The following is a 58,971-nucleotide window of genomic DNA, read 5'->3' as shown; positions in this document are numbered from 1 at the left end:
TTCCAGGTGCGTGCGGTCTTCAGGGAACTGCAGGTTCTGATCCACTCCAGATGGTGCCAGCCTTCCAGAGTTCCTCTCCCCATGAATGGACCAGTCATGGGCTCAGCCTGCGAGCCCAGCTCCCTTGGCAGTGATGATGTAATTCTATACCGTTAGCTGAGGGGAGATGGTCCTTCTCAGGAAGGAGCCTCCAAAAAGGACACTTTAGAGAGTCTGATGTGAGACCTTGTCATTCTGTGAGGATGTATTGCTTTGAAAAAGACAGCATGACAGCTGGAGTCCAAGCACTGCCACTCAGAGGATGTGTCCTGGGAAAGTCTCTGTAAGTGGGAGTAATAACATTTCCTCTGGATTCATCATCTACCACATGCCAGAGATCCTGCCAATTTGTTTGTTTTTCAAATAATTACTAAGTCTATCTTAAGTACTATTTAATTCTTATAACAATTTAATCCTTACAATAGTACTTCAAAGTAGTTATAATCAACCACATTTGACAGATGAGATCATTGGAATTTTTAAAAGTTTTACTTACTCCAGTCACTTAGAAAGTGGGTCATGGAGCCTGGATTCAAAACCAAGTCAAACAAATTCCAAAACGCATGCCACAATTCATTCAATATATATTTATATAATCTCTTTTTAAGCTGTGAAGTGTAAGGGACCATGAATAAAATTTCAGAAAGATTGCAGAAACCCAAGTGTAACTCTCATCTGCCAGTAAACAAAGAGCTGAAGATGTTTGGAGGAGCATTCATTCAGTTAATACTGGTGGACCTCCAAAAGTGGTAGACATTTCTCCTAGCACTTTTGAGTTGATCGCCTCTTGTAATTGTGAATTTTTAAAGTCGTAATAGAAATCATTGATCCGTGACATTGGTAAATATCCTTACTGAATGTCGAGCATTATATATATTTATTTCTTCCTTGCAAGCGTAAAGTAGGTGTTACTGATCCCCATTTTGCAGATGAAACAGAGGCTTAGGTTGGTTAAGTAACTGAACTCGTGGTTGCCTAGCTAATAAAGACCACACCAAGAATTTGAACCAAGTCTGCCCATGTCCAGGGCCTGTGCCCTAAGTAACCTGCTTGGCTGTTTGTGATTCAGGGGTTAATTTCTGTCCTCAGTAGTCTGTTGCATGTGAATACATGATGTGATGCTGTTAAGCTTCCTATTGGTTCTCAATTCCCTGCTTCCTGCTTTAAAAGTACAGTATTTTGATTGTGTTTAGTTACTTACGCTACCTTCTAGCACCCCCTTCTGGCTATTCTGAGTTAAGTTCTGAGCATGGTAAGGAGGTAAGGAGCTAAATTCATTCTTTTGCCCATGGATGTCCAGTTGTCTCAGCACCATTTATTGAAAAGACTATCCTTACCCCCTTGAATTAACGAAGCACATTTCTCAAAAAACAGCTGACCGTAAATATAAGGGGTTATATAGGGACTCTCAGTTCTCTCAGTTGATCTGTGTGCTCTCCTTGCCCCAGGACCACACTGGCTTGATGACTATGATTTTGTTTTTATGTAGCTTTGAAATCAGGTTCTGTAAGGCCTTACTTGAAGGGACTTCCCCGCTGTCCCCTGAGACCTCGATTTGTAAGTAATGAACCTTGTCAGACCCTCTGGTGTGTGTGGGATTATCAGTCTCAATGTCCAAATCTCATTTGGGGGCTCCCTCCCCCCACTGCTTTTGCAGGGTGATCATAACAGTCCTCCATGTTTGTTCTTTGTCAAAACTATTTTGGCTATTCTAGGTCATTTGTGTTTTCGTGTAAATTTTAGGATGAGCTTGTTAATTTTTGCCCCAAAAGCCTGCTGCATTGAATTTATAGATCAATTTGGGGAGAAATGCCATCATGACAATACTGAATCTTCTAATCTATGAACGTGGATTCTCCCTACGTTTATGTATATGTTCTTTAATTTCTCTCTGCATTGTTTTATGGTTTTCAGCATATATGTGTTCTTCTTCTTTTGTTAAATTAATTATTAAGTATTTTACTCTTTTTGCCCTATTGTAAATGTAATTGTTTTTTTACTTTCATTTTCAAATTGTTCACTGCTAGTATATAGAAATACAATTTTGTTGATATTTTCAAAGAACTGACCATTGTTTTCGTTGGTTTTTCTCTCATGTTTTCTGTTTTCAATTTCAATTATTTCCATTCCAATTTTTATTATGTCTTTTATTCTGCTTGGGCTGGGTTTAGCTTGCTATTCTTTTTCATGAGTGATTTTTGATCTTTCATCTTTTTCAATATAGACATTCAAAGCCATAAATTTTCCCCTAGGCAGTACTTTAGTGACACCTTATAAATTTTGAAGTATTGTGTTTTCATGCGTTTCTTGGTCTTCAGCAGGTTCACTACGATGTGTCTACAAGTGGATCTCTTGTATCTATCCTAATCAGTGCTTTGTTAGCTTATTAGAAGTGTAGATTAATATTTCTTAACAAATTTGGGGATTTGGGGCCATTATTTCTTCAAGCACTTCTCCTCATAATTCCCTCTTCTCTTTTTCTGGGAGTCTTATTACACGTATATTAGTATGCTTGTGTTATCTCATACGTCTCTGAGCTCTGTTCACTTTTTCTTCAGTCTGTTCTCTCTCTGTTATACAGATTAGATAATTGCTATTACTCTATCTACAAGTTTGCAGACTATGTCTTCTGCCAACTTGGGTATTCTCTTAATCCCCTCGAGTCAATATTTCACTTCCATCTTTATGATTTTCTACTCTTGCTTTTATTTTTTTAAACTTTTTATTTTGTAATTGTCTCCTTCTTGGGCATCCATACTTGTTGATTTAATGTTGCATACTTTCAGCATTGTTCTCTTTATTTATTTGAATATATTTATTATAGCTTTCTTGAAGTCTGGCTAAAAAAAATATGTGGATACACTCAGAGACAGTTTGTATTGAATTGTGGTTTGTGTTTTGATTTTTCTCCTAAGTTTAGTCACACTTCTCTAATTGTTTGACAGTCTTCTAATTTTTTATTAAAAACTATTTTATTGAAAATACATTGCAGCAACTCTAGATTCTGACTTTTCCCCCATACGGTTGCTGCTTTTGCTGTTTGTTTGCTTAGAAAATGACCTGAACTAAATCTGTGAAATTATGTCCCCTGTGGTGTATGTCGGCTGGTATCTCTTCTTGGAATTTTCTTTTTAATTCTCTTATTTTTAAGCCTAACTTCCTAGTGGGCACCCCTGGGGCTACATAGCTTAGTGGTAACCAAGTGATTGGAAGAACATTGTGCTCAAGCCCCCTGATTAAGCCTTCCATCCTCTGCCAGGTGGATATATGTATGAACTGGGTAGCACATTCAAAGTGCAGGCCATTTGGAGTCTTCCCCAGCTTGTAAGTTTCGCTGAGTCCTTTCACATCTTCTCTGCATAGGCTCACAGCCTCAGGGTTGACCACAAGTGTTTGGCTATCTCAGGCTCTTTGGGTCTCTGCTGAGCATGCACACAGCTTCAGCCAAGCATATGCCTACTGCAGCCATGACCACAACTTCAAAGTGACAGAGCCTCTGGTCCCTCACATTTGCACTACGAGTTTGTCAGTTCACCATCACAGCACTCCCCAACCCACATCAAGTGAGCTCCCTTCAACTGTGTAATTTTTCTGCCTGTCCTCATGGACTGCGCTAAATGGGAAGAACCGTCATGCCCATCAAGCTGGGTGTTGGGAGGTAGGAAAGGAATGGGGGCAACTCCATGCAAGAACACCACTGTTGTTGCCTGAATTCTGCAGTTTTTCAAGCATAAGCACTTCTCAGATTGTTCTGTGCCTGTGCTCATTTCCTGAGTGCTAAACGGTTAGTTTAGATCATCTAGTCCAGTTTTATAATTGCTTTTCCAAAAGAGAGTTTACTGACCTCCTCGCTTGCCCAGAGCCAGAAGGCCTTGCTGGCATTCACATTTATGTTATGTAAAGCATACATATTATTAAGTTTTAATTAAAAGTTTGGCTTTACTTAGGACTCACAAATAATTCCAAGATATGTCAGGTCGTTGCAGCTGCCATGCCGTTAGCCTGACAGGTGGAAAGGGAGCCCAGAAGCAGGAAGACTTGGTCTGACCGTCTTCCTCAGACTCCTTTCAAAGGGAGAAGGTGGTTAAACCACCCCAGTGTCTCTACAATTTACTGCAGTTTAATGGCTGGAAAGAGCAGCCTTCCAACGCTATATCTTTCTCTACTTATTTCACCACAAACGTAGCCTGAACTGTGGGACGTTGATGAGGTTAAGATGTGGGACACGATCTTCTCTTAGGATCCTCGGCTGTTATTTCTCCTGTAGCAGGTTTGTTCTTTGCTGTAATCCAGGTAGACATTCTCAGAAGAAAACACGTCCCTCTTGAAGTGTGTTCTCTGACACGAGGACAGCACGGGAGGCAAGCTGCTTCTGAGGGTGAGGAGGTCACATCCCTGACCTGCTGCTTCGGTCTTCTCACTGCTTCTTTTTATTCCCCTTCCCTGATTGTGAGAGTAACACAAGCTTTTTATACAAATGTGGAAAGACAAAAATAAAGATCCCCTGTCCTTCACACGACTCAGCAACATCAGTGTGACAGTTTAGTTTCTTTCCTTCTAGTTTGTGTTTGTAATTAACACAATTGTGGTCACACCGCCCGTATTATTTATACGCCGTCTACAATTTGAAAGGTCAGTTTTAGTTGATTGTAGAAATTTTGGAATCTCCAGAAATATATGTGAGTTGGCTCGTTATTTTCTTCTAGTTTCTCATTTGAACATTCATGTTTAGTTTTTTTAATCTTCGTTAGCTATCGTCTTACAGGACGTATAGTTTTATTTATGTATTTGCTTTTACTTTATCACATATGCATTTTCCACATTCTTATAAACTATAAATATAATTTTAAGTGGATGTAAGATATTTCATGGCAATATAATAATTATCTAACTTTTCTTCTACTCTCAGACATTTAGCTTTTATTGGTAATTTTTAGAAATAAAATCTACATAATGGAAAACAAGTATTATTTCTTCAGGGATATATCCTACGGAAATAATTCAAAGATAGAATGACTGGGTCAAATGAAGGAACAAGATGAGGCTCAGGAGGCATCGCCCTGGGCATCAGGCAGCCATCAGAGCTCTCTCACTCACTGGGGACACTCATTTTGAAAATACGTAGATTAAATTATTTGTACCAAAACTCAAAGCTATTTGCAATTGAAAAACATACGCAAGCTTGTCAGCAAAGTGTTGGAGCAGGAATAGCAGTGGATAATAATTCTTGGTCTACGTGAGTATTTGTAGAAGTGCATCAGGAAAACCATTTTGACAGAATAGTGGTAGTGATAGATGCTATGTGAAAGGCTTTCCTCCTACAAGAGATAAAGTAAAGCTCTATTTTACTGTCTCATTTTTGTTAGCGTAAATCTCTTGTGGATGAAACATGCGTCTCTCTCATTTGAAATGTTATGTATCTATGTTGTAATACTGAAGAAATTGTTTCTTACTTGAATGGAATGCGATGCTTTTTCTCCTTCCCCTTCCCTACCATGGAGGATCTGAAGAAAAGCAGGACAGTGAAAAGCCACTTGTAGAACTATGAGAGCTACATTTGTGAAGGTAAGTCTTTGAAGGTGAAACTGTAACAACAAAGTAGTTAAACATGGAGCATTTTCTTTGAGTAGATTCCAAGTAAAATTCGAAGAATATGCGTGTGAGTGAGTAGCCAGATTTGTCCTATTTACATGAATTTATCAGTCATATTTTGTTAATGTCATATTTCTTAACATTTCCTGCTTAGATACAAATTTGTGAAGTGTGAAAAATACCTCAGTGTCTCAAACTTTTAAAGGAGGAGCCTGAGTTCATTATTGTTGACTTAGTCAGAATGTCTCCATGTCAGATGTTGTTTATCCACAAACCCTAACTTAGTGAGCTGTGGGGTCGCAGTCCTATGAGATGTGGTCCTGTTATTGTCTCCATTTACACCTGAGGCAAATGGGACTAGAGTGGGTGAGTAACTTGTCCAAGGCCACACAGGGAACAAGTGTCAGAGCCGGGACTCAGGCCCGCCCAGTTTGGATCCAGGGTCCGCTCCAGCCCTGCACTGGGATGTCTCTCAAGTGCTCTGGAGCCTCAGAGATGAAGGACGTGATCATCAGAGCAGAAGCTCATGCTGTGCCTCAACGTGGGCACGTGGTTGAGTCCTTTCAGGTCATCACAGGAAATAGTTCATCCTCAGAGACACAAGCAAATAAACTGAAGTCAACTGTAGCAGCAGCGACTCTGCCTGATTGTTTAGTCACAGAAGGGAGTGGTCGTGGATGGACTCGGAGTCGTGGAGAAGCAGAGGCGGCCGGAGTCGTGGTGGGTGGAGGCCCTGTGCCTGCAGCAGAAGCACCCACATACTGTGGCCCCTTCTTTCCACAGCAGTGGTTGGACGTGAAGCAACAGTGTGGGCATGTGAATAGCAGATCCTCTTCTGAAACACCTTAAATAAATTCTTGTGTGGCCACACCCAGGGTCCTTCAAGTGTCTGTAACACAGCTCATCTTCAGGACACAGAGGTTGTTATAAAAACAAGGCAAATGTAGGATTTTGCCTTTAGAGTTCGTCTCAAATATTTTGTGTTCTCTCTTTTCTAGTGTGAAAACCCTCACTGAAATTTAGTGGAGGAAAAAAAAACAACTAGAGATGGGGTCTGCCTATTGAAGTTTGAAATGGTGACGTCCGCTGCTGACTTCTTTGAACTGCTAATAGAGAATTTATTTATTGTAATACCTCACAGACACTGTCCCACATCTGTCTACATCCAGTGGCCTGCCTGTGGCTGGTAAGATGATAGAATGATCCGCTGTCTTGTATTCAGTGAGACCGAGTCTGATCTGTTAAGGGAGAGCTGAAGAGAAGGCTTGTGCTGCATTCCTAGTCAAGAGTTCTTAATAAATTGGAATAACACTGTTTTAGGAAGCAAGATGTCTTTTTGTTTTGATTCATAGAATGGAATTTTTGTTTCATGTCTCAGATTTCTTTTGTATTTCTTTTTTAATACCACATATTTCACTTGTGTTTTTTAAATCATGCGTATGTGCTCTTTATACAATTTTAAAATAACAAAATCTAATATATCAAAATGATTAGTTTTATTTTTCTTGTTTTGCCTTATGTCTTTAGCCAGAAGTGTTGGAATTCGGAAAGGGAGAAAAGGAGGAATTGTGAATGCGTATAAAAGTTCACCAGACATTTGTGTTACTTTTATCATGAAATAGTATCTTTCTCTGTGGAGTACAGTTCTGAAATAGTCTGAGTACTCCTACTTTGAACCCACACTATGAAATCATTACCATCATTTTCCCTTTATGTTTAACTAATTTGTATGTAAATGAACAAAATCATATGGTGAGCTATTTTTTGTAACATGAATATTCACCTCGATGCTTCACAAGCAGGCAGCTTGTCTCTTAGTTTTCCTTCATTATTCATTGATTGATTCAAGAAAAATTCAATTGTGTATAGTGGGAATGGTCCTGGTTTGGGTGGAAAGTTGCCATTTATGCAGATCACATTAACTCCATGTGTGCTTGTTGTAAGAATGGGCCAAATGACAGAAACGCAACTGGGAGGCTCACTGGGAGGCTGGGTCCTAACCAGAAGAGCTTCCTATGGAGGAGAGAGGGATAAAGAACAGCTCCAGGGTCTGCTGTGGGACTGAAACCTCAGGAACTCAATGGCGTTACCGCAGTGAGAATGTCCTGTCTCAGGATGGAGTCGCATATACACCAAGAGAGTGGGTGCCCCGGCCCACAGATGATGCCTAAGCAAGACGTCAGTGTATTAACTTAACCTGAGAAAGATCTCTCCTCCAGACATGCTGGGCTCAACCAGCAGATGCAGCCAATCCTCGGAGGAAGCCAAGGCTCACCCGGAAGTCTGCTCTCAGAGCACAGACCAAGAAGAATGGAGTGTAAGATTTGAATGTTCCGTGAGGTCAGACTATGAAAGCCTAAAGCATCGATCTCAACGATAGAGCTCCACTTCCTCTTGGACGGGCAGATTGAGTCCGTGGGCCTGGGCACCCGCTCTCTACCATGCTTAGATGGGTGGCAGTGGGGAAAATTGCTCTTTAAGCTCTCATTGCTGAACAGCCCTCTTCTAATTGAGCCAAATCTCACTTTTATCTGATGTTAATATCCCCTATTGAGCCTTACTCAGGTTGACTCTGACTCGTTAGAGGGACCCATATGATTCAGTAAATGACAATTACACAGTTGGACTCAGGGCCTCTGTGTCTCTGTGTTCTTGTGAGGGAAACAGCACATCACTATTGCCCACATCTACAGTCCATCCATGCGACCGGGTTCAGAAGCACAGATCTGTGACACCCTGTCTACACTGAGAAAATGAAACCAAGGTACTAGCCTCAGTAAATCGAATACCATGGAAGAGCTTGGATACTTGGTGGCTGGCTAGGATGACCTCAGTATTCCATGATGTCCTGTCTGCTCTTTCCTTCAGAACAGGGTCATGAGAGTGGACTGAGATGCAGCATCTGAACAGCCCTGGGCATCAGATTCCCAACTCACACTGTGGCTAATTGGAGTAACTCTGTATATAAAAAGCAGGGAACCCCCGACCACAGCCTAAGAGTATGTTGGACAGCAATCGCATGTGTGTGTAAGTGGATATTTTCCTCCCATTAGCTGTGACCTTTTGAAAGTGAGCAAGGTTGGTTGCGGTTTAACTGTCCTTAATTTATCTTATGACACCCTACCTACTGCTTACAAAACCCCAACCAGTAGGGGTCGGTTTGAGTTTGAGCATTTTCCACGAATCAACCACATTTGACAGAGCATGTACACAAAAAAGCCTGAGAAAATAACACACCAGTAGCCACACCAGCCCCCTCCCACCACCCAGGCTGTCCCCTCCACCACCTGTGCCCTCCCTCTCTGTGCCGCCTCGTTCAGGGCAGCCCAGGCCCAGTGCGGAAGGAAGTTGCTCAGAAGTTGGAAGCCACGGGAGACACTGCCTAGTAGTGCCTGACAGTGACGTCACCTGCACAAAGCTCCAATGATTTGCATGTTTCTCCTCTTTGCTTCTACTCTTTCCCAGCGTAGATATAGTTCCAGGTCTCTAAGGAGAGGGCCAGGGATTGGGCCTAGAGAATATGATCAGATTCATGGGGATCGAGGAGTAGATCTAATTAAATTTAATCTTTCTTGGATCTGATGGGTCTTATTTTGTTTCCAAATGGGAACCGCTACTTAGTTTCCCAAAAAAGTGTTTCACAGAAACTGAGGCTGATTGTCAAGAAATAAACAAAAAACTTTTCCCAATTTCAAATGAGACAGTCTTTGTTTTTAATATATGAAAATTTTTACTTTGAAAAGATTAGTTAGAGAAAATAGACAAATCTACACTCTCTTATCATTTTTTCACTCTCCTAGCATACATTGAACATGTTGTTTTATGCCTATGATTGTAGAAAACAGGATACATATAAATGAGTGTAGTACATGTTGGTATTATTTCTCAATAGAAAAAATAGTCAAAATAAATGATCAAATATTTCACAGAAAAAGAAATATAAACTTTCAATACATGAAAAGATGCTTAGCTTCGCTCACAGCAAGAGAAAGCAAATTACAACCATGATGAGACACTATTTTTCACCTGTCAGATTAGAAAGTCCTGAGGCACACTCTAGGCATTCACTGACACGTTGACAGAAATACAGCACGGTGCTCTCTCTGTCGTGGGCGAGTTGGCAATATCTATCAAAATGACCAGTACACTCATTCACAGTGACAGAAAACATTATTATAGTTTCATCATTCCTTACAAGAGCAAAAGGTTGGAAATGAGTTTCACAGGAAACTGACTGTATTAAAGTGTTGACATTCACCAGTGAAATGGCATGCAGCCTCTAAGTGTCCCTCTGCACTGACATGAAAAGAGCTCTAGGATGTTTAAGGGAAAGGAGAAGCACAGAATAATGTATATCGTTTACTACCTCTGTGTAAGAAGAGATAAAATGAGACTATACATACAGGCATATATATTTATATATGTACATTCATATTTGCATATATAAATGCTGGAAGGGTGCACAAGAAACGAGTAAGAGGTCAGGAGGTAGAGACAGTAGTTAAAGCAAGATCCTTTAATGCATTTTTTAGAGTGTTTGAATTTTTGAACCAAAAGGTATTATCTAACAAGTTTTATAGCGTCATGCTATGCATATTATTTTTTCAGCAACACCTTCTGGTTAATTTTCTATTTCGTTAAACAAGCTACATTCTTTGAAGATCATAGCAGACAATAACGTGACATTTTGTAGTTTATTTCATAGTTTCTTATTGGTGTTTGCTTTAATTTGCAGATGCTACAAACGATGCTGCACTGAGTGAACACCCTTGCACAGAAATCTTAGTTCATACCTTTCGTTTCCTTAGGAAATCGATGGATGGAATGACGAGAACACTTTCCAGGCTGCAGCACGTTCTTCCTTGTACCATGGGCCTGGTGACGGCTCCTCATTGCGTGCGATCTAGGACAGCAGCGCTGGCGCTCAGGAGCTCTTTCAGTCACTTGCTGGCCTCCACCCTGGAGCACATTAGAACTACTGAAGGATATTTTTTAAAGTCCAGTGCCTGGCCTGTGATGAAGTCTGGGCCTCAGTGGTTTTTAAAGGCTTCCAAGAGGAGAGGCGCTGGGATAACGGATAGAGCAGCAGGTCCTAAGTCAGGCAGACCTGGAGTCACGTGGACTCGGGCACTACTCTATGCTTAACCTTGTGCGTATTTCTTAGCCTCTCCGGGACCTAGTCTTCTCATCAGTGAGATGAGCATGGTACCCGTATGTGGTACAGTGAGAGCATTAGACATAAAGCATGCAAACTGCCCAGCAGAATTCCTGATGCTCACTTAGTGGTAGGGACTTGCCATTATTCATACAAAACAAAAGATAGCAAACAAATAAAAAAAAGTCTAACAGAACTTGACAGAGACCACACATTTACCCGGATAAAATTTCATGGCTAACGAAAATGGTGTTTCTGGTCTTTTGGGTGAATTGTGTCATTTTGGTGTAGTATCTCTGGTTATCTTTTATTACTCAGAATTTCTAATTGGCAGTTATAGAGTTCTTTGATTAACATAAAGGGGAAAGTCAGTTATTACTTAATTGTGACCTGCTTCATTGACAGAAAGCCTTCAAAAATGAAGTCTCTGAGGAAAAGAATTCCAAAACAGTAGAGAGAATTCATAATGGGGACATTTTCAGAATGACTGCCTTGAGGTTCCCCTCTTTTACAGTTGAGAAGTGGATGGAGACTCTTGCTCTATAAAGACTATTGAGACACGAGTGTTTTTATGTGGAATTGTGTAAATCTTTGCCTGGTTTTTCCATTGCACACCTGTGGATGCAACCTGTTGTTCTGGTATTCATTTTATCCAACACAGTGCCGTGGACTTCAATCACAGAAGTCCTATGGGTGGGTGGAGGTCAGCGTATAAAAGTCTTTCCAGGACGAAAACTCATGTGGCAGGTTGACTATGATCCTCAAATTGTCCCAACAGCATATGAGCAAGGAGAGGAGGTGTGGACAGGCAAAGAGGAAGTTCTCTCCACCAGCCCTTAACCTACTAAGAAGGGAAATTTTCCTGTTTTAATTGAAACTAAAGTGACCTGTTTATACTCTAGGAGCAAATAATGTGGAAGTTAAGAGCAGAGCTCCTGCAATCAGGCTGCTGGGTTCAAATCCCAGCTCTGCTTCTTATCAGCTGTCTAACTAAGGGGACTTCTTCACCCCTCTCTGCCTGTTTCCCCATCTGTAAAACAGAGATAATTGTACATATTTCATAGGGTTCTTGTGAGACTTAAATAAGTAAGCCTGTACTTAGGCCAGTCCCAGTAATACCATACCAGCATTTGCTATTATTACTTCATTAGGATGGTAACCATTGAATTTGTAAATGTCACTAGCAACTGAAATTATTTAATTTGAACACTTTCTTCTAAAGCTAGGCAAACTTAGACAATGTGACATGGTCATGAACAAATGACACAGCTAGTTAGAGGAAGATCAAGGAGCGGAGGCTGTAATTAGGGGGTGAGAGGTGTGACCTCTGGGCCAGTATTTCTCCCACCACACCACATGGCAGTCGTGCTGTGGGGGAAAACACACAACCAAAAAGGATGTATAATCTACTTCCTAAATCAGAAATGCACCTGGACCTACCAGAGGCTTCCACAGGTGATTCTGAGGATCTCTAGGCCCATTCCATCTAGGGGAGGAGCTGGGGTGTCCAAATGGTGCACCCAGAGAGCACCACCAACAGGCCTGCTCTGCCTGAGACTCTCAGTCCATTTCATTAGCAGCCCCCAAAAAGCAGCTGCAAATCTAGGACACACGGTCACAGAATAAAGTAGGATTTCCATAGTGTTGACAACAAAGGGAGCAATAAAGGTAATAACAGAGTATGTACATGAGGAGAAAACACAGATGCACCCACAGGTCCTTAAGAAAATTCTCACTGACTCCTTGGAGGATGCCTTTAGTAGAGAAGCTGTGCAGGTTTTGTTTTGTTTTGTTTTGTTTTGTTTTTCCCAGTTGACAGTGGTTGAAGGGAAAGCCACCTGATAGAGTATATAAAAATACTGGCTCTGAGTTCAGAGAGACCTGGCTTTAATGACTACTATTTAGAAAATAGTGACCTTGAGCAGAAAACTTCATATCTCCAATATCTACAATGTGGAATATAATTGTACTTACCTCTGGGGGCTCCTAGAGGATTAACGGGGTTGCCTGGTACAAAGTAGAAGCTCACAGTCCCTGTTCCATCCACATCTAACCTTTCTGTGGGGAAATAAGATTACAGATGACTGTGCGTGTTTCTGTGTTGGTAGAATCTACTACTCAAAAGTAGAACTGCCAACAGTGGATGCTAATGCTATTGAGGACTTGCAAGTACCAGGCATTACTAGCTCATGTAATCCAGGAGACAGGGCGCTGTAACTCCATTTTACAGATGAGGAAGTTATGGCACAGAGAGTCCAAATAGCTTGCCTGAGGTCACACAGATGCTAATGCTAGACCCGGGATTCAAACCCAGGCACTCAAGTTTCGGAGTCGAGGGGCGCAACCCTTCCACTGCGATGCCTCTTGGTGTGAGTGCAGGTTTCACGGGGTTAGTGTGAGGACCAGGAAACACGGTGCTTGTGAAACACTAGTGTCGAGCTGAGCACACACAGTGCAAGTTATGATAGATGTTATACTGACACCATCAGAATGTCCCAAACCAAATGAGTCTGAATCTGGTGACCTTTGAAAAAGAAGTAACCTGGGTGCCTTCATGTGACTGTGGTTCCTCTTGGAGCCAGTGCCCCAAAGAAAGCATCATGACCATTATCGCAGGGAAAGAATTAGAACTGTGGTATTGACCATCATTACAGCCAACGCTGGATTTGATAGCTCAGCTGTCACACTGTTTCTTACCTTGGACTTTCCGTTAGATTTCATCGAATTAAAGTACACAGAGACAAATGCAGACTTTTGATTTTTTTTTTTATTGTGCCTATTATGAAAAACAAAGTCCAGAACTTAAGTAGCAAAGATTTTGGGTCGGAATGAGCAAAATGGAAGGCTCCTAGCTGATTATCTGGTTAAATGGCCCTAAGGGACAGGACAAGAGCTGCATGCTGTCTGTACTCGGAAGACATTGTTATGCAGGTTGCTCAAGGAACTGGTGGAGATCATGGAGAGAGTGGTGCTAAAGGACGACCCTATGTCCCTCCCCTGAGTAATGGCAGAATTCATTGCTGTTACACAGTAAGAGTTTCTGTTTCCCTAGTTGTTTGAAAAACCACCATACGATAACAACATAATAGAAAGGACACATGTAAGCTGAAATAACCCAAACCCAGAGAGAAGGCCCAGCTAGATCCTCAGGAGATGCGTTTACGGACAATAAACGATGAAGAAAAGTTGACTTTTTTGCGCCACCGTCTGTTAGAACTCTTTCCATCGCCACAGACTGCCGTTCTCCTAAACAGACAGAAGGTGATGATGGCAAGGTAGATCACGCTCTTGAGGAGGAGGAGCAGGTAGGTGTAATAGGCAGAGGTGCTGGTGAGCTGCAGCTGCAGGGGGGCTAAGAGGAGTCATTTGATTAGTTTCAACTGTTCTTTATAAAGGATGGGACCTGTTAATGGGAGTGTGGTCACAGTTATCTATTTCTGACAACCTTCATTCCAGCGACACCTCATACTACCAAAACCCAAAAGTAAGCATCTACCCCCACCACAGACAACAAGACAACTCAGAATACAGTTTACAGGTCATGTCAAACAACAACCTCTGCTAAATTCACTTAGACTATTCCAAAATATAAAACGTAAGATTGCATTTTTAATGAATGTGTCCAATGGAATAGAGTATTTGTGATAATAGCTTTTAGCATGTCTTCATCCCCACTGTGTCTCTAATTGATAATAATAACTAATATTCATTAACCACTAACCAAATGTCAAACTTTTGTTCAGAGAGCTTTGCATGCAAAGCTTTAATCTTGTTACATTTTACAATAGCCTATGACATCATTATTGTCACTCCCATTTTACAAATAAACTGAAGCCAGAGAGAGAAGTGGTTTGTCTGATATCATGCATTTAGTTATTATTAGAAGTCAGATTTTAATCTTAGCAACGCAACCTCAAAGAACACATTCTTAGGTACTCTGTAATACTGCATCTCCAAGTGCAATAAATGCCCCAGACACCAAAATCCTAAGCATAATTATAAAGTGGAATTCTGATTTAGAATCATTTGAGCCACTACATGTTGTGCATGCAGTGAGATTCCTACAAAGGGTACAGTCTACGGAAATTCGGTGGTGTTCACAGAGGATTCGGTAGGAGGTGTGAGTAAAGAAGGCATTATATGAAATGGAAGAGAGTGGTTAATCCAAATTCTCTGAAATTTTAGGAGGTCATGGCTCACTCACTTGTCCTTCCTAACTGTCCCTCATTGTGGCTATGAGGATGAAATTGCACTTAATATCCTTTGAAGTTTTGCATGAAATGTATAATGGTAAGAAGTAATTAACAACAATGATGATGAGCCAGACTGAGTATTCAGTGAACCACAATGCTAAGTCTCTTCCTGTGGAAATTCCCCTTTTAAATGTCTTATTTTCATAGAGTCAAAATTTCAGAATCATTAGCACTTGCTGTGGAAAGGGATCTCAGAGGTGATGTCCTCACAACTCCTTGCCTTTGATCAGCTAATGTGTTAGCTGAGGTCCAGAGCCCCCTAGATATTGGAAATGAAGGAAAGATCAGCAAGCCTGGAGCCAATGCTTCTAGTCACTTTCTGTGTACATATGTAGGGAGAAAGAGCCAGAAATTAGCAGTGATTCTGTGACAGCCAAATGAGATATCCTATGCTAGTCATTGCACATAGGTAACATTATCTCTTCAATAACTGAGTTAGGTGTAATTATTCTTGGTTGGCAGATGAGGAATCTGTGGCTCAGAAAATGTAAGTAATTTTCCTATATTGATGCAACTAATCATTGAAAGAACTGGGATTCAAGTCTAGTCTGGGATATGGTGTAGTCCCTGTAATTACCCACCCCCCCACCACCACATGTCCATCGTGTCTCAGAGCCTTGGCTTTGGGGTTTCTAGCTCTAGGACCATATTGCTGATGAAGAAGAGAGGGCTGAGTCAGTGTATGAACTCTTGATTCAGATGGCCAGGTTGAAACCCCAGATCTAGTTGTGTGGCATGGTGCAAAGACTTAATTAACTGTAGCTCTTTGCCCTAATCTGTAAAATGGTAAACAAACTACTGTACCAGCTCCTAGAAGTATTATTCAAATTAAACAAGAAACTGCATGCAAAACCCAGCACAATGCCTTCTGTATAGGAAGCTCTCAGTACGTGTCAGTTCATGTTATTAGCTTCTAGCAAGGACCAAGGATTTTTTAAAAATCTAGAAGCACCTTGATATCACACATTCCTCAATCATTAGCAACAAAAGTTGAACAAATGAATGAAGTCCATTGTTGGAGGAATTCAGAGCGTACCACTGCACCCTCTAGTTTACGGTCATCTCATCCCAAACCAGCATTTACTGGATTAAGATGCTCCCAGGAAATGAGGCATTGAATTAAAATATCACCCAGTCTATTCTGTCACATGAGTCATTTTAGTTTTACTACCTGAGACTAGGGAAATTCAAAAGTTAAATTTTTCCAGAGGAAAAAAATGCTATAGCATGTCATAAAGGCAAACATATACAAAAACTTACAGATTTCGTCTGTCACACAAGTTTTAGTAGAATCAAAAGCAGCGACCACTAGAAGAAATGAGAGCAAATATTAGTCAACAGTTCATATCCGTAATTTGACAGTGTGTATCTGTGCGTGTGCTGATACATAGGCAGTCAGACAGACAGACAGATAGATAGACAGAATCTGCCAGCAGAGAGGAAAGAGTCATTAAAAATATGGGCCCTGCAATTCCAGGCGTAGTTCATCTGACTCCGTATAATTCAGTAGATCTAATTCATGCCTTGTGTTTCTGCTCGTGAAGATGTTGACCCTCATGAAGAACACATTGTTTTCTTCTTTATCACAACTGGAGGGAAATATCCAAGACTATCTCATTTTCTGTCTGTACTCACAGCTCCTAGCACACTGCCTGCTGCAAAGGAGGTGATGGAGAAACACCTGTCAAGTGGAAAAATGCACAGAAAATGTGGCTACTCTAAAGTCTTCACCACACGCTGCTGACATGAAGAGTTGCTACCAAAATCAAGTCATAAAATCTTAGAATCCCCTACAAAATCTCACATTTGAAAGAGTTTGGTTTAGACACATTTCCCATGAGGGTAAAGGAATGAGGCATGGCTTTCCAGAGCATGCATATCCTAATATCCCCAACTCATGCACATGATTTTTCTGGAGTTGTGGTGTTTGTGGACGTGACAAGATATGAATAAAAGCTCACAGCTGTTGAGTGGTTATGAACGTGCCAGGCACTATGTTAAATGGAAGCAACACACATTATCTTGTTTAATGTTCCAGTCACACTGAAGTGAGTTGTAGTTTGGAGCACTCCTTGTTACAAACAAGGCAATAAGCTTGGGAGAATAAGTGACTTGCCGAGAGTCATACCAGTGACGGCACAGCCAGCGTCCAAAGGATCATTGTGGCGGATTCAGTGAGATAGAGCATGTAAAAATAATCCATAGAAATAGAAAATCTATAGAGAAACAACGTAATTCCTCCATTATGGACAGTAAAAACATCTTCTCTTCCAGATATGTTAAATATTCTGAACAAATGAACTTTTCATTACAGGAGCTCAGCATTTCAGTGCAATTCTTTCCAAAGATAGAAAGATAGGCCAAGCCATATTTATACTTCCCTGAATATAGACAACCTGAGGTGGGATTTATCTACAATATAAAAACAAAAGAAGGCAAACATACAAAAATAAAAATCTTTTTTGGGGGCTGGCCCCATGGCCAAGTGGTTAAGTTCACGCGCTCCGCTTCGGCGGCCCGGGGTTTTGCTGGTTCAGATCCTGGGTGCAGGCATGGCACCACTCATCAGGCCATGCTGAGGAGGGGTCCCACATGCCACAACTAGAAGGACCTACAACTAAAATATAAAACTAGGTACTGGGGGGATTTGGGTAGAAAAAGCAGGAAAAGAAAGAATATCGGCAACCATTGTTAGGTAAGGTGCCAATCTTTAAAAAAAAAAATTTAGATAACTGACTGTTGGATGGAAGAAAACAGAGTTGAAATGATTGTTTTGGTTTATCCTTTTTCCACTAGATGTTTTCTTGTCTGTATGGAAATGCTTCAGGTACACAATTTTATGCACTAAATTGGATCTTTTTTTTTTGGCGGCTCTAAAACTGAGTTTGAGGTATAGGATTTGGGACAAATTCCAAGAATGAAAATGTTAGCATAATCATGTTTAGATATTAAACTATCTTCAAGAACAGACTTTAACGTGTCTTAAAAGTCTCTTTCTTTTCCTTAATGGTGACTTATTCATTAAAACATAAATGAAAATCTCTTATTCCCATGCGCTGATTGAAGTACTAATGTGACACATCAGCCCAGCGGTTATATTAAACTCATGCTCTGTGTATTTGCTTCCCATCTGTTTCTTAGCTGTAGAAATAGTAAATTAGGGCTGTTTTTTAAATCTTATGTTAGTTAGTTTTAAGAAAGGATATTTAAAAATACAATAAATACAAAAATAAAGAAATCCATGCTGTGTTTTCACTGACATTATTTCATTTGCTCTTCATCCCAGCCCCAGGAGAAAGTCAGGGCAAGTGTTGGAACCTAATCTGGTCACTGATGACACTAAGGATCTGAGAATGTAAAGCCTGACTTCAGAATTCAGACTGCTACACAGCAAAGGTCTTCACATGTTTTGTTCTGTGCTTGCTCCCCACGGCTTCACAAGGGCTTGTTAACCACAGGGAAAAGTACAAACTGGCTCCTTCTTATGAGTGCTCTGGGGCATTTGGTCTGGTGTGTTGACATCAGGTCCTGAGTCTAGATAGTTACTGGACCACTGCCGGGTCCAAGGCACTCAGCCCTCAGCCCACACTGTCTAAATATGCGCAGCATCTGCATCAAAGGGACTCCTTTGGACATCATGCCTGAATCACGAGTGACCCTGAGTGATTAGGAAAAGAATGTATTCTCTTACAATAGTGCATCCTCCTTGGACAGTAAGTCATCCCAGTGTCCACGTCCACACATCCCCTCCAGGCCTGGCACTGGCCAGTTCAGCAGTAAATATTTGTTGAGCTGCATTTACCAATGGCACGAAATACATTCATTATGTAAAATGAAAGTATGTTTGTACGCATAAGCCTTATCCATTCCTTAATTACGAAATTTTACCTTATGATGGTATATAAAATGCAAATCTGAAAAACCTAAGACCATAAAAAAACTTCAGAGGCCAAATTATTCAATTGTTTGCTGAGCTGTTATCTCAAATGAACACCATTTTATTGCCTAATAACATTGTTTTGGGCTTGTACTTTGTGTATAGCAAGATTAAAGCAAGAGCGACTTTTTGCTTGCTGAGTGGAACATTCCTGAAAGACATGTAATTGTTCTTACTTGGTGATCAAGTATAATATCAAACGGGGAATCTTTGTGAGCATGTCTTATATGCTGAGTTGCAGGGTGTTTTCACATATATTGTTTCATTTAATCCATCAACAACCCTAAAAAGACATCATGATCTTAATATTTTTGATGACAAAACCCTAAAATGAGGCTGAGAAAAGTTAAGGAAATTTTTCTTTTTCTTTTTTATGTTCCAAAGTCTATATCATTTTTACTCTGTGGGGAAATAAAAGGACATTTATGTTACCAATAAATGGAATGACATTTAAGAAAGATTTATATTTGTTTGCTTTTCATTAATACTTGACGGAAAAGGTGGGGTATCTGCTTTGAAAAAAAAGTGTTCTGGAGGGTTATATTTACATACACTTACCTTTCTTTATTGAAGGAAAAGGAATCTCTTGGTCAATGCCTCTTTTATTATTCTCATGTTGGACGATGCATTTGTGTTCTTTATCCATTGAATTTTCAGTAACGGTCAGCCAGCTGAATTTCATGTATGTGTCGTTAGTCTTCACAGTTGTTCCCTCCTGGGATTCCACAATTGTACTGCCATCCTTTTCTTTCCAATATATCTTAATAACATCAGGGAAGAATTTCTCAAGAAGACAAAGATATGTTCCAGCCTTATGGAGCTTTATTTCAGCAATTGAAGGAAGAAAACTGGTGGGCTTGGGAGAAATGTCTGCAGGAAGGCTTATATCTGTGGGGGAAAATGGAACAGATATTATCATTACTATTAATCATTTGTTTATGATGATTTGGTGCTCCAACATGACATTTTAATCTCATGTGACCAAACCTTGCTAATAGGGATTCAGTATTTTGGATTAGATCCGTGGCAAGTAAGCATGAAGACTTGTCCCTTCGTTTGCATTCCACTTTGCTGTAATAAGCCTGGATTTCTCAAAGCCGTCATCAGAGGAAACGTGCCTTTCACACGCACAATTAATAGGCAATCATTGTCTTGTCTTATCTTCTGTATTCCCAGTGTAAGAAAATCAACGAGAACTTTGGCTAAAGCCTAATAATATGCAGCGTATGGAACTGCTTCACTGTGTTGTCCAAAACAAATAGCTCTTTTCCGTGATCAACAGCACAATCTATTTGCATTCCAAATTTTCACCAGAAATTTCTCACTCAAGCTATCTTTCTAGCTTATCCAGAAAGTTCAGCTTGAAACTCCTGGCAGTGGGCCTTCAAGGCAGAATGACTAGAGAGATGGAAGGAGGTCTGTCCTCAAATCCTCCTATTGTCACATTAGACACTAACTGTTACCTGCCTGACTGTATCTGCTGAGGGTCACCATCTGTGGATGACACTCAATGTTATGATGCCCATAGCATTGATGCAGTGGTGGGATAAAATGGGTTTGCTGAAAGACCATTTCTTCCGTTTTATAAAATGGATGTTAAAGGCAACGTCCACTCCTTATTTCACTGTTCTCCTAAAGGATTCATGCATTGAAGTACTTTTCCAATTATATGGTGGGAAAGACACACCCTATTTGAAAATTTGGTGTGCTTCGTTGCACCAGTTAATGAAGATCATGAATTCCACCAAATTTTTCTCTTACATTTGAGTATAAAAACTGACCCTGTGCTTCTCACTAGATATTCACAGGCCTTTTTTTCTTCTGCTTTCCTTAGTGGTTTTGAACTTCTATTTTTCTTTCATGGTCTGACTGCATTTGTGTATTTGATTTTAGGTCTTCTCAAGTAGATTTTGGAAATAGGCAGCTGAAATAAATGACAAATAGTTTGTGCATTACAAATAGTTTGTTTCTTTTTCCGCCCCAGGGGTTGATAGATTAGAGAAGTCTAAAATGAATGTGACATGACAGATGGGAGAATGTGTTTGCAAACAGCACTGTGCTGTAGACACAAAACATGCAGAATTCAAAAAAAAAGTGCCAGAACATAAGGTGAGGCTTTCTTTCCCAAAATTATTCCTCAGAAAACAGGGGTCGCCTTATCTTTCAGTCCTTGGGAACCTCTCATACTAAAAGATGCTTTTCTAATACTCTGCTGTGACCAAAAAATACTACTTGGCCAGGATCTCCAAGTGAGATGAAACTGAAATGAACACAATTAATGCCAGTTTTGGAGCTCACTTGTGAAAGAAAATAAAGAAATTTAACACGTATTTTGTAAATATTACTTGGGACTAAACTTTCTACAGTTTATGCTTATGTTGCACATTTATAGGATAACAGAATAATGAAAAAAATGCTTTATTTTTATTTTGTAAATGGATAATTGCCTCTTTAGATAAAATATCCAGTGACATCATCCGACAGGGATCCAAAAACAGACACTCAACCCCTGAGACGGCCCAGAAAGGTGCTCTAAGAGAATGTTTCAGATTCATGTGAAGAGTAGGAACAAAATTTTTGGTGAAATGTAAGGACAAAAAGGCAATATATCTCAACAAATATTTGTATTGATATAATTTTTAACTTGCTAGCTATAATCCAAGTAAGAAACTAAATATTATAAGTGGATATTTGACTTTTATCTTTATCACCATAAGTTTATATGTTCAAGTGATGGGGAAAAAAAAAAACCACTTTTTTTCTTCCCAGATATTTCTGCTGGAAAATGCGAGATCACCTTATACTCAGATTAATAACATTTGAGATAATGCTTATTATATTGTAACCATTTATAGAAGCAAGTAGTAATTATCTTAGAAGTTGAAAGCTTTTCCAATTACTGATCGTTTGTTCTAAAGTGACCTGTAGACTAGATGGTAATTAATACATCTATCTATACTCCTGATCTCATAAAGAACTCAGCCAGGTACTAATTCGAATTCTGGAGAAGGAATCAACGTTTTTATCACCAACTGTTCCAAGATTGTCCTTAGCTTTGTGGTAGGTAATTTTCATATTTAATTTCATTTAATCCTCAAAACATCCCATTAGGATGATTGTTGCATAGATGGAATGAACGGATGTAAATACGTCAAACTGTTAACAGTGATACACGTCAATATAAAATTTTAATTTTTTCTTTACTTTTTTGTATTTTCCAATTTTTTCCATAATGAGCATATATTATTTACAATTTTAATAAAGAAATAATGAATGAATCAAAATTTATTTGCTAAAGGATGATTATACCAAAAGTGACAGACCCAGGATCAAAGCCTATATTTTTCCTTGCACCACACTCTCCTAAAAAACATTTTTCAGGATGTCATGAATTATATCTGTGTCACCATTGTTTAATTTGATTGCTACAATTTATACTGAGTATGTAGTCAGTTGACAAAAAGACCACCAGAAAGTTGCTTTTTAACTTACGAATTTTTTGTTCACATGATCATATCTACTAGAGAAATCAAAATATAAAATTTCCTTCATTTTTTCAATGCTTGATCTGCTTTGTGACAATTCTCTAAAAACTTTCATTTCAATAGGCTAGCAACACCCTTGCAAGGTGTTCTCCCTCATTCAGGCAAAATTTCATCTTTAAGGCTAATGAGGACTGAACAAATTTACTGAACTGAATTTAGAAAAAATAAACCCATCTTGTGACATTCTTGAATATAGTCGTTAATTATTTTGATGCTTACTATTAATCATCCTCTGAACAAATGGCACGTTTAGCACTTCTGTTCATTTTTTTCCATTGGTTATTTTGGGAATCAAATAAATAAAATATCTACACTTCTTTACAAATATTTCAACACAGAAATACCAAATGGACCTAAGATCTCCACCCCTTACAGACCCACAGTTGCTCTAACTAGTCAATTCCTTGTTAATGTCCTGTGTGCTGGGTCAGGCAGAGAACTGCCTCCAAGGACCTGGATGAAGTCACCAACCTCTCCAGAGATCCCACTGTGATTCACGACACAACTGGGTCTAATCCAAGAATTCTGAGCCAGCACCAACACTCTAACCTGTAGCACCTGCATTACCTGCCTCTCCTCCCCAACTTACGCTACAGAATTTAAAGAAAACTCACTTGTAACAAAGAGCTGTGTGCCAGGACCAAATGCTTTCTCCTGCCATCCTTTTGCCACTATCAGAAAAGCCTTTATAGAAATTTCCCTTTGTGCCTATTTTAAAATTGTACCCATATTTTTTCCATATTTATATAAATATATAAAGATTGGCCCAGCTAACGTTTAACAGAGATGAAACTCAAGCAAAATCACATTAGATATGAGTGCAGTCAAGAACTGAAGAACTGACCCCTCCCCACTTGTGCAGCTTGGGTTATGTCTTTTCCCATCTCGCCGCACGTATGTTGGAGAGTATGATTTTATCTTTTCTCCTCATTTTGCCTGAATCTTCTAAATCTCCTTCATCAAACGATTTTCATGTATAAAGTCAGTTCTTTGCCTAGAGTGTAATTTAGAGTTGTTTCTTTAATTTCCAAAGAGGAGCAATAATAGAAATAATATATTTGAGTATTTAATAAGTGTATATTCAATATGTTTTACAGGTATTTTGTGATTTATGTGTATTGAAATGGGGGTTTCTGGATTGATACTAAAGTAACTTTTTCTCAGAATTCAATTCCCACTGATAGCAGATCAGATGAGTTGTTACCGAGTGTGCATTCTCAACGATGATCTCTTACGTTATTGCTTGCTTAAAGACTGCTCCTTTTCACTTGAAAATAACTTCCCGTTTCCAGGGCATTGAATTAAAATCCCGTGCTGCTCATCAGAGGATCCTATTTACTTAGGTATTTCTGCAGCTGTCTCATCATAGTGGAAAAGCAGCTGCGGGTTACGCAATTTAGTAATGCAATACAGTACAACTGTTACGCTTCTTTTACCAGCTTCAATATTTCTGGCTAATTTGATGCTAATACAGAAAGAAAATTGAGTGGAATGGTGGCAAAATGACTTGTCACTCTACAGAGATACCCTAAGAATCCTATTTTAAGTATTTAATAAATGCATATTCAATATGATTTACATGATCTTTTTTGGAAAAGAGAGAGGTAACTTAAGTGCCATGATTAGAAGAAAACTATTGTTTTCACACATGAATATTAATATAAATTGTAAGCAGTTACTAATGAAGCAGTTAGTTAAAGAGTCCACTTACAAGGTCAGGCTACAGAAGAGTAAATATTCAGACTATAAAAATATGACAGGGGCTGGCCCCGTGGCTGAGTGGTTAAGTTCGCGCGCTCCGCTGCAGGCGGCCCAGTGTTTCGTTAGTTCGAATCCTGGGCACGGACATGGCATTGCTCATCAGACCACGCTGAGGCAGCGTCCCACATGCCACAACTAGAAGAACCCACAACGAAGAATACACAACTATGTACCGGGGGGCTTTGGGGAGAAAAAGGAAAAAATAAAATCTTTAAAAAAAAAAAAATATGACAATGTTTCTAATATCACATAAAAGTCCAGACCAAGCACTTTATAACAGACAAGTCTCTGTTGGATCCCAAACTTTGACATAGTAACTAGTCATGTGCCTTTAGGCAAGTAACTGAACTTCTCTAAACCTCAGTTTGCTTGTCTATGAAATGGAAATAAGAGGATCTTCTATACAGGACTGCTGAGGAATGAGTTAAACCACTGAAACTATTTAGCATGGTGTCTGGCCATCAGCAAATATTAGCTAATATTATTTTCCTTAATGGGATAGTTAGAGGCCATTTCATCAAATTCTTCAACCAAACAAAATATATGGATTTTATTAGCAATAACCATAACCTAAATTAAAAAAGAAAATGAGCACATGAATCCAAGACCTCTTGGCTCTCTCGCAGCCACAGGCCAAAGAACATGGGGCCCAATGAAGCCAGAATCTAGAGCACTTATCCACTACACTAGAAGCTTTGGCAATGTTGGGACTTGTTCTATCTGTGTCTTGTGCCCTCTTTTATCTCCAGGATCCAGCACAGAAACCATCTTCAGTGAATGATTGCTGACAGAGTAAAAGAGTAAATGAGGACGTAAAACCATGCAGACTCTTTTCATGGACTTTGGAGTCAAAATGGAGCTTATTGAGCTTACAAATTCCCTTAAACTGGCCCATCACTGAGCAATACAACAAGAACTGTGGTAGCATAAATTTTGACTGATCTCAGCCTACCTCTAAGAAGCCAGGTCAATAAGAAGTGGGATTTATTAATTTTCTATAGTCGTTTACTATAAGAAGTAATTTTTGCACCGCTGTGAAGGACACGATGCAAACCAATAATATAGGTTTTTTTCCAGTTATTGGGAGAAAGGAGCATTATGTTTTATCTCAAAATATAAAGAAGAAGTAATTAATAAAAGTGTCTCTCATTTAAAAGATCTTCTACAAGAAAATTATCTTGAACCAATAACTTATACCAGTGATTTACTGACGTGGTCCTCAAAATATCTTTATTTCTAGCCTGAGTCTACAATTTTGTGTGTTTATTCTAAAAGTATAATTTCAATCTGCTTTCAATCAGGGAAGTGAACAAACCATTAATGAAGCAGTTTTGTTTTCACGTACAGAGACCAGCGGCTGCAACCGTGCTGTTCACATGCTGAGGCCAAGTATATGGTGGTCAGATAAGGGAGATCCTAAATTGTTTTTTCTAAAAAGCATCAGTCAGTTGTTGATCAGTAGGATAAAAATAGAAAAAAAGTTACTTACCAGAGGGAGTTACTACGAGCTTAGTCCCTTTTCCAAATATCTTGATCCAGCTTGAGCTATCACACTGGTTACAGCTTCTACAAAAATTCAGCTTTCTCCTAAGCTTCATGATATGACTAGTAGTTGAATAGCCTTGTACTGGCAATGTGTTCTTCTGGGTTCCTTTGGAAGTCCTTGCATATAGGTTTCATGACATCTGATATTTTATAAGTTTGCCTCAGATAAATTGACCCAAAAGTCTGTTTTCCAAGAAGGCATTAATCATCAAAAAGTCCAGATAGAAAACAGAAAGAATAAGAGCAGAAAAAGAAGAGATTAGGCCTAACTGGTCAACCAACTGCTTTTCTAAATTACCAGGAAAAGCATTCAGAGAATTAGGACATTTTTTTCCCCAGGTGTTCAATTGTGTTGAAAGTGCTCAGAGATCACATCAAAGGGAAGGCCCTTCTGTTCTCAGAAACACCAGGGCTGCCTCGTTAGCGATTTGGGAATGTATTTCCGACAGGAAGAAACTCTTCAGTAACTGAAATGCAAATACGCCAACACAAATATACTCAAGAAACGTAAACAAACTTCTTCATTTTTAATAAAGCCACTTTTAACATTTGGCAGCATGATTCTTTACCAGGCACTGCCAAAAGAGAAAATAAGTTCTGTGATGACATTATTTTTCCTGGAATAAAAGAAGAAATTTATAGAAGTATATCTCCTATGAAAAATATGTTTCCTTACTTGAACTAAAAATTGAAAACAAAATCTGGTTCTTTGATATGTTGAAAAGCCTCTTGGAGGCTATTCTGTAATCTTATTGTTAAGATTAATCTGTATTCTTATTAATTGTAATCTTGGATCAGGAGGAAAAGAACTGCCAGAAGCAGCTAAGTGTTCCTCTGAGTTCAGATGAGTTGTCCATCTGCCAGGACCCAGAGAAGACAGGCCCTGAGCATCCCTCTGTCCACTTCAGATCCACCCTGCCTCAGCCTGAGACCCATGAGCAAACATCGTCTCTGTCCATGACAATGAAGGTATGAGATAGCCACAGTGACCAACTGTCCCGTCACAGCAGCTCACAGCCCCCAACACAATAGGAGAGCATGAGAGGGCTGGATGAAAATTAGATTTGAAAAGAGATTTTTTTTTTGAGAATTTCAAGTTATTACTACTCAGAGCCATCAAATACCCTTTGCACCTTTTGGAGACATGAATAATGCCTACTTAATCCTGGTCTGATACCTTAACATTTGTTTTTCCTTATTCCAAGACCACAAGCAGAATTAACAGGCACTTTTGGAGCTGTCAATATTTCAAGATCCATGAAGGATGTAAGTAATAAAATGCAAATGAGTAAGTAAACAATTATAAAATCTTTTAAAATGCAAGAACAGTGTGCAGAAAACAGTATAAGATTTACTAAAGGGCATAAAAGAAAACCCAAATAAGTGGAAAGACATGCCATTTTTGTGAAGGAAAAGCTCAATATCATATAGATGCTAATCTTTCCTAAATTTATATATATATAAGTTAACTGCAATTTCAATCAGAGTTATGACAACATTTTGGTTTTGGTTCTAAGCTGTAAGGGTTGGGGATGGGCTACATAAGTTGATTTTGAATTCTAATAGGAAGAATAAATAGGAGATAACTGAAAAATAGTTTTTTGAAAAATAATAGTGAATAGATATTTGGTGTAGTAAATCTTAACATTTATTTCAAAACTCCTAACATAATTTGACAATGATGCAAGAATAATGGAACAAAACAAAACAGAAATCCTCCAGAAAAATGCTAAAAGTATAGGTCAACATTAAAATATGATTTGGCATTTTTAAGTTGTAGGGAAATGATAGGTTACTTTAAAAATGGCTTTGGACTATCAATTATCTGTTGGGAAAACAAAAAGAGCTCCCTACTTCATATCACATAAAATAGGTTTCAAGTAGATTATCATTTAAATTAAAAAGCATCCAGAGATATGACTAGAAAGCAAAAGTAGGAGACTGTGTCCATTGCGTAGAAGAGCTTGGAATGGGAAGTGGGTAGGAGGCAACTGAAGTTAATATTTAATTTTTAAGAAGGAGGAATGTAGAGAGTTTTCACTTTTTACAGTATTTTCAAATAAATATTTTTAAAAAGCAATAAATTGTGAGAACTTCCTGAAGGTTTTAGGGAGAAAGGTGACATGATCAGATCTGTGCTTTAAGAAGATCACTGTATAAGCAGAAAGGTGTGTTGGTCAGGGAAGCAATGTCAATGAAGGAGACATGTTTTAAGATGATCGCCATAAGCCACTAAGAGGCATCCTTAGACTCATGATTACTGTAGCAACATGGAGGCGGATGGAAGGGCTAGTGCAATAAACATTAACAGATTTGCTACAGTTTTAAAAAGATCCAAGTAAAATCAATCAAATTACCATGAAAGATATTGAACGTGAAGAAAAAGACATGTTAAAATCAGAAAGATGTGGTTCTAATTCCAGTCCTTCCCTTGCTAGTGATGTGTCCTTGGGTACCTCGCAGAGCCTTGGTTTCTTCATCTTTAAAATGGAGATGAAAATATCTATTTCTCTGGACTTTTGTAAGGTTCAAATGAGAAGAATGTGTCTAGAACAGATGATACAAAAGTTCAGGCACTAGAGTGACACCAGAATTATGGCAGAGTGAGTTGTTCCCTTTGCATCTCCCCTCTAAGTTACAACCAGTCAGACATCCATTGACCAAAAACGGACTCTCTGCACAGCACATCAGAATGCCTGAGTGATTCATGAATCTATACATCTGAACGTGAGTGGACGGACCTCCAGGAGGCAGTGGAAAAAGGAGAGCATCCCCCTCCCCCTCCCCTTCCCCTACCAGTAGTGATCCAAAACACGAATCCTCACACTGGCGCACATGCCAGTGACCATAGGCTGCAAAGGCAAACAGGGCACTCATGGTTTGGCCCCTGTCCCCTACAGCAGTGCCGAATGGCAAACACATCTTAAGGATTCAGGACCCATAGTGAAGCTGGTGACCCAGCCCTCTCCCACTCCTCTGGCAATGGTGCTGGTCTTTCCAGCAGTGGGGACAACATCCAAGTCATGAATTTCCACAGCAGGGTCGGGGGCACTGACCTGAGGTTTGAAAGCACAACAGAATGGTGGGTGGCACACACGTCCTGAGGCTTCAGAACACAGAATGGTGCCAGCAACCCAGGCCTCTCCTCCTCTCCTGTCAGTGGTCCTAGTCTTTCCAGCAGTGAGGATGTGGATTTCCCCATTAGGAGCAGTGTGCCCAGACATGAGGTCTCAAAATGCACATCACAGTGACCAGAGGTTGCAGGACTAGCAACAACACTTGTAGCTTAACCCCTGTCCCTCCTCCAGGAGTAGCAAGTGGTATCTGTGAACTGAGACTTCAGGAAACATAGAATGATCCAGCACCAATTTGTGGCACCCCTGACAATGGCTCCACCACCAGAGGGGGCTGCATAAAAGTCCCTGGGTCCCCGGGCCCCTGGCAGTGATAGTGACACCTAAGAAATCAGCACCCCTGGCAGCAGTGCAACCAGCACCAACAGACAACCTGTGGGCAGCAGCACAAGTGATGCATGGGGCAGCAGCACTTGAGCCCATAGAGCCCTTGGAGAGCCAGTGGAGGAACACAAGGCCCAGGTGACCCTGGATGCAGCAGAAGTGTGCTCACAGCCTGATGACTCTGGTAGCAACACCTGAGACTACAGGGACATCATAAGCAGCAAGGCATCAGCAACCTCAGAGGCACAAGTGGCAAAATGAGGGCACTGACAACATCTCTAGCAGAGGCAGTGGAGGATGGAAAGTGCCAGCACTCATGTACAGCCAAAAGTAGTTCAGAACCAAAGTCGTACCCAAATAAGAAAGATAGTTGCTACCACAAATGCGCTGGCCAAGAATCAATTTTTCAAACACCATGAAGAACTACAGTGACACAGCAGAATAGAAAGAGAGTGACAAGTCTTCAGAAACCAAACTTGAAGTCACAGAAGATTACAATCTGACAGAGAATTAAAAAGAGCTGTCATGAAGAAACTCAACAAAGTACAAGAAAACTCAGAAAGACAGTATGTGAGCTCAGGAATAAAATGAATGAACAGAAGGAGTACTTCACCAAAGACACTGAAATTCGAACAAAGAACAAAAAGAAATGATGGAGATGAAAGATACAATTAATGAGAGGAAAAATAAAATGGAAAGCATTAAAAATAGAGCAGACCATATGGAAGAGAGAATTATTGAGATCAAAGATAGAAATAGAAATGATTCAGGTGGAGGAAGAGAGAGAACTAAGACTTTTTAAAAATGAAGAATTTCTATGAGAAATATCTGACTCAATTAGGAAAAATAACATAAGGATAATAGGCACCTCAGAGGAGAAGAGAGGAAAAAGGAGCAGAGAGATTACTCAAGAAATAAGGGCCAAGAATTTTCCAAACGTGGGGAAAGAACTAGACATGAAAGTACATGAAGTTAAGAAACTCCTAATTACTTCAATGCAAAAAGACATTTTCCAAGGCATATAATATTAAAACTATCAAAAGTCAATGACCAAGAAAAAATATTAAGGTCAGCCAGAGAGAAGAAAATAACCTACAAAGGAACCCCCATCAGGTTTTCAGTGGATTTCTCAGCACAAACCTTACAAGCTAGGAAAGAGTGGAATGATATATCAAAATACAGAAAGACAAAAACCATCAGCCAAGAATACTGGGTGCAAGAAAAGTATACTTCAGATATGACAGAGAAATAAAAGCTTACCCAGACAAACAAAAGCGGAGGGAATTCATCGCCACTAGACTTTCCTCACAAGAAATATTGAAACAAGTCCTCCCACCTGAAACAAAAAGGCAAATTTACAAAGCATTGAGCAAGAAGATAAATAGACAGATGGAATCAGGAAATTGCAGCTCTATATCAGAATAGGTCAGTAAATATTTAATTATGACATAAAGGGTAAAGAGAAAGAAGTCATCAAAAACAACTATAACAACATCAGTTTGGTCACAAACTTACAACCAAAAAAGAACAATTTGTGACAACAAAAACATAAAAAGGGAAGAGGAAAAAGACGGAACCTGCATAGGCTAATGGATGTCAGAGTCTATCAGAAAAAGAACTATCTCATCTATGAGATCTTTTATACAAAATTCATGGTAAGCACAAAACAAAAAATCAGAGCAGAGGCACAAAACATAAACTGAGAGGAAACATCACAGAAAACCACCAAAGTGAAATGGCAGACAGAAACACAAGGAATAAGAAACAATGGAAATATAGAACCAGAAAACAAAAGATAAAATGGTAGTATTGGTCCTTCAAATATCAATAATCACTCTAAATGTAAATGGATCAAATGCAACAATCAACAATCACAGAGTGGCAGGGTGGATTAAAAAGCAAGATTCAAAAATATGCTGCTTCCAGGAAACACATCTCAGCTCTAAAGACAAACATAGACTTAGAGTAAAGGGATGCAAGACCATACTCCAAGCAAATGGCAACCAAAGCAAAGTGGGTGTAGCTATATCTATATCAGACAAAACAGATTTCAAGACAAAAAAGATAACGAGAGAAAAAGATGGGAATTATATAATGATAAAAGGGACACTTCTTAATTTATACAACGCCCACAGGCAAAACATGTTTAATGAAGTACGTGTTTCTTTTTTTCAAAATAAGAAGTGTGCGTTTGTCTGTTCTGAACAGACGTGCATGGAAGGCACTTGCATGTGGAAACATCTCTCTTGGGAAATAAACACTCAACCTTAGATCTGAATGTCCTTCCCACCTCTTTCTGTCTGCTCCAAGGCCACAAGCTGGGGTTTCTAGTGCTGAACGGAAAGAAAATGCATAAAGATGGGGTCTGCTATGAATTAGGCACCATCCACACATTTATCTCTGTTCAGCTTTACCTATACAGTAGTTACTACTCTTAAAAGGCAGAGAAGGAAATTGAGAGTCAAGCAGTTCAAAGTGAGCCTGGATTTGAGTTCAAGTTCACGGGATTCCAAACCCTGTTCTTTCAACTACTTCACGCTTCTTGGGTGTTGGAAAGATGTATGTGGCAGGGACATAGTTTCCAATTCTCTTCCAGATCTGTATAATATAGAGGATCTCTATCTCAAATGGTCGAGTATAAGATATTGGATGCTACTTTCTAAGAATCACAGGAAATATCAAACTAGGTTAAAAGTAGGTGAAAGGGTTGATTTGCAAATTCTAAAAAGCAGTGAGCAGTCAGTGCAAGCACCCAGCAAAACAACCTGTGGGGACTGAGTCTAGTTTAATCCAAATATACAACTCGATCCCACAATTTAGTTTCTTTTTGCTTGTCCTTGAGTTACACTAGGAGATTGAAGTGTCCATGGAAACATTTGGGGAGTGCAGTTCAGAATTATAATTATAATTTTGATTAAGTGGCTATTTCTGTCATGGGCTTGCTGATTACTCTGCATGTGTAAGCTGGAAAATAAAGAGTTTCTAAACTGGCATTAAGTTGGAGAGAGGAGTGGGAGTTCTCTGTGTTGGATCTAAGAGTTTTGGTTGGGGGCTCTGTCTTGACAGCCAATTCTAGACTCAGGTGGTGCCCCACGGGGTTTGATCTAGTCTGTGGTTCACTTTCTGGCAGATGAAACCACAGTTCCCAGGGTCTCCTGTCTCCTCCTCTCAGATCTCACACCATGGGAACTGTCTAAAAAATATTTGGGTTTCCTCATCTCCTTCTCTTAATACCAGAGGAAGCAAAGGATGTGGAAGGTCAAGGAAACAGAAGCATTCTTCAAGAATGTCATTCAAGAATGACAAACATTCTTACTACTGTGTTTGTCCTTTACTAGTTAGGGGAGTTTAGGGAGAAAAATAACACAAACTGTGGGGACTAGGGTGAGAGACTGGGAGTGGAACCAGAGATTTTTTCTGGCTACTTATTAGACATCCAAGAAAACAGATATTTAGCTGTAAAGTGATGGTATAGATTCTGTTGTTATTACCATAATTGGTATTTTCAAGGTGTGGCTGGTAAGACTTTGGACATGAAAAAGTCCTGAGTCACTCTAGCAAAGTAGAAAGCGGGTCAGGGCTACCAAACTTGGAACCACGTGTGTGACCATCCAGTTAGGGTTGGTCCCAGGTTATCAGAGTGAATAGTAGGAATTGAGGCCTTGGTTTGCCAGGTCCTTCTGTAACTGGCAAGGAATTTACAAATGTATTTGTAAAGAAACCAATCTCCACCTCCCACACGCCCATATGTTTGATGTATATGCCAGGGAAACTATTTCAGTTATTGGGGTTTTCAGAATGGACAGGAAGCCACAGAAAGGAAGGGGAGTAAATAGCTATGGGAAAACAACAGGGAGGTAGACACAGCTGGGGGTCCCTCTCCTGCTGACCGTTATCCCTTCTCAACGGTGTGGCAGTCACATACTTTGTCTACATATCAGACCTGATTGATGTTCTGAGGATAACATTATGAAGACAAGACACATTTGTCAAAGCTTCCTTTTGAGAGAAATGCAGTTTTGCTGAAAGAAGTTCAACACTGACCACTGAGAGGCAGGAAACGGCCCTGGACTGAGAACCTGAAATGCAGGTGTAGCCCCACCTCTGTGGTTAACTAGCTTCGGACTCACCATCTCTGGGCCCCAGCTTCCTCATTCGAAGTGAGGGCATTGGGCTAAATATGCTCTAAGAGCCCTTCCTGTCCCAACAGCCTGTGATCCTATGATTAAGAGCGTTGAAGAGTCTATTGTGGTGCTCAAGCGTGAAAGGAGTTGAGGATTAGTAATAGACAAGGTTTTCTTACAGGTCCCTTCTGACTCAGTGACCTTGTGAGATCCCAGCAGGCACAGCAGAAGCTGGTTTCATCAGACTTGGCGAGATTATTGACGGTCAGGTAAAAGATTCCATTATCTGTCTTATCTGTCTCCCATTGGTAATTAGGTTTGTCTTGCTTTCAATTCTTGGTTAAGCCATAAAAGACTCATTTCAGGGGCTCCCCTTCTTTTATGTTGGTACCAATGCTCAGTGGCATTCTCTAGGGGAACCCCAGACAGCTTGCAACTTAGGTGCCCTGTTTTATCTGGTCTCAGGGTAGAGGAGAGTTGATCCTGAGATATTCTATTTTCAGTGTCTCCATCTGAAAAGCAAGGAAAGGACTCAGAGGCACTTGAAGAGGTTGACTCTGGACATAAAACCAACGAACAGACAAGAAAGGAAAAAAGCCAACCTACAAACTCAAGCCAAAGACACAAGGAAAATTCATGGGGTTGGCATTGCCAGTGACTGGTCAGAATGGACACTCTGTGAATCAGGCGTGAATCAGGACCAGGGATGCAGTGGTGGCCCTTGTTCTGTGGAGTCAGGGATGGGGCAGGAAGGTTTCCTCTAGAACCAATGAGTCCTTCTCAGTAAGATCTGTCGCAGCTATTTTATCACTTGCCTGGTATTAAGGCACTCTCAGATCCTGGGAGACCCATCAAAACACCTGTTATAATAATTCAATGTTAAGTTCTCCTTGGGAGAAGTTCCCTCCCATTTTTCCTTTACATATTGCTTCAAATATGCCTATTCTTGAGCTTTTTCTCACTTCCTGAGTTATTGATTTTTCACCATATTTTGTGACAGTGTGGGAGCTTTGTATGGCTGTCATGAGAATTGGAAGGAAATTATCACTATTGTGTATAGTAACAAAGGAGATAATAATCCCACAACCTTATGCAGAAGTATATACATTTTATAGATCAGTAGTTTGCAGAAAGTTCACAAAGTTTGGTAAATATTAACAATCTCTGTAGTTATTGCTTTCGATACTACGGATTGTTACCCTCCACTCTTTTCCTTTTCACAATTCTTAGTTTGTCAGAATTAAAGCCAAGCTTTACTTTTGTTTGGAGGACACTGTAAGATGCTATTTTTAAAGAGTTTCTCTTTTTTGCTGAGATGGCTCAGTGAGGCGGTTGAGCTATAACAGGAAAGGACACTGTGACTCGTTGACCTCTATGCTCATACATGAAACCTCAGCAACCCTGTGAGGTCAACACCATGCCCACTTGAAACTGGAATAACAGAAGGAAAACGATCTAGTGACTTCCCTAAGTCACAGTGTCACTGAGTGGCTGAGCAGGAATTTGAAACCCAGGCACATCTTACTCAAAAGGCCTCATATCTTCCTTCCTTCCTCCCTTCCTTCTGTCTACCCTTCCTCCCTTCCTCCCTCCCTTCGTTGGACAATCCTCCACCTTCCCTCCCTCCCTCCCCTCCTTGAAAGTGAACAAATCATTCTCAGCACTGGATTATGGCCTCCTTCCCAGTAGGCTTCCCATAGATGGCGATGCAGGGACAATTTGGGACACTTACAAAAGCCAGCCCAGGCCCCGGGGAGGTGAGGCTACACAATAAACTAACCGAACTGAAAGCAGCACCACAGACTGAGTCCATGGGCTCTGAGGTCAGACCTTGCTCAGGATGCATGTGCAGGAGAAAAGCCCTCTGTGACAGTAGGCAGGTCCCTCTGGGAGCGAGAAAAGGGGAGGTGTGTGTGTTTGCACAGGTGTGACGACGTGGGAGGGTTTTTGTTCAGCGACAGAGGCGCACGTCCCTGCCGTGTGTCCCAGCAGGCGCAGAAATACAGCCCCGCGTCCGCCTCCTCGACGTGGTGGATCCTGAGGCTCGCCGACGGATCGCCCTGCCGTCTCCTGGCTTCGTATCTGTCCTCACTGACGCCTCGTTCGTGGACGACATTTTCATTTGAGGAAATGTAGAGAATTCGTCTTAGAGGCTGGCCTGGCTTCTGTCGGTACCAGTGTATGTGGGCATTCTTCTTCAAGTCATCTCTTTTTACTTTGCATTCAAGAAATGCTGTATTTCCTTTTTTCTTGGTAATGGATGTTATGAGTTGTGTTATTAGGATGTCTTCACTTGTATCTGAAAGAAAAATGAAAGCAAAAATTAGGGAAATTTTGATATTCATTGAAACAGTATACGTTTGTTCTCTATTCATGGAAAGCTTGGGGTCTGGAATTTGTCAGCTTAGTTTGAATGCCAATGTGGCTTTCTTCCACCTGAATGGGCTGGTTTGACCGTCCACGCTTTCTATGGCCTCCCTTCCAATGAGTGAGATACCCCTTGGGTAGAGTCACTCACAAGTCCAAAAGGAGGCCACCAAAATGACGTGTGACAGGAGCAGCATTCTGCCCGCACCTGTCAGGAGAGATGATTGAATAATGAAATGATCACAGAGCTAATCTGAGAGCTGATTTAGTCAGAGGAAGTGGTGCTCTGAACACACAGCTAAGACCCAGAGACTGCAGGCACCCATGAAAGGGACCCATGGTATTTCCCCAAAACATCCTGTGGAAATAGCTCTGCTGTCTCCACTCATCAGCAGATTTCTCTCATCACTGTGTGATTCTTACCTTCCGATGATGTTAAGGTGAAGAAGCCATTTTCTGGTTAAAGGACTAAAGTCCTTTATTGGTCTAAAACAGAGAGCGATGGAGAGAGAGAGACAGAGGGAGAGATGGAGTGAGAGAGAGAACCTAGTCTCCATTTGAGGAGCCTCTTGGGTAACTGTCCTATTCTAACGTCATTGCACATAACTACACTTCGTCAGGCAACCGTGGACATAGGGAGAGCTTACTTAGGTATGACCCAGCTTTATGCTTTAAATAACCCAGGCAAAGGAAACATTTCAGATTCTCTTATTTTTGAATGTACCATTAAATAGGAACCATAGAAATGTGGTGCCCTTGGAGTACCTTAACATATCTTTGAAACAAAAAACATTATTTCTTATTGTAAAAAATGGATGCATACTCAGTACAGATCATAAAGAAACACAAACAGAAGAGAAAACAATCGCTTTTTGTCCCATCACCCGGAGACAACTACTGTTAACAGTTTGGTGTATTGCCTTATGGATTAATTCCTGTCCCTTTTTTTTTTTTTAAGATTTTATTTTTTTTCCTTTTTCTCCCCAAAGCCCCCTGGTACATAGTTGTATATTCTTTGTTGTGGGTCCTTCTAGTTGTGGCATGTGGGACGCTGCCATGGTTTGATGAGCAGTGCCATGTCCGCGCCGAGGATTCGAACCAACGAAACACTGGGCCGCCTGCAGTGGAGCACGCAAACTTAACCACTCGGCCACGGGGCCAGCCCCTGTCCCTTTTTAAAATGTTTCACATAGACTAATATTGTATATTCAATTTTATGCTCTGTCTTTATTACTTCATATGATACCATGAACATTTTTCTACTCTGTAATGACTTCCTTGCCGTGTTCTAACCCTTAGCAAGATTCCTTGCTCCACCTCCACACTGGATCATTCACAGATTTTATTAATTTTACATGACCAGCTCCACAAAGCATAAGACCAGAACAAGAAATTCATTATTTCATTTATCACTGTTTTTGAACACCGTTACTCTCCAGCTGCTCACTAGGCAGCTGGTCACTAAAATACACTTTATCACCTGCCTTTCCTTCCCTGTGTCACTTCTTTACTGCCCTGCTGGTCTGCCTGAACCTCCCAAATAAACTACTGACACTCAAATTCTGAGGGGCACCTTCTGGAGAACTCAGCTAGGACAGGTTGGTTGGGTCCCTTGACTAAAGGCTACAGCTCCTGTCGGGTGGCCTCTCAATACAGATACCCTCCCAGCTGTCATGACAATTCCCTGTCCTTCCAGGTCTAAGTGTAGAAATGACTTTTGTGCTGCAATGGCAAAGCCGAGTAGCTGGGACAGAAACTACATGGACATGAACTGAAAATATTTACTATCTGGTCCTTTGCAGAAAAGGTTTGCCAACTCCTATTTTAAAGAAACTAAAAATAAGATTTAAAAGATTATATTTTACCTTCATTTATTCTATTTCCAGTGCTCATCATTTCTTTGTGTAGGTTCAAGTTTTTGATTTCTATCATATTTTTTCTGCCTGAATAATTTCTTTTAACTTTTCTGATAGAGGAAGTCTGCTGGCAACGAAGTCCCTCAGTTTTTGTTTTTTCTGACAAAGTCTGTATTTCTGCTTTACTTTTGAAGGATATTTTTGCTAGGTTGTCAGGTTTTTTTCTTTCAAAACTTTAAAGATTTCCCTCCAACGTCTTCTTGCTCGTATTATTTCTGACAGAAGTCCACGATTTTTTCCCCTCTGGCTGTCTTCAAGATTTTCTCTTTATCTTAGCTTTTGGTGTCCATTACTAATTCTGGTAGATATTCAGCCATTATTTCTTCAAACATTTCTTCTTCCCCCTTGGCTTTTTCGTCTGCTTCTGGGATTCTAATTACAAATATGTTTGAAAATCAGACATTGTCCACAGTCCTGTTCTGTGGTTTATGATATTCTGCTCGCTCTCTCTCTCATCTCCTTGCATTGCAGTTTAGATAACTTCTAATGGCCTATCTTCATGTTAACTAACTCTTTCCTTATTTCTTTTGAGTCTACTGGTGAGCGCTTCAAAGGCATTCTCCATTTCTGTTACTGTGTTTTTTCTTTCTTTCACCTTCTTTTGATTCCTTCTCATAATTTCCATCTCTCTACTGAAATTACCAGTCTGGTCTTACATCTTGTCCACCTTTTCCATCAGAGCTTTTACCGTATTACTCATATTTAGTTTAAATTCCCTGATTGTTCCCGCATCTGTGTCAGGTCGCAATCTGGTTCTAATTGCTTTCTCTCTACTTCTTGCCTTTCTGTACGCCTCTGAAGCTTTTGGTTGGAAGCTAGACGTATTCTATAGCACAATATGTACTGAGGTAAACATATTTTGTGCTTGAAATTGAACAGCTTTCCTTCTGCTAGGTCTTCACTGCGGGGGTTTGTGTTAGCCTAGTCGGGAGTTACACTGGGTTTGTAGTTTGTTGTTGCAAAATCATCAGGGTTGAGTTTGTCGTTATTAAGGTTCAGAGGCTTAAAATTTCTCTAGTCATACTTTGTTTTTGTCTTCTCACTTGGCTTTGAGTCTTGCCTTTGTTATGATCCCCATAGGTAGTCTGTTTCTTCAAGCTCTCTTAGCTATTATTTTTCTGTATCCACTGTTATTTTTCCTCAAGGTTTGGTAGCATAGTCAGAGGTGGGGAAGGGAGACATTCTCTGATATTTTGATTTAGACTCTGTTGTAAAGAAGTAAGTGAAACTGGGTCTTGAGGATGTGGCCTTCGGAAGGGTCCCTGCCCCTCTTCCAGAGGTAGGACATTTTTAATTCTCGTACCCCTCTCCTTGATGCAATAGGTATCCACCTACTTCAGGGTGTGGTTTTGATGTCCATCCTCCTGCAGATGAAAACTTGTCACTTTGTGGAGATAAGAGAGATGGTTCTGGGCAAAGTTTTGGTGGTAGCTTCATTTCCCTTCTCTTAACTGCAGTGGGATTTCACCCATGCCTTCCCCTGAAGAGTCAGTTCCTACAGTAGAGATGGGATGGATTAGGTCCAGGTGGACTTTGGCAGTGGCTGCTGTTAGTCTCCTGCAGCCAGCACCAAGGAGGAAGCCTTCTGTGGATTCTCACTGATCTTCCCTGAAAGAATCATGTGGGGTTTTGGAAAAGATGGTGGGAAACGCCCTATATTTGTGGTCCCCAAGGGTTCATACTCTCTTACTACTCTATACTCAGCTCTTATTATTTCATTACAAATTTCTGGTTTAATTTTCTGACCAGCTTAACATGTTTGATGACATCTGTCCAAGGTAACCAAATGCTCAGCTCCCCTGTTTCCCTGAAAGTGCCTGTCTGTCTCCAGATTTTGTTTGTCACTTGCCCTCCAAACTCAATTCTCTAATGGGTTCAAGCGATATCATTAATTTTCAGTTTGTCCAACTTTTTGTGAAGTTGTCATAAAATGGAAGCAATGCCATTTCCATCTCTCTACATCTCTAAGCACATTTTGGTCCTTTTTCCCATTTTTTAAGGGGTTGCTTTTCTTATGAGTGAATTGTCAGTGTTCCTTATATATTCTGGACACTGGTCTTTTCTATGATATGAGTTTTGAAAATATTTTTTCCCTAACTTTTCGTTTTCTTATCAGTCTTGAAAAGAGTGGAAATGTTAATTTTGAGAAAGTGCAATTTATCAAATGTTTCTTTTATGATTCTTGATTTTTTTTCTCCTAAGAAATCTTTGCTTAATCCCGCGCAATAAAGATTTTTTTCCTGTATTTTCATCTGGATGTTTTCTTGTTTTAGGTTTTAAATTTAGGCCTTTAATCCGTTTTGAGTTAATTTTGGTACATGGTGTTTCGTATGGATTGAGGTTTATTTTTTTCCACATAGATGAACAATTGTTCCAATACCATTTGTTGAAAAGTCTATCCCTCCTCCGTTGGATTTCCCTGGCACCTTTGTTAAACATTAACCATTTATGTATGGGTCTATTTCTAGATTCCCTTTCTGTTTCTCTTATTTACGTACCAATCTTTTCACCCATATCCACTGTCTTGATCGTTGTAGCTTAATAACAAGTCTTCAAAATCTTTTCAAAACTGTTTTGTCTATTCTATGTCCTTTGCCTTCTCATATAAATTTTACAACCAGCTTATGATTTCTAGATAAAGTCTTACATTGAATCTATTTATCAATTTGTGGAAAGTTTGACATCTTAAATATATTGAGTCTTCCAATCCATGAACATGGTATATCTCTCCATTTATGTAGCTCTTCTTTGACTTCTGCCATCAAAGTTTTCAGGACACAAATCCTGCACATTTTTGGTTAAATTTACCTCTAAATATTGTACAGGCTTTTTGATATGGTTATTGTTGCTATTGTATACGGTACTATTTTATAACTTCCAATTTCCAATTATAAGTTGCCAGCATATAGAATTAAAGTTGACTGCATTACTCATTCTATTTTCCTGCTGTATAGTCCTCCAATTTGTGCATGTGCCGTAATTTATTCAAACAATCTCCTGTGTTTGGATATTTATGTAATTTCCAATATTTTGCAGTTACCTAATGAATAACTTTGTGCATACGTCTTTTCATATTGTTGAAAGTTGTGCCTTCAGGGTAAATTTTTAAAAGTATTTTTGTTAGGTTGAAAGGTGAACGCTGATGAATTTTTTTTTAGATATTTCCAAATTCCCCTACGAAAAGGTTGTATTTTGCATTCTCACCAGCGATATCTAAGAGCACCTGTTTTCACCCACAGCTTCACCAATGAAGTATATTGTCAAAGTTTTAAATTCTTACCAATCTCATGGGTGAGAAATGGTCTTTCAATGTAATTATAATTTGCATTTACCTTGTTATAAGTGAAGTTGAGCATGTTTTAATATGGTTAAGAGCTATTTTTATATCTCTCTGCATAAATTGGCTTTTCATGTCTTTTGTCATTTTCCAGTAGGATGTTATAAGGTTTTGCCTCTATTTTTAAAATGTATTTTATATGAGGGCTAGTAGGCCTTTATCTGCTAAACATCTTGCAAATATTTTCTAATGCTTTGTCATTTGTCTTTCGATTTACTTATATTGCTTTTTACCATGAAAGCTTTGTTTTCAACTTCATGTACTAAAACTTATCAATATTTTCTTTTATTGCATTTTGAATTTTAGTTATAGTTACAAACTCATTTTCTAACCCTACGTTGCACAGTAAGGGCTGGCAAATTTTTTTCTGTAGAGGGTCAGACAAGAAATATTTTATTTAGACTTTGTAGGCCATGAGGTCTCTGTTATGACTACTCAGTTCTGTCATTGTGGCTCAAAAGCAGTCATCGACAGTACAGAAATGAATAGACACTGCTCTAGAGATGTGTTCTAGAAACGTCAAAGGCAGATGTCCTATTAGAAGTATCCTAAAGGAAATTTTTTCTTTTTTTCATTTATTTCTATTATTTAAAAAAAAAAGAAAAGAATATGTTATTGTTTTGATTTATATTTTGTAATTGTTTTATATTTTGGGCATCAAATCAGCCATAGCATTAATACTTATTCTGGGAAGACAACGCTTAACTTCACACTTGGCATAGAACAGTCATCTGTTTGTTTCAGTAATTATTTTTGACTAACAGCTCGTTTTCTCTTTAGCTGTAGGAACCACAGATTACATGCCATTTCTACAGCCTGTGTCTCAGAGGCAGGATAACACTGTGCTTACAAGGACAGACACCGAAGTCAGAAACGCAGCCCTCCACCCCCATTCAGTAACTCCCTGACCGCAAAGTAAATAACATCTCTGGGCTCCTGCTTCCTCATTTATAAAATGAATCGTGAGAGCACCAATGTCAACAGATTGTCACAAGTGTGAGAAGAATTGTAACTGAAGGCTTTAGCACAGTGACTGAGAAGGATCGGCATCTCGGAATAAACAGCCACCGTGATCCTCAGCAGGCTCACAGCTGAACCCCAGGGAAAGGATCCTGATAGGAGTATCCACCTGCTTGTGGGATCATCCACTGCCCCCCAGGCGGATCTGAGGCCTGTTCGAAAGCAAGGGTGCTGCTTGGGCTATAACATGACCCCACAGAGTGGGAAGCTCTATAACCCTCCTTTCCGGAGCAGAAGGTGTGAGCTCTATCCCACATTCTCCTCCAATAAGTGTGAAGTAAATAAATGCTAAACTTCAGGATGGCCTGACAGAGTTGAAGAAGCATGGGATACGAAACTTAAAAAGTTATTTTTTTCTCTAAGCCTCAAATTATTCATATTAAAGTGGAAAAAAATGGACATGACATTGCAAAAGTGATGATTATATAAGATTTGTAACATCGCCAATATGTTTCCTGGCACTCAATGATTTCCTTTGAATCTGAGCCATATAAACTTATAGGTAATCTCTACATAGTAAAATAAAATAGTACCTGACTTGATTTATGTGGGTCCTAGTGTATGAACATAATCCAAGTTTTCAGAGGTTCAAGGAAGGCGTACCGGGAAGTGGAGGTCAGCACCGAGAACACAGCTGAGGAACTGGTCATGTTGCTCATCCTGGGAAAGCTGTGGGTAGGGACAGACCTGAAAGGGGATTCTGTGTGGGTTGTCTTGGAACTTCTCATGGCTGCGGTTGTAACACACCAGGCATAGTAGTAAGCACCCACAGGCAGGCAGGCACAGTAGTAAATACCCACATTTCATTTTCCTGCAAATTTGTTTTCAAGGTCAAAATGGAACTGGGAACATTGTTTTTGGCTGCAGCACCTAATTGAACCTGAGCAGGTGATGTTGCTGGGAAAAATATCTCAGGCTGTGCTTCAACCAGTATACGTGGCTAGATATCACCCTATGCAGTATTTGGACTTTGTATGTTTTTCTCTCTGAATTAATATTTCAGGTTGATCCAATTTTAACTGTCAAAAACAAAATATAAGCAAAAAAAGAGAAATCCATGTGAACACCTGATGTATAAGGTGCACCATTAAAGAATTTCCTTGCTCTCTCATCAAGAGTTGAAGCGATTGAGGAGCAGCTATGAGTTCAGAGGGAGAAGATGAATGCTTCCAGCAATGACATCCTGCTAAGAAGGCAGGAAAATAAGGACTTGATGCACAGATGACACAGGTCAGGGATAGGAGGGTGTGACCTGGCTTGGCTGGGTCACATGATTTCCTGGGGCCCTTCTGTGCTCGCTGCAGATAAGACAGGTCTGAGCTTGCTGTTGCCTCAGTGCCCCAGGGGTGTCCAGCAGATCAGAGGACAGATGCTTGATCGTTATTGGTTTGGGGTTGATGCAGAGATTGGCTTCATTTTCCTTCACATACCCTGGGTCCCTCCAGTTTTTCATACAGTACATGTGAAAACATGCGTTTTGTGTTCAAAGCAAAAACCTTTCTCCTTATAAATTTACTAAGGATTCAGGACCCAGATGTAAGAAACATAGCTGTATTTTTCAATAATTATATCCATTACTGAAATTACGACTGACATTATTTGGATACCAAATTAAAATCCAAATGCATAAAGCATGGTATACATTTTTTAATATTAATTTGGACATCACAATATATATTCACTTTCAGAGAAACCAAATTTCAATTTCATATCTTTCACTTGTTTGAGACAACTCCAGAAAAATCTGTACAATGGATAAGGCCTTGAAGCCAGCCTAGATCTTGTAGCCTAGCTCATGAAAATCACAATACGGAGAAGATGCTTTAAAAGTAATTTTTGGTATGCAATGATTACAATAGAAACCATTACAATTACTATTTTTTAAGAATTTGCAATATTTTAGGCAGCATGCTATATATATATTATTTCACTTTCTTTTCTCAACAGTCCTATGATGTATTATTTTAGTCACCATTGTACAGATGAGGAAAGTGTGGCAAAGAGGTGTCAATTCATTTATCCAAAGTCACACAAATGGTACATTTGGGAACCTGAGTAAGTAATAGGAGCTCAATGAAGAAATTTTGAGGAAGAGGGGAAAATATAAAGATAATGGTAAAAGACTCTTATTATTATTATAGCACTGCAGGGTAAACCCTATTTTCATTGTAGTACATTTATTTATACTTTTCTTCCTCTATAGCATATACATACACAGATATACATAAAGTTATATGATTATATACAAATCCTAAATTATATGCATATACAGTCATGTGTCTCTTAACAACTGGGATACACTCTGAGAAATGCGTCATTAGGCAATTTCATCACCGGGCAAACATCATAGAGTGTACTCACACCAACCTAGACAGTGTAGCCTACTACACTCCTAGGCTCTGCGGTACTCATCCTATGGGACCACTGTTGTATGTGTGGTCCATTGTTGACTGAAATGTCACTATGCTGTGCTTGACTGAATATAATTTAAAATTATATAAACATATATTTATATAGTTTAAGTAGTCATTTACATATAGACCTGTTTATACTATTTATTTTGACCACAGACTTATACATAGTTTTATGTCTAAAATTTATGAATAATTAAATATAAACGTTAGAATGTTTACAATATGTAGTGAGATCATTTAAAAAAATTTTTAAATCAGTAGAAGTACAAAGAAATAAAAATCATCCATCACACAGGCTTTACTACTCTTAGAAGTTTTTAATTACCTTGATTTTATTAAAATGTATATGTTCATGTATCTGAGAGCTGACCATGTATGCAATTCTATGATCTCCTGTTTTTCTTGATATTTTCAAATTAGTATCTTCAACTTTATTCCTTGAAAGTCACTCTTTTTGGTAGACATATAGTGTTTCAAAAAATTTGAGTGCAACGTAAAGTAGCTTCCCCATGGATTCCCAGGGAGGGTACTGAGGAGCCGACATGGCTTCACCCTCTGAGATCTGTCCTGTGGTGTCCCCCTGTGGCCGTCTTAGGACTTGTTTATGACACTATTCCAAGGAGTTTGTGAGCTATTCCTTCAGAAAGGCTTAATCCACACTTTTTATTCATTCCTTTCAGGAAAAGTCTCATATTCTTATGTTGGATTGTGTTACCTTCAAGTTTTCTTTGCCTTCCAGGCCGTGCTTCTCCGAATGGAAAGTGTGTGGCAATCACCCGGGAACCTTGCGCAATGCAGATTCTGCTTCAGTGGGTCTGTGTTGAGGCTTGATTTTCCTCATTTCTAACAAGCTCCTTGGCGAAGCAGATGCTGCTGGTCCGTGAATCCAACTTTGAGTACCAAGGACTTAGAGTATTAGTCTAAATAATTTTATTTTTGAATATGAAATAATAACCCAAATGGTCAACAGAATGTCTCAATTTATTGAGCATTAGACATGCTCCAAGAATTGTAAGAACTTTATATGTATTATTTAAGTTGCTCTTCTCAATAGTTTATTCAGGTAAAAATAATTATGTTATCCATTTTAAAATGAGGAAAATGAATCAAAGCTATGTTAAGCAATTTATCCAGAGTAAGACAGTTACTATGGGGAGGGTGGATGTGTAACAAAGGGTCACTGAAGAAATGTTGAGAAATAGGAAAACATAAAATAAAAATAAATGTCACTCCTCAGTATATCATTCCAGGGCAGTGACTAACAACTGTTTTCTGTAGAGGGCCAAATAGTGAACATTTCAGGTTTTGTGGGTCTCTGTTGCAACTACTCAACTCTGTCAGTGTACTGCAAACGCAGCTGGGTAGACAATATGTAAACAAATGGACAAAGTTGTGTTTCAATAAAACTTTATTTACAAAACTAAGGATTGCTGGACATGGACATTTTGCTTACTCCCTGCTTCGTGGAACCACTATTACCATTATGGTTAATTGTAGTTTTTTAGTTTTTGTTTTTCTAGGAGATATAGAATAATAATATAATTAGATGGGAAATTAAAAATACATAATTTTAAGCATGTCATATATATAGTTATATTTTATATGGTGATAGAAACAGGCTCATTATTAAATGTATAAATCAATAAAATATTGACTCAGATATGTGTACATATCTTTCAAAGTATTACAAGCCTTTGGTTAAAATGTATAAAATCTGTAGAAGTACCAAGAAGAAATTAAAACCAACTCGTCTTCAGGGGCATCTACTTTTTAAACTGGGGAATTTCTGTCCTTTTGGTCTTTTGTCTATATACATTTATGTATTTGAGAGCTTACTGTATAGAGGGGCTCTGTGTTCAACATTTTTCTTGGTAATATGTGATGAATATCTTCAATTTTACTTATAGTTCTTCAAAAAACATGTTTTTAAAGCCTTCGTAGTATTTTGTCGCTTTAAAAGCACTTAGATAAGGTGCCCCTTTTTCTCCTGTTCATCACTGTAGCGTGGCCAGGTTTTCACCCTCATAAACATCCCAGCGGTCTGTTGCAAAGTCAAAGTAGCTTCATCGCCTGAGGTTAGTCCCTGTGTGGCCACCTCAGTCGAATTCTGCACTGTTCTTTTGAGGATTAAATGAAAGAATCCATTTGAAGTATTTAGCACCGATATTGTGAGAGGCTTAATTGAATCTTTTTGTTCACTTCTCTCTGGAGAGGGTTCATGTTCTCTGACTCTGTATGTTCCTTTCAGGGTCTGTGGAAACTTTGGCCCTGGAGTTCCTCCCACTGTGGACGCACCACAGTCAGGAAGCACGAAGGACGGGGTGTAGGACACACAATCCTGAGTGTGCCCCTGAGAAGGGGCTGACACTGCCGTGGGAGCCCCCTGGTGTTCCTTCATTCTGCTTCCATAGCATCTCCACGCTTAATAGCACAACCTGATTCTTAGAAGGGAGAGATGGAGAGTGCACGTGTGGCAGTTATTTCAGGAACTAGATCAACTACATGTGTGGCAACTGTGTGGTAAGATAGCCATAAAAATAAAGGGACCAACCTTAGACAATTTTCTGAAGTAAAGATTTTTCCTCCTTAATTTCCTCATTGTTTGAAAGTAGACTACAAGGACATGGGAAAGGAATGTTTATAGTTTTACATTTTACATTTTGTTTCCCTGTTCCTTGAAAACTCCCACCCACCCAATTACTAAACCCAGAATTCAATTCTCAGTAATTTTTTTATTTTATTAATTTTAGTGGGATATTACCTTTGTTTCACCTATAGATGCAGGGAGCATACATTATCCTTCTCTTTAACCATCTGATCCTTATGCAGGATCTTTAGTTTTCTTTGCAGAACCCTGGAGAACAAAATTTTAAGGGTATATCCACCATGTTGGAGTTACCAGATGTGCCCGGGAGCTCGTTCCAACGGAGTGGGGCTGGTTTTGTCCCAGCATGGAGCCCTGAATGGGTAATGAGGTGCCACTTTTTCCCCTAGGATATAAGATTTATACTTTAGACTCTAATATACCCCAAATAATTGATTGTTTACTTGTGGGTTTAATGGTCATTAGATTTCTTCATGATGGCCTCAGGATGCTAATAAAAGGCGTGTAATTTTTATGCTTGACAGATCATTCTACCTCTGAAAACCTCCTATGCTCATGAATAAAATGGGAAATAATAAGAACAAGAAATATGTGTGTAATATGTGTAACTTTCCTGCCTTCATTCTGAAACATTCAGTTGCCGGAAATCGCTGTCCCTACAGTGAATTAACAGACAAAAGGATTTTGCTCTGAACCATCCTGTGTTTTCAGAGTTCCCAGATAGACTAATTTAGTAAGAAAACAGTGTCAAATTGCTTTAATTTGGATCATAATTGTTGATACTATGTGGGACCCACTATACAAGCAGAATCTAGTATGTCTTCCTGAAAAGTCCAGAAAATTCTGCAGGGACGGGGGCTCTGGCTGAGCACTCAGGTGTGCAGTCTGGGTGGTGGCCAATATTGAGAAGGATGTGGGTGGGCACAGATCTGAAGATGGTTCTTGTGTAGGTTATCTTGGTGACTTTAATGCTATGGGTCCCAATCCAACAGGCACAGTAGTACATGGCCTCATCTTCTTTCTCTAAGAAATTTATTTTCAAAGTTGAAGTGGAAGTGTGAGAGTTTTCACCTGCCTCAAGTTTGTTGTTCTCCCCACCTAAGGGACCTGAAGCAAGAATTGTTGAAACAATAGCTACTAGATGTTCTATACAATGATCTGGTTTCTACTGGTACCAGTGTATGAATTCTCTGTTAAAGTCTTCAGTGGACATCTTACACAATATGTGGGCACTCTTATCTCTTGCTCTGGAAATTCATATTTCAGGTTGTTCCACCTTTAGCTGTCCAAGGCCGACTGCAAGCAAAAAAGAGAAATTCCCATGAACAAATGACATGGAAAGAGACAACAAGAAAGACACGGCAAAACAAAAGTCAGAGTCTGAAACATCTCACAGACATTATCTAACATGCCATATGCACTAGTACTGGAGTATTTTTGTTTTTTTTAAAATGAACTGAGATGTCACCAGGCAGATTGACTAAGAGAAATCAATTTCATTTATCATATGGGTGCCTAAAGAAGGGACTAGATCGTGAATGCTGGCGGATATATGAGACAGAGAACCTGTGGGAATCAGCTTCTGCTCACCTGGACCTTGGAGCTGTCTCCTCAGCATTATGCCACATGCAGGACTGCTGTCAAAGCATGCTAGGTTTACTATGTAAGGATAAGCTTTACAATTAATATAGCATCTAATGTCCTGAGAACTTGCTATTTGTCAGGCATTCTTCTAAATGTTTTCTTATCCTCCAAACAGTCCTGTGAGGTAGCTGTTATGATAATCTCCCTTTCACAAATGAGGACAGTGGCAAACAGAAGTGACTCATTCAAAGACACAGAGCTGGTAAACACGAGAACACAGATAAGTAACAAGTGTTCATGAAAGAAAATCTGAGTAAAATGAGGTATAAAAAAATGACAATAAAAGTCACTCTTTTACTTTGAAATTTTCCTTTTATTTTGATTTCTTTTTCTTTATATGTTTATGGATACAAATAGGATTGCTTGGTATTATGTATACATACACTTTAAGTGGGATTTGCATATTTAGCTTTATATTCTCTTCTTTTGGTTAGGTTATTATTATGAGCAATATTGTAGGTCTTTAAATAATCTATGTGAGTATTATTTTTAGTGACCAAAGATAATTAAACACCCTCCTATACCACTCAACCCTATCTGACACTGGCTGAGTTATTTAAGCTTCTTGTGCCTCACTTTCCACATGTGCGCCTTGCCTGCATATATATCTTTTAGAGATATTAAGAGGCTTACATTATCACATTATGAGTGTAATGCATAAAACACTCAGATATTAGTACTTGCTACATCATGAGTCTTCAATGATGTTATGAACTCTTATTATTACTATCAAACACGAGAAAATCACTTTCTTAAATCTTTTTCACAATAAAATCATGGTAGCTTATTTAGGAAAATATGTAAAACTAATGAAAGCACATAGAAGAAATGAAACTATGTATTCCTTCAGGAATAACTATTCTTAAAATTTTGGAGAATTTCCTTCCCCCTTTTTTTTATTCTTCCATTAACATAGACATATATATTTTTAAGAGGTTATTATATACTAATGAATTTTCCGTTGTATTATATCATAAAGATTTTTAAATTTTAGTAATAAATCCACAGCACACTATTTTCAATGGCTGCATTGTATTCTATCCTTTGAATAGAGTATAAATCAGGTGTCTCTTTCCCTATCACCTTTTACTCTGACACATAAAAAGCTGCCAGAGCGTTTTCTTCTGAGCACATGTGTCTCACTGTGGACACGCCTTACTGCTCTGTGAGGCTCTTCTGAGTTCAGATGTGACGCCATGTAGGGAAGGTAGCAGAGGTCTGCTGACAAGCTTGTCTGTGCACTCCTATCTGAAAAGGGCTTATGTTTTCAGATTCTTTGCGTTTCTCTCAGGTCTTGCTCTCCACCTGAGATTCTATTAAAAGTTTAGGTAACTAGTAGAGCCTGTATAGGTTCAAGAAGCCAATTTTGGCCCACACAGAGGGAACGCGATGGTCAGGAATTACAGGGACAAATGCAATCACAGAAGTTTGCAAGCGTCAGAGGCGGAAGGAGAAAGGCTGGCAAACTGGTCCTACATCTGCCTTTCCTGTGACTCCCCTCCCTTCTTTCCAGTGGCCTCCTTGAAGTGAGAGACAGGATTGGGGGTGATGGGGATGAGTCCGCTGCTATGACCCTGGAAACTTAAATAAGGGAATATGTGTGGCACAGATGCAAAGTGATATCCATATTCTTCCATGGGGTGCTCAGGATGGGCTGTATGAGAAGGATGCATGGACTAAAGGGTAGTCTTCACTTATCTCACAATTATTTCAGAGGTGGAATCATAAACAATAGAATGTTTATTATTTTATATCTTTGAAAACAAATCACTAATTTATTGGCATTTTACATATTCTGTGAAGACTCCTAACTACTCAAATCCTGATCACATATTCAGTACAAAATGACAAATTGTGTCAGAGAATCTTCCACAAAGGTTACGTTTCTTTGCTCCATGGGGGTAGGAACAATGCATAGCACTTCTTTTTATCCTCAAGGACCGAAAGAACAGACTCTGGAGCTAGATGATTACCTGGGTGCAACCCTTCTCTGCCACGTACCAGCTGTGTGACTTGGACACATTGCCGAGACACACAGTATCTCACTCACCTCCCGGCTCATATGGGCTTCGTGACAAAGGAAGAGACCTCAGAGGTTACTGTGAGGGTTAAAGGAGCTCATATGTGCAAAGAATTGAGAACACTAGCAGAGAACTCGCTCACATGCAAAATTATTAGCTGTTCTTCTCTTGGCTCCCTCTCTCTTCTTTCACAGACAATTCCAAGAGTTGTTCACAATATGGTGGGCTCCTCTAATGGCCACAGTGACTCAGAGCTCTGTTCTGATGGCATCATGCTGGCACAACCTGAATGTGAAGTGAGGAACCATCTTCCTCCTCCCTCAGAAAAAAGACACTTGCTCCATTTTTACCTCCAGTAATCAGTTTATTATAGAATTATGACCTTTAAATTTTCCAGGTAGCATCTTGGTCCAGTTAAAAGAACCTGGACTTCTTGTCTTTAACAAAACACTTTAACACTCTAAGCCCTAATTTCTTTCTCTGTAAAATGGGCAAATAATAGTTATATTGTAAGGGTGTTGTGATAACTATATATGGTAACATATATGTACTGTATCTAGGAGTCCTGTGTTCACAATGGCTCTCACCTTCAGCCTGAGTCATTCACAGTTAGTGGAAGTTTCTGGATGGTGATGTGATAAACGGGGCCTGTGTCCACTCATTCCCAGACAAGACTTTAATTCCTTAGGGAGTCGTGTTAAATGAAGCTTTGGGAACATAATGGTCAGGAGTGCTTCCTGCTCAAGGTGGGGCCTAATGTGTGAGCATAACCCATGCTGGCCTCCGGGAAAGCTCAGGAAGTGCGGCAGAGGAGGCGAGCCTGAGGCTGGGAACCCAGGCGGGATGTAGTTGAGTTTGCTCCTGTGGGAAGGCTGTGGTGGGGCAGAGACCTGGGGGAGGCTGTTGCTGAGTGTGTTGGCACCTCCAGTAATGGGGGGGTCCCACCAGCGGGCCAGTAGTCAATGCCCACATTTTTTTCTGTGACGTTTATGTGAGGATTGAAGTATATGTTTGAAACTTTTTCTTGTCTCAAACTTGTCATTTCTCTCACCTAATCCAGTTGAACTGGGATTTTTACTGAAATGATAGACATAGGACGAGCCATAATTTGTTTTGGTTTCTGCTGGTGCCAGAGCATAACTGTATTTTCAGCGTCTGCAGTAGGCACCATGTAAGACATGTGAGCTCTCTCTCTGTTGCCCTGGAGTTTGACATTTCAGGTTGCTCCACCTTTACCTGCCCTTGTCCAACTGCCAACAAAAAAGGGGAATTCCCATGAACACCTGCCACAGAAAAAGAAAACAATATAGACTCTCTTTCACCTCCTGTCTATGTTGAAATAATGGAGGAGCAACTCAGAAGCCCAGAGGGAGAAAATTATTTCCAGCACTATCCTCCTGTCTACTAGATTGTGTCACCAAAGAGAAGGCAGGAAAGTGAGGCCCCTGGTTCTTGGAGGGATCACGCCAGTGGGAAGAGGGTGTGGTATGACTTGGTGTAAGAGGAGGAAGTGGTGGGTCAGGTGGTCCTAGGGGACACTTCGCTATCTGCTGCAGAGCTGAGCAGTTTTGACAGTTCTGATGACCCACCGGTGCTCAACAGATGGGGCAGTAGGGTTCACCGTCTGAATGGGAATGTGTCTGTGGAGTGGATGGGGCAGTCTGGAGTTGACCTAATTCTGTTTCAAACTTTCATTAATTTTCACATTATAGAAACTTTGTTCCAGAGATGTGAGGATATGGCTTTTGTGTCATAAAATAAAATTGGTCCGCAAATTAATTTTTTGGGATTCGGCACTCAGGAGTATGAAATATGGACAGTATTTTACAATATAAATAAAAGACAAACCAAAGTTTCAAATTCACATTATTCATATCTCATTTTAGAAGACATAAACATTTTGATTTGAAACACAATGGAGCATTTTGTTTTATAATTAATTGGGACGCGACCATACAGATTATAACTCAGAGAAATTAAATTTCACTCATAATCTTGGTGCCCCTCAAGAAGAGACGGGATTGAAGTTGCCAGAAGGAATATCAGACAACCTGTGGGAATGAGATTGGCTTCCACTTGACTTGGACCTTGGAACTATCTGATGAACACAGTGTCACAGAGAGGGGCATTTTTAATTAACGTTCATTTTTTTTTTAAGATTTTATTTTTTTCCTTTTTCTCCCCAAAGCCCCCCGGTACAGAGTTGTATATTCTTCGTTGTGGGTCCTTCTAGTTGTGGCACGTGGGACGCTGCCCCAGTGTGGTCCGACAAGCAATGCCATGTCCATGCCCAGGATTCGAACCAACGAAACACTGGGCCACCTGCAGCGGAGCATGTGAACTTAACCACTTGGCCATGGGGCCAGCCCCCAATTAATGTTCATTTGCACATGTAATAGTAAGCCTTTAAAATTAGTATAAGTCTAATATGTATTGAGGATGTGCTAGCTCTGTTCTAAGTGTTTTCTTGTCTTATTTCACTTACACTTCTCAATCTTGAAAGTTAGTGATACTGTTATCTCCCTTCAGCAGATGAGAACATGTGGAAAAGGTGACTGATCCCAAGTCACAAAGCTGGTAGATGTAGGAGCTTGGATAAGTAATAGATGCTCATTGAAGAAAATCTGAGTAAAGGTGTTATGAAGTGCTGCAAATAAAAGCCATCATTTACTTTTAAGTGTTTTCTCCACACATTTATACATAGTATGATGTTTGCTTGGATCATTACACATATTTTTTTGAGTTAAAAATATATTTTTAAAAACATTTTCTAAAAGTCTTTTTATTTTTTATTTAAAGTTTTACACACAGTTCCATATTCTGTTCTTTTAGTTAACTTTATACTTTGAAAATATATCAAGTCCTTAAAAAATTTATGTGAATATCATTGTTAATGACCTTTGAAAATAATCACCCTCCTATACTACTTACCTACCCCTTCTGATGTCGGCTGAGTTATTTAATTGCTTTGTGTCTCAGGTCCTACGTCTATAATTGTGAAAAAAATATCTTTCAGAAACTTCAGAAAGTTACATTATCACTCTAAAACTGATAATGAACATAAAATAGAAATAATAGTGCCTGACACATAATAAATCCTTTATGATGTTTTCCAGTTATATTTTTATTAGTGAACAAGAGAAAATTACCTTATTAAATAGTATTTTATTTATAAAAATTTTTGTAGTTCATTTTTTAAAAATTTATAAAGTCAGGGCCAGCCTAGTTGCATAGCAGTTAAGTTCCCATGTTACACTTCGTCGGCCTGGGGTTCACCAGTTCGGATCCTGGGTGCCAACCTATGCGCTGCTTGTCAAGCCATGCTATGGCAGGCATCCCACATATAAAGCGGAGGAAGATGGGCACAGAAGTTAGCTCAGGGCCAGTCTTCCTCAGCAAAAAGAGGAGGATTGGCAGTAGTTAGCTCAGGACTAATCTTCCTCAGAAAAAAGAATAAGAAGTGGTTAGTGTAACAGGCAAGAAGAGCCAGATTATCTGGGTCCCTACCCTACTCTGCCAACTAGCCACGCACCAGCTGTGTGACTTGACAAATGACTGAACCACTTGGTACCCACTTACCTCATGAGTCAAATATGCTTGATGATAATGGAACAGACCTTGTAGGTAGTGAGGGCTAAAGGAGCTGATATAGTCAAAGAATTGAGACCACTGATAGAGGACTTGCACACACACACACACACACACACACACACAATGCTAGTTCTTCTGGTCTTGGCAGATTCTTTCTCTTCTTTAACCAGCAGATCAAGAGTTACCCAATATGGTGGGCTCATCCAAGGGTCTCAATGAATTTGGAGCTCTGTTCTGATGATATCATATGGGCAGAATCCTTGTCCCCGCACCTCCTTGAAAAACGGCTTTGCTGCATCCCTAATTTACCCAGACACCCTAGTGTTCACTTACAGAACTGCAATCCTTAAACTTTCCAGTGTGGTCTCACATTTGAGTTCGAAAAGCATGGACTTCTTGTGTTTGGCTGATCATTAAGCCTAAATTCGCTAAGCTTTAATTTCTTTAGTTGTAAAATGGACCGATAACAGTTATATTGTAGAGGGGCTGTCTTGAGTATATATGATAATAATGGCTCATGGCAATTCCTGTCTCAGTCTGAACCTTGCCCAATTACTGAGAGTCTCTGGATGGTGAGATGATGGACAGTGGCACAGCCATTGTGCTCTCTGTCCCCAGATGGGACTTTAATTCGTTGGTAAATAGTGTCAAATAAAGCTTTGGAAGCACAATTCCTGGGGTCAGCTGGAAGCTAATGAGCAAGCCTAATCCAAAATGGCTTCCTGAAAAGCTCTGAAAGTGCTGCAGAGAAGGAGAGGCTGAAGCCAGGAGCCCAGCTGGGTCTGGTTGTGGTTGCCACAGTTGGGAAGGATGTGGGTGGGCACAGACCCAAGGAGGGGATCTTGTGTGGGTCGTCTCAACAGATCTAGTACTGTGGGTACCATCCAGTACAGTAGTAAATGGCCACATCTTCATTTTCTATGAAATTTACAGTAAGGATTGCAGTGGAAGTTTGAGAATCTTTTCTTGCCTCAATTTTGTTTTTCTTCCCACCTAGGTTAGCTTGAGCTGGAGATTTTGTTGAGCTCACATAAATCAAATGCTCCAAAGCCTCATATGTTTTCCGCCGGTACCAGTGAATGTATTCCCCTTCAAAATTTGAGCTCGTTATCTTGCAATGTATGTCAATACTTTTCTTTACTTCTGCAGAAATGGATATCTGGGACTGCTCCACTTTTGTTAACCCAAGTCCAACTGTAAGTAGAAGAAGAGAATTTCCAGTGAACTTCTGACAATATAAGAAACGTTAAAGAATTTCTTTGCTCACTCATCTAGACCGAAATGGTCAAGGAGTGTGACTCACCAGCCCAGAAGGACAAGAAGGTGAATGCTTCCAGCAGTGACATCCTGTCTGCCAGGTTGTGTCCTCAAGGAGAAGGCAGGAAAATGGGGACCTGGTGACTGGATGCCTCAGGTCAGTGGCAAGTGGGCGTGGCCTGAACTGGGGAGGGGGAAGGAAGTGGTGGGTCAGGTGGGACCTTGGCCTTTAGTGCTGGCCGAGGGGCTGAGGTTAGGGATTTCTGTGGGCCTCATGCCCTGCTGATCTCAGGATAAGGCTGGTGGTCTCCTTAGGGCTCTTGGGGTGAAGGTGAGGGGGCCAGGGAGGCAGCTTGATTGCTGCAGAAATGGGAAGGGCTTCTACTTGTCTAGGAGCTATTTTATGAAGGCTTTTTCTCAGCATAATATTTTAAAATGTTTAATAACCATTAACTTTTATAATAGCAAATATTTAATGAGTACTTTCTATTTGTTAGGCTTTGTTTTCTAAATGTTCTCTTTTAAAATCTTCAAGGCAATCACACGATATGGATGTTTGTAGTTTTCATTTTATAGATCAGGAAAATGAGGCACAGAGGAGTAATGTGACAACAAAAGTCATGCGGGTTATAAGGGCTCATGCTGGTAAAGACACTAATTGAAAAAACTTAGAGAAACAGGGTAAAGATGAAAATAAAAATGCCCATGATCATGTCATTAAGACCAACAACTATTATCATTATGATGAGTTAACTTCTAGATTTCTTCTTTGCATATATATGCATATTAATATGACTTTGTGAACTCTAATTATATTTATAAGTTACATGTGGAATACACATAGAGTTTTGTATTCTTCTCCTTTCGGTTCATACTATATTCTGAGCAACTTCCCACGTCACTGAAGCGTTTTTTAATGTCGGCTGCCATTCCCTGTTCATCCCTATCACTTAGAAGCTGCCTGACCCTGTGCAAATTTCTTAATCTCTTTGTGCTTCAAATTCCACATCTGAAAATGGGTGCGATAATTCTACCCAACTCAAAAGTTTGTGCAGATTAAGTAACTAAAAGTACTTAGCACAGTCTGCAGCATCTATCAAATTTTCAGTAATTGTTAAATATTATCACTGCTACTACCATTTTGTTAATTTAACTTCCCCATGCTGTCAACCATTTTATTTTGTCCCCAACTTTGATTGTTAAATGCTTTGGTGACCATTTGGAAATAGAAACCTGGGACAGCAGTCAAATATCATTAGCATTTCATTTTTCCATATTTGAAGAACTTCTTTTCCTCCACTTTTTCTCAGCTAAGCTGCTTCTTTTAGTGTTATGATCCCATATGGTTTTCTCTGAATTCTTTGTGTGTATTAGAGCTCTTTTAACTCTGGACAGCGGTTGTCCCTGAAACTTATGTCCAGCTCTGTCACATATCGTGTGGGATCAATGTGAAAACAGACTGGCTTGGGTTCTCCCGAGGAAAAAAGAGGGGAAGAAGCTGGCTCAGTGGCTGGATTTTTCTCCTGAGGCAGCTGCCCTGTTTTCCCTCTTTTCCAGTAAATATCTTTTCTGAGGTGATCAACACTGGGAAGTTGAATGTTGAGGAGCAGAGGGTGGTAGACCAGAAGGCCCATGGCCCACAACTAGAAGGACTCACTGTTCCCCTGTACAGGGAATGAGGAGAGGGGTACCGACGCTGCAGCCAAGGCCAGTGCTGCTGCAGGCGCTCGGCTCTGGTGCCTGGATGCTGCCACTGCTTGGGAAGCCATAGCTACCCTGGAACCAGGTCCCCTGTATCACCATCCCTGCCAGACCTTTCCTTCCAGCTCCTGCAACTCCAGCATCTGTGTGTGTGTGTGCGTGTGTGTGTGTGTGAGAGATAGGGGTGGCACTCTTAGGAAGTGTGTCTAAATGGTGAAGCCCACCCTATCTACCTGACTTTAGCTGCAAGGGTGGCTGAGAAAAATGTATCTAGACATTTTCTATTCATTCTTTCTTCAACACTCATAAGACGGGAAATTCCCTAAACACAGTTTTGGATGCTAGGAGCCAGAGAAGAAAAATGACCATTTTAGAAACGTTCCTGGAAATGAATTTTTTTATTTGCTAGTTGTTTCAAACAAGGAAGTAAATGAAGGTAGAATTTATCTTTTACTTATTATTTTAAACGCTTTCAGAAAATAGGCATTTCATTTTATTTACTTCTCAAAATATGAATAGTTCACAATAATTGAAGACATTCTATGTGGTAAGCACGGTGCTGCAAACATTTGGGCCCCATTATCTCATTTAATCTTAACAAAACCTATTAAGTGGGTGCTTTCATTATTGTTCCCATTTTTGGAGGGGAACAGATGAGACATGGAGGCTTTGACAGAGCAGACATCTTGTGCAAGTTCTGACAGGAGGAAGTGGCAGTACAGTAATTTGTACTGGAGAGTCTGACTCTGGAACCCATGTTCTTAAACAAGACATTGTACTTCACATATATATCTCCTTTCCTCTGAAGACTCTAGAATGCGTGTTCTAGGATTCCTTACAGGGAACATTCTAAATCTGCTTCCTCAGAAATGCTTGCTGAGAATCCTTTATTCAAACATGTATTCAGCAAATGTTTACTGAGGATTCGCTACAGGCAGGGCACTAAGCAGATCCTGGGAATATCAGAAAAGCCAGAGACGAAAGTCCCTAATTATGTGGCATTTATATTCTAGCGGCACTTGCATTAATCTTACTTCATATGATGCAACATTTGGCACTTGCAGTAACATCCTATGACCTGGAGCACCCTTCCTTCATTTCAAGTCCCTTTTTATTCAGTCTGTGCCATCCACACTCCCTGGAAATCTCAGGACAAAGGATCGATGACTGACTCACTCAGACTGTTCTCATCAAGTCTCAGACAGAAGCCCTGATCAGGGGGCAATCAGGTCAACTGGAATTTGGAGCATGAAGGCTGGCATCACGCGGGCTCAGCTGGCGGCTGTCTGCCTCCTTTCCCTGCTGACTCTAGGACTGAGGTACCTTTCAGGGAGCACAAGGCAGGGCCTGAGTCTGAGACTGGGGACCAGGCTGAGGTTGCCCATGTGGAAAGAGCGCAAGTCCAGAACAGAAAAGGGATTCTTGGGCTGATTGTCTTGGCTCCTCTAATACTTTGTACCCATTTATATGTGGCTTCATCTACTTTATTCTGGGGACTTTATAAAAAGAATTGCAGTGGAAGAGACAGGATCTCTCAATACTGCCTATTTCTTGTTCCCAACTAACTGCCTCTGAGCAGGTGTTGTAATAGACCAACTATTTATCAGATGCTCCAAAGCCTGATTCATTTTTGTTGGTATCAACATATGATTAAAGTAGGAGATGCAGTGTTGAGTACAGAACATGAAG

The 58,971-nt window shown here is 39.9% G+C and overlaps 1 long non-coding RNA gene and 1 gene segment (V, D, J or C); one reads left to right on the top strand and one right to left on the bottom strand.

The window, feature by feature from the left end:
* Positions 1–13,540: 13,540 nt before the first annotated feature.
* On the bottom strand, positions 13,541–55,670 carry LOC106825247 (T-cell receptor gamma chain C region C10.5-like). The segment is given in 6 exon segments: positions 13,541–14,138; positions 16,300–16,347; positions 19,535–19,864; positions 25,772–25,811; positions 48,033–48,364; positions 55,628–55,670. Coding segments are annotated over 6 exon segments (999 nt in total).
* On the top strand, positions 33,458–46,115 carry LOC139044763 (uncharacterized). Of its 2 annotated transcripts, XR_011501850.1 has the most exons (4): positions 33,458–33,678; positions 33,913–35,588; positions 41,810–43,279; positions 45,203–46,115. It is a non-coding gene; the product is annotated as an uncharacterized lncRNA (long non-coding RNA). The 2 variants fall into 2 exon arrangements; XR_011501849.1 differs by having other exon boundaries at positions 41,810–46,115.
* Positions 55,671–58,971: the final 3,301 nt, after the last annotated feature.

This window comes from Equus asinus, chromosome 1, assembly GCF_041296235.1.
Source record: "Equus asinus isolate D_3611 breed Donkey chromosome 1, EquAss-T2T_v2, whole genome shotgun sequence".
Taxonomy (NCBI): Eukaryota; Metazoa; Chordata; class Mammalia; order Perissodactyla; family Equidae; genus Equus; species Equus asinus.
Note: the sequence above shows the minus strand (reverse complement) of the source record. Positions and strands in the feature narration are given on the sequence as shown.